The sequence below is a fragment of the Diabrotica virgifera genome, chromosome 10 (assembly GCF_917563875.1).
Source record: "Diabrotica virgifera virgifera chromosome 10, PGI_DIABVI_V3a".
Classification (NCBI taxonomy): Eukaryota; Metazoa; Arthropoda; class Insecta; order Coleoptera; family Chrysomelidae; genus Diabrotica; species Diabrotica virgifera.
Window position 1 is genome coordinate 79,815,255 of NC_065452.1, and position 72,089 is coordinate 79,887,343.

At 31.2% G+C, this 72,089-nt stretch overlaps 4 protein-coding genes across 4 annotated transcripts; all 4 read right to left on the minus strand.

The window, feature by feature from the left end:
- Positions 1-929: 929 nt before the first annotated feature.
- Positions 930-1,482, minus strand: LOC126878741 (uncharacterized). Its single transcript, XM_050641610.1, has one exon. It carries the CDS (start codon positions 1,464-1,466, stop codon positions 984-986), a length of 483 nt encoding a protein of 160 aa, XP_050497567.1. The 5' UTR covers positions 1,467-1,482; the 3' UTR covers positions 930-983.
- A 1,650-nt stretch (positions 1,483-3,132) lies between these two features.
- Positions 3,133-11,893, minus strand: LOC126893083 (uncharacterized). The gene is made up of 5 exons (XM_050663026.1): positions 11,868-11,893; positions 11,708-11,799; positions 6,006-6,082; positions 4,801-5,022; positions 3,133-4,710 (listed from the first exon to the last, which is right to left on the minus strand). The coding sequence occupies exons 1-5, from the start codon at positions 11,891-11,893 to the stop codon at positions 3,133-3,135; spliced, it is 1,995 nt and encodes a 664-aa protein (XP_050518983.1).
- Positions 11,894-19,576: 7,683 nt separating this feature from the next.
- LOC126878738 (E3 SUMO-protein ligase ZBED1-like) lies at positions 19,577-41,962 on the minus strand. The gene is made up of 3 exons (XM_050641607.1): positions 38,832-41,962; positions 29,074-29,287; positions 19,577-24,032 (listed from the first exon to the last, which is right to left on the minus strand). Exons 2-3 carry the CDS (start codon positions 29,279-29,281, stop codon positions 23,167-23,169), a joined length of 1,074 nt encoding a protein of 357 aa, XP_050497564.1. The 5' UTR covers positions 29,282-29,287; positions 38,832-41,962; the 3' UTR covers positions 19,577-23,166.
- On the minus strand, positions 22,312-23,163 carry LOC126893084 (E3 SUMO-protein ligase ZBED1-like). The gene has a single exon (XM_050663027.1). The coding sequence runs from the start codon at positions 23,161-23,163 to the stop codon at positions 22,312-22,314; it is 852 nt and encodes a 283-aa protein (XP_050518984.1).
- Positions 41,963-72,089: the final 30,127 nt, after the last annotated feature.

Below are 72,089 nucleotides of genomic sequence, written 5' to 3' on the forward strand. Positions count from 1 at the left end.
ACTGGGCTAGTTGTTCGGAGTCATGTAACCCGTGGTTAATCAGGGTTTCTGTTTGATCCACCCAACGGCTTGGAGATCTTCCCCCAGATCTTTTTCCTTTAACTCTACCTTCGATTATAAATTTTCCATCGTACCCTTCTAGTTATGTGTCCAGAATACTGCAAATATCTCTGTTGTATTTGTTAAGGCAATATGTCTTTTACTTTTTGAGTTGTTATATTATCGATACATTAGTTCGATGATCAACCCAAGATATTCCTAACATACGGCGGTATACCCACATTTCATGAGCATCTATTTTATTTCTATCCGTAATGTTATGGTTGAATTTTGAATTTTTCCAAAAATTGTTTCCAGTTTCATCATAGCTGTTCTTGCAGAAGTCATCCTTCTACGTAACACCCTCCTCGTGTGTTATTAAGTTATTAGAGACCCCAGGCATATGAAACTACATATTTACTACTTCGAAGCTTCCTTGCTAGGTTGACATAAATGGTCTGTTTTACCGATGCTAAGATTAAAAAACATAATGTAAATTTTAACAACTTTATTTAAACACTAAAGAAATGAAGTATAATATAGTTTACAAAATATAAAACTATAACATGTCAAGAAAGTAATCTGCTACCTAATATAAAAACTACTGTAGAAGTAAAAAAATAGAAAATTCATTAATCTAGAATAAGTAGGTAGGTAAATAACCTGCCGCAAACGCCTAGTACGTGTACAGCGTCTTTCAAATACACACTTTACCATATGTAGAAGAGTGAATAAAGCACATAAAGACAAGCCTTTATTTTAATATACGAAAGTAATAGTCAAATAATAAAAAAAATCTTCCTAAAATGTTATATACTACTGTTTTTTTAATTATTTTTAAAATATTTGAGTTTCATATAAAAAATCTTATCTCGATGTATCTTATTCGCTCCTTTAAGATTTTACTTTATGTACCTATGTTTTAGTCTTTCGTATTTTGTATATTATTTTCTATAGTTATTATAGACGAAAGTTTTTACTTTAACCCAATCTAAATTTTTTAATAGGATGGGTTGTTCATCAATTAATGTTTGACATTCTTCTTTTTTTGGTGAAATTCTTTTTTTAATATGCCCTTTAAAATATGACTTAACCAATTTTTTCTGTTCTTCTGTCCAACGTACTCTGTTATTCTTCGCCTTCTTTTTAATAATACCTGAACTATTGCAATCTTTCTCCTTGCACTGTTTCCGCTTAGTTGTTGTCTCATTATCGCTATTGTCCCTATCCAATGCTTCACTGTCTTCACTAACATAATTATCTGGTCGATCGTTTGGTGGCTCAGATAGACTGTCATCATCGGAATTATCACATGCTTCGACCAAATCCTTGGTAGGATCGATATCAATATCTTCTAATGACTTTCCTTTATATTGAAGGCCCTGGCCCTTATCAAATAACACAAGTATTTTTGACATCTTTGCCATTTGGTAAGCGTCCTGTGTAATCCTGCAAGCAAGTATCAAGAAAAAGAAAAAAATCAGTACACATTTCGCACCGACGTAATCAGACTATACCAAAATCACAATAAAGATGCACTAGAAATAAACAAATCAAGATACTTGAATGTTACGAGGAGCACTCCCGAATCATAATTTATAATGTATAAACTTTGTAAAGTATGATTTAGGATTTATACAATGTACCTATATACATTGTTAATCATTATTTTGGGAGTGCTCCTTGTAGCATTCAACGTGTCTTGGTTTGTTTATTTCTAATGCATCGTGATTGTGATTTTAGTATAGAGGAAAATATTATTAAAAATAACAATGTTTACCATATATCGGATGTTAGGATTTCTATTCAGAGTACCACGTAGTCTGACACTAACATAGTTACCTTTATTACTGCTATTTCTATGTTATCTGACAAAACACATACGACACGAACTGTCACTCGAATTATTAAATAAGTGCGTTCGCGGGTACCGTGGACAAATTGTCGCCGACAATTTCTAACCCCATTTAATATAAATAATACCGTTATATTAATAGATAAAAATATATTTATAGATAAATATACAAGGTATTTTACTTTTAATTAATATTAATATCTAATTATTAAATTATACTAGGTAAATATACCTTGCATATTTATCTATTAACGATATTATTTATATCATTTTAAAGTAAGCATGCGTTTTGCTGCTATTCTTTTTCTCATCAGTATCTTTCAGTACGTCACAGTTTTTCAATTTTTTTCTAATGCATTAAATTGTATGTGACAGAAAAAAAGGCCCGTCTGTGATTACTTTTTATAATATTTATTTATAATATTTATTCTAGTTGTCGATAGATGGCGCTATAATCGAAAAAAAAATATTTACGAATTATAAAATATAATATATCTACGAATATAATCTGTACAATTTTTAAGCCTATACAAATCAAAGAAAATACCATTTTATAAGTGCAATAAACACAATTGATTTGTTTTTATTCCAAATTGCAAATAAAATGTGACAACTGTCAGATTTAACTAAAATGTCATGTTAGAATAAATGTTATAAATGCATATTATCACGGACTTACCTTTTTTTATATCATTTGTGACGCACTGAAAAATGCTCATGAAAAGGACTCTAATTTGTCGCCGACTAGTAGCCGACAGGCACCCGCGAACGCACTTATTATTGTCGTTACGTTATTGTAAAATTCTGCTGCTATTGTAAAAAGTAGAAACTTTTTTGTAACTCGCCATTTTGCTTAATGTCTTTGAATGGAATTTCTAATTAACACCCGATATTATTTATAAATTGTTTATTTTAATTAGAAATTTTTAAGTATGAATTAGTAGTAGAAAAAAATCTAGCAAATTCATCTTTTTAAATTACTGAAGTCGACTTTACATTACATGATTTATCATGTGATTTGTCATATGATTTGGTCATGGAGTGAAATTTACATGTTTACATTGTGTGATTTGTCATATGATTTTGCATTGTTTATACGGCTCGTTTTGTCATAAGCATTGTCATTCAGCTAGTCATGGGAAAAATCATATGACAAATCACATGATAAATCATGTAGTGTAAAGTCGACTTTAGTTGCCGAGCACTCTTCACTCATATAAATCAATAATTAGTATAACTTACTCGTAATATTCCCTGTGCGTCTTTTCGGTGTGTCCCATAAATTGTGCAAAATGAGCGTATTCTTCTTTCGATAAATTAATTAGTTGCATTACTGTTGCTATTTGTTTACGTAAGCGATTAGACGTCAGTGCTACAGGATTTTCTGCGCCACTTGCATTCGCAAATTGTCTGATGACGACATCTGCTCTAACCCACTGAGATTTAGAGTTAGGATAAGAAAACAGATACGGATTTTCCTTAGATAGCATGTTGGTTTTGTTTCTAATTTGCAGTGTTAAGTCGATATATGCTTGTACATTTTTTGGAAATAGTATAATAATGGGTCGACTACCTTTTCCGCCAGCTACAACTCTCTTGTATGTATTTGATAAAAGCTTCTCGGATTCAGTCAGTTGCTCTAAATACTCTGTTTGGTCAACACATGCGAAATTTTTTAAATATGAATCTATAGTTACATATTGAACATCTCCTATCTTCCTTCTATTAAACAGAATAGTTAGTGATAATGCAGAATCAATTACTTTCTTAAAAGCTTGTTGATTTGTCCAATCTTGTTGTAAGAGTTCAAAATTAGTTTCTGCGCAGTTTACAATTTGATTTCTAAATTTTATTATATCTTTTGTCAGAGGTAATAAAACTGGTTTATTCCACTTTTTTTCCGCAAGATCTTTCACAGCTAATGATGATATTTCAAAACTCCACTGACTATTCACTAACAACTTAAATCTCTTCAATTCTTTTAGTTTTGCGTCTTTATCGTTACAAAAAATATCGGGGTGATCTTTCATTAACAAATGACTACACAAATCACATATTTGCTTTAGTGTAGTTCCCAAATGCATGGCTAAACTTGGAGCTTTATAGATTTTAGTTTCGTCGTTGTAACCGCTTATTATTCTTGCACTTGCTACAACGGTATCAAAGAGCATAGGGTTTAATATCTCAAAAAAGGGTAAATTTTTCTTCTCGGTATGTCGGCGCATTTCAATTAATAATCTAGAGCATTCCCTCATTTTATTAGAGCAAGCGACCGAAATTTGAGCGCGCTTATGTTTCTTCAAGTAGTTTTCCCCAAAATGTCGAATTAATGGGTCTCTTTTTGCAACTAATGAAATTTGATCTGCTTTCATTTTTGCAAATACTTCATTTTTAAGCCTTAAAGTAGCAGCTGTATTTATAGAAAGATCAGCACAAGCAACTAGAGTTTGAGATTGAGCACGATGCTGAATTTTATGGCCAGTTTCATTTATGGATTTGGTAGCACACATTTTGTAATGGCGACGTAAGTAATTTACAGCAACTATACGTTTACAATAAACGCAGGGCAATCGATTAGAATCTATTTTCTCCTTCTTTATGAATTCCTCAAATTGAGTTTCATATCGCAATAGAGATAAAATTTTTCTTCGTATGTTTTTGTCTTCCTTCGACCTTGTTGAATAATTTGAAAGATCTTTTACCTCTTTTTTATCGGCATGATGTCTAACTAGATGCCGTTCAAAATTTGTTACATTATTCTTACAAAATTTGCAAACAGTCCTTTTCTTGTTCCTTTTATTCGAATTTTCTTCTATCTAAAATGAAAGGGATGATAGATAAATTCCAGATAACTTTCTTAATCGCAACTTGAATAACATGTAAAATATTTTTTAATGTTTACTTACATATTCATCCAGTGCAACAGTATCTCTTCTATTAACGACTATTGGTTCCTGAATTGTCAAAATGTCTGAACTAACATCAGAAACTAAATTATCGGAATCGGAAACATAAGAACTGGGTATGTGAGATGGATTATATTCGTCTTCGTCAGTGCTGTTATCAGAATGACTGTTTTGGGGATCATCACATTTGTAGACGTTAAAATTATTTGACTTCACCCACTCCTACAAATTACGCGTAATTATCTCGTCAACAATAAGAAGTGTACCAAGCCTGTTTTTGATTATACAGTATGGTGCAAATGAAAGGAAAAGATTCGTTATTTCGTAAGCCCATAGGCGTAATCAGGGGGTTTTGGGGGTTATAACCCCCCATTTAGATGTACTTTGAGCTCTATATGCTTAACACCATTCCATACCCCCAAGAGACCGTCAAGTAGTTGTAACCCCCCCCTTAGGATTATCCTGGTTACACCACTGCGTAATCCGGCGACTTATCGACCAAGGAAAAATCCTGAAACAGGTGGATTTTTATTTTTAAATTATGATTTTTTGACATATTTATAGATATACCGTACTAATGACGTCACCCACCTAGGTGTGAAGACATATGATCGATGATTTTTTAAATGAGAATAGGGGTCATGTGCTAGCTCATTTGAAAGGTTATTCACTAATTTAAACATTATCATAAGTATTTATACAGGGTGTCCAAAAAAGTTTTTTTTAATTAAATTAATTTTCACAAAAAGAAAAATGTATGTAATTTATTAAAGTTAAAATAAATTTTACTGTTGCGAGAACACCCAAAAAACATTGCTTTTCGCAAAAATTCAATGTTCAAGCTGCTACCCACCTGCCTCTTGGCGGTTTGAACATTGAGTTTGAGCGAAAAGCAAAGTATATTGGTCAAATAATTATTTTTTCTATTTTCTTACGACAGTAAAATGTATTTTGAATGAAGTAAATTACATCAATTCTTCTTTTTGTTAATTAATTTAATTAAAAAATTGTTGGACACCCTGTATAAATTATTAGATATGCTTATGTTTATATTACTGAACAGAGAACTTAATTACCTTGCACGTAAGCTATCACACGACCCCTATTCTCATAATTCGCCGGCCTAAGTAATAACGAATTTATTCCTTACATTTGTACAATACGATATAACAATATTACAAAATAAGGAATTTTAACCATCTTACCAACACATTATTTTTTCTATCAGCAGAATATTCCGTCTCGGGCTCTTGATGTTGACTTATAATTTTGATATTCGTACCTACATCCAAAAATATTAAGGTATTTTAACTCAGTCATTTACTACTTTCTTATAATATTCAAAACTAATAATTATTACGGTGTTTGCGGGGGTAACTGCATCAATAATAAGATTGTTGAAGCGTTAAGGTACGTATCCATACGTGGAGGTTCCGTGCTCGGTGTAGCTGCTCAAATGGAGCATCCGCTACGGCATCCGCTCTCCTACATATAAACCGGTTGAATCGAAGAGGGTGAGCGGCGAGCACCAACGTATCCACTATGTGGAGCTGCTACACCGAGCACGGAGCAGCCTCGTATGGATACCAGTAGTCATTAATAATATAATTGATTAAAAGTAAATAAACTTTCCAAAATATATTATAGAAGTTAACCTAAATGTATTTAATTATTAAAATAATAATAATGTAATTAAATGTAATGTCTACAATGTCCCAAAACACACAGTCCAAAATTAAAAAATTAACCGACAAAAACGTAGATATTATATTAGACCACAACTGTGTGTATCACCTAATCATACAGTCGCTCACAATAAATAAATACATATCGTCATTCGTTTATTATAGGTATATTTATTGTGAAAAATATAGTATGCACAATAAGAACATTAAAAAATTAATAAACTCGATGCTGAAACACAGCTTTTAATGTAAATAATGTGAAAAGGAATTAAACAAAAAGTTATCCCAACTACACCAAATTTAAAAAATTAGAGTATTTGTTAATTCTAATACTAACAAACATCGTCATAATCGGAATATCGGGGAATTCCCCTAAGCCCTAAGCAAAAGAGGCTCAGTCGATACTATTTCATGTATGTGTTAAGTGTTTTGTAGTTAGTAAGTAAAAGTGCTTTATTATAACTGCAAATAGTGTAGACGTCATCATTAAACGTGAATGTTTAGAAGTAATAGAAGCCTAACAGCAGTGCAGTACATAATAAAAAAAATAGAAACACGAAACCAGCATGGCAAATAAATTTAAGCTAGAAATACGAAAAAGTTAACTATAAGCAAGGAACGATGGATTTCTATAAAAAATAAAAAATGATACAAGAATTAATGCACCAAAGCGTACTATTGAAGTACAAACGTGCTGAAACAAGATTGTTCATCCTGAAAACATCCGACGGATATTACGAAAGAATACTTTCATGGTAGGTATAATAAGCTCGGAAGTAACATTACATTAGTCAAAATAACGGAAAAATTAAAATACAAAAATTGAAACATGTGCTCTTTCATGACGAGAGCAAATTTAAATAAAAGCGTCGAGAAATTAGGTATCGTAGATAGTTTTGTCTTCTACATTGATAACAATTCAAAGCATTCCGCACAAATTGTTAAATAATGGCTATTATATAATTTAGCGTAGATAATTCAAACACCGACAAAATCACCTGACTTAAATGCAATTAATAATTTTTTTCCTAGTTTAGTTTTCCTTATTGAGTTCAGATCCGTTAACATGATATTCACAATAATAATAATAAAAGAAGATATTAATATAAAATATTAATATAAAAGATAGAAGATATATAGAAGATATTAATATCAAATCTAAGATATTAATATAAAAATGCTCTTCTAGAAGAATGGAGTAAAATTAATGCTAAATATTGAAACAAATTAGTGAAATCAATAATTGATCCAAACAGGCTTAAAATTGTCGTAGCGTTATATTATGTGTTAATATTATAATAAAGTGGCGATTGACGATTTTTATTGTGAGCATTAGTATTAACAAATACACAACTTTTTAAAAATTGCTGTGGTTGGAAGACTTTTGTTTAATTTATTTAATATTATTTAAATATGTTAAAAGTTGTATTACCACATTGAGTTTATTAATTTAAATTTTAATTTTTTTATATTAACTAGTACGTTCTTTAACGGTAAAATATTGAAAAACTTCTAAATTTTAAAGAACCGCCTGAATTGACATGAAATTTGGCATACACATAGCTAACAAGTCAAAGAAAAAAAGTGATATTGTGCCGATATGTGCTTTTGCCCCGGGGGTGGTTTTCACCCCCTCTTGGGGGTGAAAAAATATTCGTCCAAAGTAAGTCCGGAAATGATAAACTGACTAATTTTAAGTAACTTTTGTTCTATAGAGTTTTTTCACAAGTCAATACTTTTCGAGTTATATGCCAGTGAATATGTTCATTTTTTCAACAAAATAACCACGCTTTTAGACGGTTTTTCGCAAATAACTCAAATAGTAAGTATTTTGTGAAAAAAACACTCTTAACTTAACAAAAATATAGCCTGTAAAAAATTAAAAAAAATGGTGTATATATCACGTCTCTGTACCTAGTAGAAGCAGAGTTATAGCTAATTAAAAATAGATTCATATTCGTCAAATTCCAAATGGAATACTTTAACGTGAAATAACCAAAAATGAAGCACATTTCGGGGAAAACGTATTACAACTTATTTAAAGTGTTTGAATAAATCTTCATTTTTGTTTTATAAAAAAATTTCTAGCATCAAAAGTAAACGCTCAAAATAAAATTAGTCCCTTCTTTTTGGTAAAAACATCGGGAAAATCACCCCCTAATTAGTATCTCAAATGAACTTAATCGTTACGACTTCACAAGTTTCTTGACTCGTGTATGTGTTGTTTATATGATCTGTAAGTTTCATCGGTTCTAAGTCCTTATTTTTGAAAGGGCTGTAGTTAAGAGGGGTTGATCACGAATGTATGCAAATTTAGAAACACCAAATCATAATCAATTTTTGTCTAACAGAAAAACAAAAAAATACATGATATTCAGAAAAGCAATGCTGACTTTTTTTGTTTTTCGAGATTTTTGGTATCTCTAACAATTTTTAAGTTATTTTGAAAAAAAGCATATTTTTCAAAATTAAAATTTTTAAAAATTTTATTTTAAAACCAAATTTTTTCAAAAAATAAGCACTTTGAATCGATGAAACTTACAGATCATATAAACACAACATAAGTAAAATAATTTGTGGAGCGGTAACAATTAATTTCATTTATGTTGCTAATTAGGGGGTGGTATTCCCGATTTTTTGCCAAAACAAAAGGGACCAACTTTATTTTGAGCGTAACTTGCTTAAATTTAATGCTAGAAACTTTCTATAAAAACAGAAATAAAGCTTTTTGTAAACACTTTAAAAAAGTTAAAATGGATTAAAAAGTGCTTAATTTTTTGGATATTTCTCTTCGAAATATTCTATTTAAAATTTAGGTCCAGAGACCTAACGCGTACACCATTTTTTTTTACTTTTTTTTTTTCGACAAAATACTTACTTTTTGAGTTATTTGGGAAAAACCGTCTAAAAATGTAGTTATTTTGTTGAAAAATGAACATATTCACTCGCAAATATCTCTAAAAGTGTTGACTTGGCGAAAAATCTCTATACAACAAAAGTTACTTAAAATTAGTCAGTTTATCCATTTCCGGACTTATTTTGGACATATATGTTTTCATCCCCAAGAGGGGGTGACAGTCACCCCCAGGGCAAAAGCAAACATCGGCACAATATCACTTTTTTTCTTTGACATGTAAGCTATGCGTATGCCAAATTTCATGTCAATCCAAACGGTTCTTTAAAATTTAGAGCAAAAACCGTGAAATAATGTACTATATACAGTACGCTGGAATAAGTGTTACACCCTTATTAACTTATTTATTTTTAGCACATAAGCAAAACGCTCGAACAGGTCGATTTTTAAAGTAATCATAGTATATTACAGCATCAATGTTTCGAACTTTACGCGATTCCTCTTCAAGTGACAGGCATAACTTTGATTTTTTTTTAAATAGGAAAGTACATGATGTGACACCTCATTTAAAAGCTTTTGAAATGCTGATTACAAAAATGTATGATACGTTACTCCTGTTTGAGAGCGTAGGCGCAAAATTTCGATCAAATTCTATTTAAATGCATTTATTTTTTTCGAACTCTGAGGAAACTAATAAGGGTTTTTGAAAAGATCAAACGCAGAATTATTACGGAGGGCTGAAAGTCCCTTAACTAAACAAACAGTTTTTTTGAATAATATATTTGAAATTAAAAATCAGACCAAATTTTCTCTTCTTTTCACCCCTGTGACTTATTAAAATAAACATTACAGAAGTTCTTAGGGAAACTCAACCCTCGATATTTAAAAAAAAAAGACTTATTAGTTTTCTCAGGATTCGAAAAAAATGAATGCAATTGAAAATAATTCGACCGAAATTTTGCGCCTACGCTCTCAAATAGGATTAAAGTATTATTAATTTTTGTAATCAGTATTTAAAATGCTTTTAAATATCGTGTCACATGATGTACTTGCCCATTTAAAAAACTCGAAGTTATGCCTATCACCTGAAGAGGAGTCGCGTAAAGTTCGAAACACGGATGCTATACATGATACAATAAGGACAATCTGTATTAGACTAAGTTTTCACTCTAATGGCATACAACATATCCCACCAGAATGAAAACAATGGGAACCTTCTCTGGTTAAAGACTAAGTTTTCACTCTAATGGCATACAACATATCCCACCAGAATGAAAACAATGGGAACCTTCTCTGGTTACACCTCCGAGGCTTCTACAATTTGCAAGCCATACGGATGCTGAGACTAAGGAAGATGAGGGAATTCTACAATTTACAATTCACGTCACATCTGCTCAGCGCGGTAAAGTTCCAACGAGACTGGTTCCCTTCATACTCAACACAGAGTAAATGTAAATCAAAAATGAATAACCATTTTCAATTTCGTTGCAAAACGAAAATACAGCCGAACCATATTCCAGTCCAATCAGAGAGTGCTGCAAGCACCTCTACCGGTTTCGAAACTTATTAGTCTCTCATCAGGAGGCACATATGCTGCTCTCCCTGATCCAACCAAAACAAACCCCAGCGTGCAGTCCCGAATCGCAACGAACGAAATGGCATAGATGCCCTAGCGGCAACTGCTAGCAAAAGACTAAGTTTTCACTCTAATGGCATACAACATATCCCACCAGAATGAAAACAATGGGAACCTTCTCTGGTTACACCTCCGAGGCTTCTACAATTTGCAAGCCATACGGATGCTGAGACTAAGGAAGATGAGGGAATTCTACAATTTACAATTCACGTCACATCTGCTCAGCGCGGTAAAGTTCCAACGAGACTGGTTCCCTTCATACTCAACACAGAGTAAATGTAAATCAAAAATGAATAACCATTTTCAATTTCGTTGTATCATGGATGCTATAGTATATTATGCTTATTTTAAAAATCGACCTGTCCGAGAGTTTTGCTTATGTGCTAAAAATAAATAAGTTAATAAGGGGGGGGGGTAACACTTATTCCAGCGCACTGTATATAATAATGTAATATTTTTTGCAATAAACATATTTCAAACGAATGACCATATTTACCGTGAGCCACTGTATAAGTTGAACAATAATATATAAGTTAAAAAATAATAATATTTTTGGAAAAATATTTACAACAAAATGTGAAGTACTCAATGTATCCAAAATAAATCAAGGAATAAAATAAATAAATAGTACTCAATGTATCCAAAATAAATCAAGGAATAAAATAAATAAATCGTTAAAATGATTGGGATTTCTGTCCGCGTTTATTAATCTTTTGGGAAAAATTAACTCACCTTCTTTATTTTCCTGTAGCTCATTAGCAAGTTCCAATAAAATCCTCCCTCTTGTTCGGGGTACGTTGGCCATAACATCATTGTTTGATTTACTGAAGACAATAAGGTAATAATAATTTAAATTATAGTCTAAATTAAAATTAAATATTTTTAAACTTACCTTTTTAATCCCGGCAGTTCTGACATATTTATGATAGTCAGAATAGATAATGTATACCACTTAAATTTATACACACAAAGCAAAACTAATTTCTAAAATAGATAAATTGTGTATACACTAACCGCTAACTAATCATACTATACTGAGAAGTGAGAACTGAACTGAGACAGAGTTCGATTCGCTTGCTAATCACCGAAAAAAGGTCGTACAACTCGGGAAACCACCGGGCGAAAGCGATTACGCATTAATAGTCTTTATCAATACCAATACCATTAAAAATTACAGAGAAGGTTAAATACAACAAAAAGTTGCGAAGATTATAAAGAGAAACCGAAGAACTGTACAGTATACCTAATAAAAAGGCAGAGAGACTAGAAGAGAGGGTGCAAATAAATTCCAAACTAGAAATACGAAAAAGTTAAGTATAAGTATGAATCATATGTCGCAATCGCGATAATAACACGATAAATTTGGCAACATCTACAGAGGTGGACCCGCACTTGCGACATCATATAAAATATGCAAATGAGGCCATAGAGTACGTTCAGTGTATGGAGGCAAACACGAACTACACAAATAAAATAACTGTATAAAATTAGGTTAATAAATGTTTACCCTTCTTTCTTTGCCTTTATATTATACATCAAAATAAGGTTAATGATGCATTATATGTGCACATACTACCTTTAGTTTTGGTGGAGCGATGGACGTCTGTTGTATGTGCGGAGGCAAAAAGGATACAAATGCACATATATATATATATATATATATATATATATATATATATATATATGTGCATTTGCTACCCATACACCTCCGATTGCTACATCCTTAGTTCGAGTGTGCCTCCGATTTTACGAGTTCGCCTCCGAAATCGGAGGCGAACACGTACAGTCATGTTTCTTGTGCATTTATTTGTTAACACGTCTGTATAAGGCGTTTGCCAATTTTTTAAGTAGAGGTAAAATCGAGTCATTAACGTCTATCGATATACATTTTAGTTCGCCGTATCTGGCGTCAGAGGCGCAGCTTGTTACACGCGTATACTCTGTCGTTAGCCGAAGGTAGTGGGCGCCTCCGATATATACGCTATGTCCACCGGTTCACTTCGCCTCTTAGTAGTGGCAACATCGCAATCATTTAATCGCATAATGTAGTCGGAACCTGATACACAATGATTATGAATAGCTAGATATAAGACACTGCAACGCTAATATTTGTATTTTCTCACCTTAATAGAAAATTTTATGCAAGTTTGCATTTGACTAAATTCGTATAATTTCGGGGTTATCTTAAATTTATCAGATCCTAAGTAGGTATCTATCTTTATCTATTTATAAAATAGGGCTCGTGATTTAAATTAGAAAGCCTAAAAGGACAAAATTTAACTTTCTTTTCGCGTACATGGCCTTCAATAGTAATAGCACTTAATAGTGATGTAATTATTATGAGTCATACTTTTCTTTTTTATGTTTTATTAACACTGTCGTTATTCTTATTCCTTTATTTTGATGTTAATCAAACTCGTTACTGAAACACAGCTTTTAATGTAAATAATATGAAAAGGAATTAAACAAAAAGTAATCTCAACTACACCAAATTTAAAAAATTAGAGTATTTGTTAATTCTAATACTAACAAACATCGTCATAATCGGAATATCGGGGAATTCCCCTAAGCAAAAGAGGCTCAGTCGATACTATTTCATGTATTTGTTTTGTTGTTAGTAAGTAAAAGTGCTTTATTATAACTGCAAATAGTGTAGACGTCATCATTAAACGTGAATGTTTAGAAGTAATAGAAGCCGAACAACAGTGCAGTACATAATAAAAAAATAGAAACACGAAACCAGCGTGGCAAATAAATTTTAAGCTAGAAATACGAAAAAGTTAACTATAAGCAAGGAACGATGGATTTCTATAAAAAATGATACAAGAATTAATGCACTAAAGCATACTATTGAAGTATAAACGTGCTGAAACAAGACTGTTCATCCTGAAAACATCCGACGGATATTACGAAAGAATACTTTCATGGTAGGTATAATAAGCTCGGAAGTAACATTACATTAGTCAAAATAACGGAAAAATTAAAATGCAAAAATTGAAACATGTGCTCTTTCTTGACGAGAGCAAATTTTACCATAATATTATATTGAAAACAAATTTAAATAAAAGCGTCTAGAAGTTAGGTATTATAGATAGTTTTGTCTTCTACATTGATAACAATTCAAAGCATTCCGCACAAATTGTTAAACAATGGCTATTATATAATTTAGCGTAGGTAATTCAAACACCGACAAAATCATCTGACTTAAATGCAATTAATAATTTATTTCCTAATTTAGTTTTCCTTATTGAGTTCAGATCCGTTAACATGATATTCACAATAATAATAATAAAAGAAGATAATAATATAAAATATTAATATAAAAGATAGAAGATACATATATTAATATAAAAGATAAAAGATAGAAGATATTAATATAAAATATAAGACATTAATATAAAAATGCTCTTCTAGAAGAATGAAGTAAAATTAATCCTAAATATTGAAACAAATTAGTGAAATCAATAATTGATCCAAACAGGCTTAAAAGTGTCGTAGCTCAAAGGAACTACTGTTATATTGTGGTAATATAATATTATTATATTATATTATGTGTTAATATTATAATAAAGTGGAGATTGACGATTTTTATTGTGAGCATTAGTATTAACAAATACACAATTTTTTAAAAATTGCTGTGGTTGGAAGACTTTTGTTTAATTTATTTAATATTATTTACATATGTTAAAAGTTGTATTACCACATTGAGTTTATTAATTTAAATTTTAATTTTTTATATACAGTGCGCTGGAATAAGTGTTACACCCTTATTAACTTATTTATTTTTAGCACATAAGCAAAACGCTCGAACAGGTCGATTTTTAAAGTAATCATAGTATATTATAGCATCAATGTTTCGAACTTTACGCGATCCCTCTTCAAGTGACAGGCATAACTTTGACTTTTCTAAATAGGAAAGAACATCATGTGATACATCATTTAAAAGCTTTTGAAATGCTGATTACAAAATTGTATACGTTACTCCTGTTTGAGAGCGTAGGCGCAAAATTTCGATCAAATTCTATTTAAACTCATTTATTTTTTTCGAATTCTGAGGAAACTATGTATTAAGTATTTTTGAAAAGATCAAACGCAGAATTATTACGGAGGGCTGAAAGTCCCTTAGACTAAACAAACAGTTTTTTTGAATAATATATTTGAAATTAAAAATCAGACAAAATTTTCTCTTCTTTTCACCCCTGTGAATTATTAAAATAAACATTACAGAAGTTCTTAGGGAAACCCTCGATATTTAAAAAAAAGACTTATTAGTTTTCTCAGGATTCGAAAAAAATGAATGCAATTGAAAATAATTCGACCGAAATTTTGCGCCTACGCTCTCAAATAGGATTAAAGTATTATATATTTTTGTAATCAGTATTTCAAATGCTTTTAAATGACGTGTCACATGATGTACTTGCCCATTTAAAAAACTCGAAGTTATGCCGATCACCTGAAGAGGAGTCGCGTAAAGTTCGAAACACTGATGCTATAGTATACTATGCTTATTTTAAAAATCGACCTGTCCGAGCGTTTTGCTTATGTGCTAAAAATAAATAAGTTAATAAGGGGGGGGTAACACTTATTCCAGCGCACTGTATACAGGGTGAGTCACCACTAACGGGACGGAAGATTACAGCGAAATGGTAAAAGATTTAAAAAAAATTTTAAATTAATAGTTTGTAAGTTGATAAAAGCTACATTTTAAAATTATTTTGGAATATACAGGGTGCGCCAATAAATGGCGGCGTATCAAAGTTATATTTTTTCTTATGGAACACCCTGTATTTTATTGCATTTTTAATTGTCCGCAAAAAATAAGGTACAGTTCCATAAGGCTTCCCTATACCTATGTACAGAGTGTTCTGAGTTATGCTGACTTTTCTTAAAATGTAAAGTTTTAAAAGAAGGCTTATTCTCAAGTTATTTAAGAAATTATAAAAATACTACTTTTACATCTAAATAGTTTGATATTGGTTAAATATATTCCATGATTAATTATTACACATTTGTCTACAGGGTGTTCAAAATTTACAGTTCCATTATTGGACTATTCAATGTGTCATATGATGCTTATTTTAAATGGAACACCATGTATATTAATAAACAATTATACTAAACAAATTACCTCTTTCGAATGGTATATGGATGTCCTATACTTAAGTGTCATAATTTTTGCGTAATTTACAAATATTTAAATTCTTTATCTGTAAATCGATTTTAAAACAAAAGATGAAGTTAATTAATGTCATTGTATGACATTGTCATTTTATGACAATACGGTCTGGTAATAATCTTATAATTAATGCATCCCATGATTGATTATTACACATTTATTTACAGGGTGTTCAAAATTTACAGTTACAGAACACCATGGATATTAATCGCTTATGTAATAGGTACACATTCAAAATGTTTATACAACAAGCGATTTTAAATGATTTGTTTACATTATTTACATAGCTGGTGCTATAGAAGCAAAAACGTTCGAAATTCTTAATTTCATAAAAATATCATCTGAGGTAGTAGGGTAGGAAGTGTAGCATTTACAATATTTTTAATATAACCCCATTTAAAAAAATTCATCTTGGTCAATCCTGGTGACCTAGGTGGCCAAATATATGGACCGAATCTATCCATTTATTTCTAAATTTCATGTTAAGGTTGTTCTTAACATAACGTCAGAAATAAGCAGCAGCTCCGTCCAATTGGAGCCACATGTTTGTTCGCACGCTAAGTGGAAGGTTTTAAGAAGGATCCAAAAAACTTATTTTAAGAAATTTAAAAAAGTTGCTCCATTCAGATTTTCGTCAACAAAATATGGGTCGATAACGTACTCGCTCAGAATACTGCCCCAAACATTAACACTTCATCGGTGTTGGCGATCAACAGTAAAATGTTTGTTTCCTGTATCATAATAAAGTGAAAGCTATGTCTATTAACTAGACGATTATTATGAAAAGTAGGTAGATTCGTCTGTACACAATAAATTCTTAAAAAGATCAGGATCTTCTCCAAATTCTAAAGTCTATAAACGAAAAGTTAAACGTTCCTGTTCTATCTAATGCTGTTGTAGTTGAGTTTTATACGGATGATAGTGGCTTTTCTTATATATTGTACATACACTCGTTTGACTGATTTCCAATCGACCCGAAATTTTTCTCGTACTAGTATTTGGTAGTGATGTTGATTATAGTTACTTTCGAGTAATCGATACAAATCGTTACTTTTGAATAAAGTAATCATTTAAAGTATTCGTTACTTTGATTACTTTTGTATTGAGTATTTCTCGGTAGATAGGTATTTTGTGTAGGTATTCGGATATAACAAGTAATCATTTACAGTATTCGTTACTTTGATTACTATGATTACTTTCGTTACTTTTGTATCATTTACAGTACTCGTTACTTTGATTACTATGATTACTTTCGTTACTTTTGTATCATTTACAGTATTCGTTACTTTGATTACTATGATTACTTTCGTTACTTTTGTATCATTTACAGTACTCGTTACTTTGATTACTATGATTACTTTCGTTACTTTTGTATCATTTACAGTATTCGTTACTTTGATTACTATGATTACTTTCGTTACTTTTGTATTTGAGTACCGGTAATCATATCGAGAATCGTATTTCTCGGTAGATAGGTATTTTGTATAGGTATTCGGATATAACAAGTAATCATTTACAGTATTCGTTACTTTGCTTACTATGATTACTTTCGTTACTTCTGTATTATTTACAGTATTCGTTACTTTGATTACTATGATTACTTTCGTTACTTTTGTATCATTTGCAGTATTCGTTACTTTGATTACTATCATTACTTTCGTTACTCTTGTATTTGAGTACCGGTAATCATATATAGAATCGTATTTCTCGGTAGATAGGTATTTTGTACAGGTATTCGGACATAACAAGTAATCATTTACAGTATTCGTTACTTTGATTACTATGATTACTTTCGTTACTCTTGTATTAATTTGAGTACCGGTAATCATATATAGAATCGTATTTCTCGGTAGATAGGTATTTTGTATAGGTATTCGGATATAACAAGTAATCATTTACAGTATTCGTTACTTTGATTACTATGATTACTTTTGTATTTGAGTACCGGTAATCATATCGAGAATCGTATTTCTCAGAAGAGGTAGGTATTTTGTACAGGTATTCCGATATAACAAGTAATCATTTACAGTATTCGTTACTTTGATTACTATGATTAGTTTTGTATTTGAGTACCGGTAATCATATCGAGAATTGTATTTCTCAGTAGGTAGGTATTTTGTATAGGTATTTCGATATAACAATGACCTTCACCGATCTGTTTAATGGATAAAAATGATTTTATATGTAAAATAGGAGATGATTGAATGCTCGAATATTTGAAATTTATGGAAATAAAAGGCAGATATCACCTAGTTGCTCGATATTTGCCTTTTATTTCCATAAATTTGATATGTAATTTATGATTTTAAAAATTACAAATAACAATAGGGGCGCCTGATATAATATTGACCAGATGTTTTGATAAATTTTATCGGCCCGTGCAGATATCTATTAGGATTTTAGATTTTTGGATCATTCGAAACAAAAAAGGTGTTTTGTAATTTTTCTCTTGTTGGTCATTTTCGAGTTATACACAAATTAAAACCAAAAAAAAAAAAGGAAAATGACAATTTTTAAGGCTAAAAAACATAGTTAAAAAATAACATTTTTGAAATTACGAAGTACCTAAATTGAATTCAAACCTTCTTCTATCAGTTCTCGAAAGGATTTTATGCTTATTTCATTTTAAAACTTTGTTTTTTAGTTATTAATGCAGGCCCGTCTTCCCTTAAGACCGCTTCGTGTTCGTAACAATTAAAAAATATATATTTTAGAATAAAACTTACCAAAAATTCTTATTGAGACCCGATAGAAGAAAGTTTAAGTAATTTGAATTTAGATACTTAATGATTACAAAAATAATATATTTTACTTGTGTTTTTGGGTCTTGAAAATCGTCATTTTTGTTTTTTTTTTTCAGTTTTAAATTGTTTATAACTCGAAAACGATCAACTTAAGAGGAAACAGTAGCGATCAACAGGTAGCGAAAACGCGTTCCAAGATTGCGGCTGTAATTTTGAATATTTTTTCGAGATATTTGGCACACATATTCGTATTATAATAAAAAATGGCGGTACAGAGCCCAATTTGAAAAATATATTAATATGTGGAAATTACTCTGTAATTAAATACAACATTAAAAAAACGAGCCTGTACCGCCATTAAGAAGAACAAAAAAATACACTTTCTTCAAATAAACTTTTTTATCCGATGCCTAGATTTTGTGTCATTTTGGAACTACTAAAATTTTTTATTTCATTAGTAGTTCCAAAATGACACAAAATCTAGGCATCGGATAAAAAAGTTTATTTGAAGAAAGTTTATTTTTTTGTTCTTCTTAATGGAGGTACAGGCTTGTTTTTTTAATATTGTATTTAATTACAGAGTAATTTCCACATATTAGTAAATTTTTTAAATTGGGCTCTGTATGTGTGCCAAATTATGTGTGCCAAATATCTCGAAAAAATATTCAAAATTATAGCCGCAATCTTGGAACGCGTTTTAGCTACCTGTTGATCGCTACTGTATCACCTTAAGAGAAAAATTACAAAATACCTTTTTTGTTTCGAATGATCCAGAAAATTTAAAATAATATCTTAACGAGCCGAAAACAATTTATGGGCCATTCCACGAACATACGCCTGTTTTGGATTACTTCGACAACGAATATTTTACTGTGCAACATAAGAAGTACGAAAGTAAATGGCGCTAATAATTATTCCAATACACAACAATGTAATTTGAAATTTACTTTCGTTCTTCTTATTTTGCACAGTAAAATATTCGTTGTCGAAATAATCCAAAACAGGCGTATGCTCGTGGAATAGGGTATAGTAGAATTTATTAAAAAAAGTCATTTTTTGATTATTAATTAATTATTGTCTGTATAAAATTATATCGGGAACATTTTGCTTTTTATAATTTTTAACAGCATAAATTCTATATCAATTATTGTTGAATATTAAACCGGTTTTAAATTAAATTAGGTTTTTTAACAAATGTAAACATATTTTAAGTTTTTTATTTTTATTTAAGCTATTTATAATACAAAAATAAAAACAATAAAATACAATAATATAATACAATACAATAAAATACAATAATACAGTATAATACAATAATAATAATACAATACGATACAATATGCAGGGGTCGGCAACTTTGGCCCGCGGGCCGCATGCTATCCTCTTTTTGAGGGCCCGCCAAAGCATCAATATAATTTTAGAAAAAATCAAAAAACTTAGTGTCGTGCCGAAATGTGGCCGATGACAAAAATGCGGGCTAACAGAATAATGGGAAGGTGTATTTCACTACAACAACAGTAGATACTTAATGAGAAATACAAGTTATTTTTAATTTGGTAAAATAATTCAGGTCTTATCATAGAAAAAATAAATAAAATGCAACAGAAAAAAAAATTAATGAGAAAAAGTGTGAATTTAATGAAAAGTTAATTTCTTTATTAATAATTTTATTAAAGCACTATGCTTAATTTGCAAAGAATCTATAAGAGTACCTATTCAAAGAAATTAGCTTGTCTCACCACTACATGAAACACAAAAGTGAATGTGATAAATTTGAATCTCAGTTCAGACAAAATAAAATTGGCTCTTTACAAAAATCATTAGACGGACAACAAAGCGCTTTTAAAAAATGTAAAGAACGCAATTCAGCATTAAGTAATCAAATATTTCAAAATAGATTGCTTAACATAACAAACCATTTACGGATGGATAGTTCATTAAAAAATTTATTAAGGGGAAAGAAAGAAAATGCAAAATTTTGACGCCTGTCAAAATGTTCAATGCATTTTAAATGTAATCATTTTTTTCGAATCTTGAGAAAACTAATAAGTATTTTTGAAAAATTTAAACGCAGTACTCGTATAAAAGATTACTTTATTACCGAGAGCCGAAAGTCCCTTAGAATGAATATAGTTTCTTTTGGATGAGATATTTGAAATTAAAAATCACACCAAATTTTCTCTTTTTTTTTCACCCTTGTAACTTATTAAAATAAACATTATAGAAGTTTTCAGGGACTTCGCCTTCGGTAATAACGTAATCTTTCATTCTGCGTTTCAATTTTTCAAAAATAATTATTACTTAGTTTTCTCAGGATTCGAAAAAAATGAATCCCATTTAAATAGCATTGAAACCGAAAGTTCGTACCCGTTCCCTTAACGCAATTTGACCAAAACAATTTTAAAAATTTGAAAATTTTAATTTGTCTGTACGCAGAGCAGTTCGATGTATTAAAATTATATCAATGTTTAGTACAACAACAGAGGTAGAGGTTTAGTACAACAAAAAATGAGGTGTTCTCACCAAATAATGCTTCAAATACGATGTACAGAATAATTTTGAATTCGGTTCCGCTAATGACCTTTCTTTTTGTCCTTAACTTAAAAGTTGAAAAAGTTTAATTTCTCTTGATTCATATTTATCGTCTAATTATTTTAACTGTACTAATGTAATATGCGATAGAAATATGGAGGCGATTTTACCTCAACCTTGTACAATAAACGGACAGAAGAGGTCATTTAATTTAAGTACCTCGGGTTATTGGATCGATAGCAGTCTAAATCCTAATATAGAAATAAGATCTAGAATAGAACAGGCCAGAAAATCTTTCGAAAAAGTTAAAAGACTGCTATATGATTCTCGAAATAAATTCGAAATTCTACTACGTTTATCAAAAACCTACGTTTGGTTGACTCTTCTCTATTCTATGCAGTTGAAATGTGGATCCTTAAAACTGCAACCATTAATAAATTGGAGACCTTTGACATGTGGATCGACCGGAGAATTCTCAAAATTTGTTAGACATCGCATACCTCAAACGAAGAAGTGCTGCACGGAATATGCAAAGCACGATAACTTTTCAACAACACAGTGAAAGTTAGAAAAACATCATACCTAAGCTACATATGTACTGAGAAAGAATAAGCACTAATATATATGCTCAACTGACAGTGAAAGGAAAGATCGAGGGAAAGAGAGGCCTAGGAAGGAAAAGACTATCGTGGCTAAGAAACATCCGACAATGGACAGGGCTAAATTTTGAATAGCTAATAAGAACTGATACGAGACAGACAAGAGTTTGCAATAAAATTGTAGTAGCCAACCTTTACCTTCAAAGGAGAGGGCACTTTAAGAAGAAAAAGAATATGATATAATGAAACAATAAAATATATAAAAACAATGTCGTACATGTAAAATCAAAGATTTTCATTTTCATGTAGAAACATTATCATTTCCACATTTTCTCCGGTCAATCGATTTCTTCTGTCAGAAATTAATTGACCAGCCGTTGAAAATACCCTCTCTGATGGTACTGATGTTGACATTATGCATAAATATTTTTTGGCCAATTGCGCTAAATGCGGATATAAGAAAGCTCTGGTTTTCCACCATTCCAGAGGGTTTTCTTTTCTAGGAATTAGACTTTCGGCTAAATATGCCCTTACTTCGATGATTGCTGCTGCTTTTGAGTCGATGTCTTTTGGTGTCTCTACGGCCTTATCAAAGTCTTCCCAAACTAAATTTTGATCGTCATATGCGGCCGTTTCTTCTCCGGTATTCACTTCGTCATTGTCATGGTCATGAATAATATCTTCCGACCGTCGTTCCGAAATGATTAGTTTAGCTACCTCATGTTGAATATGCTCTTTGGTACTATTGGAGTTATAGTCTGAATCAAACACTTTGGTTTTGAACCTTGGATCCAAAAAAGCACATCTTGCCATTAAAGTGTTTGATTCAGCAGAACCGAATCTTGTCCCTATCTCTTTTTCGTAATGATAGATAAGATTCTTAATTTTGTCACTTGTTGTACTCTGTTCAATTTTATGGACAGCTGAAAGCAGGCCCTTTACAATGACAATTACCTTCGATAAGGTTACATTTTGTTCTGCACTCATCTCTGTAGTGAGCTGTTCAAACGGCTTTAAAACGCAACACATTTCTTTTAAAGCGACCCATTCGGATTCCGTCAACAGTTCTACAGGAATCTGCAGAATTCCTATAGTTGCAGTTAGAGGCTCGCGAACTTTTAGAAAACGCTCAATCATAAATTATGTAGAGTTCCATCTGGTCGCTACATCGTTTTTTAATTTTAATGATCTTTGACCCTCATTCATCTGACCTTGCATAGCCTTAAATTTAGTGTTAGCTTTTGTACTTCTATGAAAGTACTCTACTATCGCCTTAACTTTTTTTCGTAATGGGGACACATCAGAAATTTCTAACCCACTTTGAACAATTAAATTAATCGTGTGAGCAAAACATCCAATGTGACCCCACTCAGTCAACTTTATTGCTGCCTTGATATTTGAAGCATTATCTGAAGTTACCGAGAAGACTTTTTCTAAGATATCCCATTCATTCACAACACTGTATAAGTCATCTTTTAAATGTTGCGCGGTTTTACTATCATCAAACTGATGACATTTTAATAGAGTGGAATAAAGCGTCCAATCTTTTGTAATGAAATGGACTGTATAAGCTAAATAACTCGTTTGATTGTGTTGAGCAGTCCAACCATCGGTGGTAATGGAAACTGAACTAGCGGTGGACAACAAACCTTTCAACTTTTCAGTTTTTTGGCTGAATTTTTGGGGCAAAAATGAATAGGTAAATGTAAAACGACTGGGAATGACATAAGATGGTTCAACGCCCGCCATTAGGTCCCTGAATCCGCCATTTTCAACAAATGAAATTGGTTGCAAATCATGTACAATCATATGTAAAATTAAGTCATTGAGTTCTTGCTGTCGTCGTAGTGAACAAGGTCTATTTAGGTGACTTAATATTGATGTTTGAGAGGGTTGTTTTAATTTTTTAGACGACAAAGGCAATGCAGATTCAGATACACTTGTTAGCGTCGTAATCTGACTTGAAGTTGAAGCAATGGATTGAGCATCTTCATCATCATTTGGCTCTACAAGTAAAAAATGTCGATTAGCCGTCATCGAAAAATATCTATTAATACTCAAGGCAAATTAGAAAAATACAAGGAAAAATTATTTAGTAATTATTGGATTGCTGGAATCGAATCTTAAGATTGCATCAGTAATATAAGTTTATAGAGCTAACAGAAAGGGTGCTATTTTGTTTATTGACAAATTAGCGCTCCAAAATCTTCTATTTTTCAGTTATTGCTCTGTAACCAAGATTTTAATTTTAAACCAAAACTACCCGAATTAAAATTCATAGTAATTTAATTGGACACAGATTTTTCCGCTTTCCTTTGATAAAAATTTTTCTCGGAAATTCGGGTATTCTCAATAAAACTTTTTATTTTCAACTAAAATTTTAGGGAAGCAATTATTCATTATATTTTCAGAAGCCGGCGAAAATGGAACAAAAAATAGTTTAACAACAATTAAATTGTTAATTAATACTATATTGAATATAAATTAAGTCAATTAAGTTAATTATAAATTTACGGTCGCAATAATAACCAGATTCATTGTGGTACACCAGAGTAACTATGAATTTTGTATAAAAAGGCACTACTCGTATACCTGTCTAATGTACTTTATAGAATTGAAATTGGACTATCAATTTATTTAATTATCGATGAATAATTTATTCTACAATTTAGTTGAAAGTAAAAGATTTTGTTGGAAAAACCCAGATTTTCCGAGGAAAATTTTCGTCGAAGGAAATCGGAAAAAAATACCTCTGTGCAGAATTAAATTACAGTAGATTTTAATTCGGGGGGTTTTTGGTTTAAAGCTAAACCCTTCGGAGTTACAGAGCAATAATCGAAAAAAAAAACAAAATTTCGGAGCTCTAATTTGTCAATAAACAAAATAGTACACTTTTTAACAAAATAGCTAAAAAATATATTTTTTCTTCAATTATTAAAATTTGTGTTAAGAAAAAAAATATCCTGTATATTTTATGATGTAGTAAAACTAGTAAACTGAATAATATATTTTGTTTGATTATAATATGTATTACAAACACCCATTCCGTAAAATAGTTATTTATATACCAAGTCAGTAAAGTCTTTACTGACGTGGTGCATACAAAATTTTATCGCCAACATAATTTGGTTGGAAATCAACTTAGAAATTGAATTCCGATGATTCGCACCTTAAAGTTGACTACGTAAGAGTTTGGGCTCTGCAATAATTTAAAAATAATTAAAAATTTATAAAATAAATTGAATAAAAACCTGTCATTTATCTAACTTCTTTAAAATCTCATTACAACTTATAACACTACACAATTTTGTTAATTTGATTATCTTCATTATTCATAAAATTAATCATCTTTAATTTTAATAATCCCTGAATTAAAAACTGGAAAATGAAGTACTGAAAGCTTGGATATAATGCCAAAATATATTTTATCTACAATTTCAGTTTCTACAAAAATTGGATATTGGTTTTTGATACTTACTTGCAATTTACAATTTAAGATCTTTTGAAATTTTAGATGTCATAATAAACAATTTCATGGCAGTGATGACAGATAACTTGCAAGATGGCCGCTTTCGATTTTTAATCGATAGTTATCACTGTTATCAGTATTGAATAATTACTAAATCGGTAAAGTTTTAATTTATTTTATATGAATATAATTACAAAATACTACAGAATTTCACTGTTTGACATAAATTTAATAGTTAATAGCGCAAATTAAATAATTAAAGTAAATAAATTTTAAGTTCACTTAAATTCTCGCAATTCGATTACTGCCATCGATCATTTACATTCAATCTGGTTTAATTTGATTAATCGCGGCAGGTAAAGTAAAATTCTGCTTTCAGTACAATAAAGTGTTAATGTACTGCCGCAAATGAGGGCAAATGAGTACAATAATGAATTATTTTAGTGACTGTTGGCGATAAAAATTATTAACAATGGACACATTTCTTGACCTAGTCTAGATTTACATATACACATTAAACTATTAGACATTATAATAATGATTCATTTCGGCAGTTTTTTTACCTTTCCATAGGTTATTATTGTTGAATAAGGTTTATTATATCCGAGTCTTAAATAAACCTCGTAAATATACATTTCTGAATGGCCCTTATTTTTGTTTTAGTCTTTAGTGTTCTATAAATAAGTCGCTAAGACTTAGACAATTAGACACCGCACGCACACATCTTATGATAAATTGAATGTCACTCAAATGCAATAAAATTTACATGGATAGATTCGTCTCTGAATCAAAGTTTACGGAAATCACATTTTTGAAGTCCATAAAACTGTCCTCTTCATAAAAATTATTAGTATAATTATTATATTGTCACTATTGAAAAAAGATTAACACAGCATGAGACTAACCCTTACTTTGGGGTGGGTCGGTGGAAGTGCACTGTCGTTCTGTCGTACTGTACGCTATGACTGTAAGGTCATCTATAAAAAATACTTTAATACCCGGAGAAAGATTTACAGTTCCTTTTCACAAAATATTTTTATTCTTTCTATCTATGTAGGTATTTACATACCCATATGATATGGATATGATTTTAAATTTATTTATGTGTATCAATTTTCGTTATTAATTGAAATTCAGAGTTGGTGCAATCTACTGATGTAAAGGACATCGTACACATATTATGGAAAATATAATGTCACTCAAATTCAATAAAATTTATACGAATAGATGCGTTTTAAATTAACGGTCAAATCTTATCATTGCGCCAACTCTATATTTTCAATAATAAGAGCAGAAATTGATATAAATAAATTTGAAATCAAATGGGTACGTACATAAGTTAGAGTTAATATATACTTCGAATCGTTAATAAATTCATTTTTTAGTAAAATTGTGGCTTATTTCCCATAAAAAATACGTAATTATAAAAATGCCACAAGGAAATAGCTTCAGAACAACATTAAGTTAGAGAGAGAAAAAATATTTTAAAATACCCAAATTGTCGGTACTCCATAAATCAGCGGATTAGTTTCACTAATCCGCTTAGACCCAGCGGGGTTTAAGCTCTTGTGAATAGCACCCAGAGCAATAGTAATTGTAACTGACACTTTTACTGACTCAAAAAATGTGATTTCGATAAACTTTAATTGCAATTTGCGCCGTAATTAATCATAATTAAGAGTTGGCGCAATGATAAGATTTGACCGTTAATTTAAAACGAATCTATTCGTATAAATTTTATTGAATTTGAGTGACATTATATTTTCCATAAGATGTGTGCGATGTCCTTTTATTGTATTTGAGTGATATTAAATTTTCCATAACATGCGTGCGGTGTCCTTTCACAAGAAATTTATACTTTTCACTGATAATGCCTGTATAGATAAAGACGACAGATGATACAAAGGAAGCCTCGTTCTCAATGTGATAAATACTGAATTTAACAAATATTTTTGAAAAACATTTTGTTCATTGAAAAAATGATTGCGAAATACTATATGGACATAACTCATTGAAGCAATTTATACGTGGAAAGCCTATCGATTCGGCTATAAATTTTGGGCTCTTTGTTGAAGTAGCGGACATTGTTATAATTGCTGAATCTGCAATGTGCAACTCACTGGGTATTTTTTGACAACTTATTTAACAGCAGAGATTTGTCAATTCATTTACAAAAATGTGGATACCGAGCAATACGAATATTGCGGGAAAATATAATATTATCGAAGTGTCATATACAAGATACGAAAAGAAGCTCGTAGTTCATATGATTTTCAGTTTGATGTACCTAAATAGAGAAATATTTTTTGTAAAATTGAGGTAATAGGTGTGTTACTATAGCATCTAATTTTGACAATATGGAACCTACTAAGCTACTACATTATATTGAACCGTAAGTTCAAAAGAAAACGTTTAATTTCTCAAACACAAGTATAAAAAATTCTAATACATAATTACATGGCAGGCGTTGATCAACACGACTGGTTTGAGTGCTATGGTTTGTTGGAAAATGTTCCACTAAAATCAGAGCCAAGAAGTGGTATTGGTCAATATTCACACGATTCATTGATTTGGCATTAGTAAATGAACTAGTAATAGAACTTCTCTACAACGAGTCAATAAGTCAAATATTACTTTATTAGATTTTCGTCGAACTGTAGCAGTTCCCTACCTAAAATTGACTCTTAGTTCAAGAAGTGTATAGGAAGACCGAGTACATCATCAGCAAAAGTTTCTATGGATGTAAGATTAGATATATGGGAAAGAACCCTTCATGGAAAACGTGAAAAGCAGAGGCGATGTCAGGGGGAAAATTGTAAAGCCAACATACTGTGGAAAATGTACTGTAACATTATGTAAAAATTGTTTTCTACTACAGTATCATAAAAATAAACTTGATTTTATTAGACGTGAATAAAAATTTTAATTCTCGCAACCGATTTAAACCCATTCATACATACCTTCGATTATATGTAATAACTGTAACGCCCAGCGTCCTATTTATGTAAATTAATTTCAAAGATGCAAAGATGTAAATTAATTTCATGTATATTTCCTGATTAACAAGATTACAGATAATTATGTATACCTAATTAAAATTTTGAAATTTGAAAAAAAAAATATCTTGGGCGTTAATGGGGTAAGATTCAATTCCAGCAATAAAATACCTTAACTATAAAACTTTTCCCAAGAATTAAAAACAAACAAAAAATAAGAAATTTTTAAGAACAAACAATGATTAATTACAATTTACTATTTTATTCGAAAAAGAAGTAAAAATTTACCTAAGTGGGAAATTATACATACTTATTGACGTTTCGACTTCTACTTAGGAAATCGTTATCGAAATACAAAATATAAATAAATTAAACAAATCCTGTTTATGTTGCTTAATAGAAAAGTTCTTCTAATTTAATTTAATCTGACTCATTCATATTGACAATTCAGACATAATAATGATACCACAAAGAAATAGCTTCAGAACAATATTGATTAACTATTTTTTAAAGTATATTAATTTTATGCAACGTAAAGATTAAAAAAGTATCTACAATAATCTGCCTTAAATGTGAACTTACTTAATCGTTTCAATGATGATGCACCTGTATTGGAACTAGCATGTTTATTTAAAAAGGTGTGATGTTTGATTGATATGTGTTTCTTCAAATTTGACGTTGAACCGCCTTTATAGGAATATATTATTCCACATATATTACACTTGGCCTTCCCATCAGATGAAGGTGAGAAATGTAACCAAATTTCACTTCTTTTATATGTTTCTTCCATATTAACCTAAAAAATTTATGGCTTTTTAAATTTGTACACAATGATATTTACGTTTCATAATGCTACACTTGCATGTAAGGTTTTGTTTACATAACTAAGTAACAGAAAAGAGGATACCAACAACAACCCATATCCGTTAAAAATAAAGCAGGAAAGCAGAAATACATAACTATAACTACTGTATCAAGGTGCCAGAAATGAGAAAAGAGGATACCAACAAAAACCCATATGCATTAAAAATAAAGCGGGGAAGCAGAAATAGTAGAGAGGTGGAAAGGATATTTTGACGAATTACTAAAGGGCAAGTTGTCAAAGAAAATGCGTGAAAGCAAAAGCAGTAAATGAACACTTAGAAGACATACAAGATAAATCGCCCAGCAAAGAACGAATCGAGTAAATAATAAAAAATCTTAAAAATAACAAATGCCCTGAAAGCGATAACATAGCAGCAAAGACAATTCACTTATATGGGTGGAGAATTGCTATGCTAAATGGATATACAAAATCATAAAGGGAGATATGGATAAAATAACGAATAACAGAAAATTGGAAGGAAGCAATTAGTATTTATCCATTACACAAAAAAGGCAACCAAAAAGAATGCAGTAGCAGTAACTACAGAGAAGTAGCATTAATAAATACTGTATCTATATAAAATCCTATCAAAATTCATAAAATATAAACGTGGAAAAGAAGTTGAACATCTAGTATAATAGACGAATATAGGTACTGGTTTAGCCGAGGGAGAAACACAAAGGACCAAGCATTCGAAGCAGAAAACTATGAACAGTGTTCATTGAATACAACTAATAGCACTATTTATCGACTTCCAGCAAACGCAAACATACTAGCATACGATATAATAAAGAAGAAAACATGAAAAGAGGCGCTTGAGAAATCGGGAGTTAGCAGAAAGTTACGCACCATGATACCTCTTAATTTAGAGAATACATAAAACAAAGCCAAATAAACAATCAACCATCAAACAAATTTATAGTAAACGAAGGATTAAGGCAGGGCGATCCTTTGTCATCACTGCTCTTATTAGTCATCAATAAATGACTCCTGTATCAAAAAAGACCCTAAGTTTTGTCGTTTGCGGATGATGTGGTGTTGCCGGCAACAGGAAAAAAGAGCTACAGAAGATGGTAGGTACAGAGAATAGTAAAAGCAGCAGAGAAAATGGGACTGTAGATAAATGAAACTAACACAAAGAGTATGGAATGAACAGATGGTCAGAACAAAAAGGGATAGCAGTTTTAAAGTAGAATTAGAATAACTAAAATCATACGAATTCGAAATGGTATAAAGATTTACGTACCTAGAAGCAATAATATTACGTAAACTGAACATTAAAAAAGAAATACAAGCTAGAATAATGCCAGGCAATAGAATAGAAGTATACATGCGCTTAATGGAATGTTAAAAAGCAAGTTTTTATCAAGAAAGGCAAAAATATAGTTATATAGGTATACAAAACAAGTATACAACCAATAATAACATACTGCAGTAAGACATGGACAATGACAAAAAATGAACAATATTTACTGGAGATCTGGGAAAGGAAAATACTGAAGAAGATATATGGAGAGATAATAAAGGACAGTTTATGGATAAGATGAAAAGCTGAGTTAAATGATTTATACAACCAACCTAATATAATATGAGTGATAAAGGCACAGAGACTTATATGGCGACGTCGTCTAGAAAGGATTCCGAACATGAGGACTCTTAAAAGGGTACTAAACTACGCTATAGCCTCAAAAAAGAGAAAAGACCAAAAAGGAGACCAAAAAATATATGGAAGCAAGAGGTCAAAAAAGATATGGAAATATTGGGACTAGAAGATCAGAAAAGAAAAATGAATAAGAGAAAGGGGTGGAGAAAAATCATATATCAAGCCAGAGAAGATCCAGTGGTCAGTACATAAAAACAGGGTGCGGCATTAGTGCGAGGAAGTCCAATTACTCGTTTGGTGTAAGAGATACGAAAAAATGTATTAAGGTAAAAGTTGGGACATATATATTACCATGATTTAAAAATATTTTCAAATACACAATAAACAATAAAATAATTGTTTAAACAATTTCTGCCCAAAAATTTCTCCCGGCACCAATGACCAAATCACTCTTCGCCATTATAATTTTTTGAAAGGGAACATTTTTGAACAGGAATCCGCAAATAAAAAGAAACAGAATCAGAAAGTAGGTATAAAATAAAGTCTCCCTACAAACTGTACCTTGGACATTGAACTCAAAAATAGACAGGAACTTCTTAAAATGGCATGTGTTCGTGTTTGTCCTTTTTACTAATCGCACGTGTCATCATCACTCAAAATTTCTCATGTGTGTGTGGTCCACTAGTCCACTCAATCACTCAACTTAAGAGAAAAATTACAAACGACCTTTTTTGTTTTGAATGACACAAAAAATCTTCTTCTAACCAAAAATTAAAATTAACCGAAACAATTTTAAAATTGAACAGTACCTACTTCAAAAAATTTTCAAAAATTGTTAAATTCTACGTGTACCAGTGAAAACACAGAAATGATCCGATATAAGGACGACCTGCACTCATGCGCACTGATCTGTTTAATGGATAAAAATTATAAATGTAATTTAGTATGTTAAAAATTATTATAAAATACAAGGAGTGCCTGATATAATTTTGTCCTGACTGATTAAAAAATATCACTTTTTTTGTAAATTTTACTAAAATTTTTTCGGCTATGGCAGATATTATTTTAAATTTTTTGGATCATTCAAAACAAACAATTCTGTAATTTTTCTCTTAGTTGACCGTTTTTTAGTTATAACAATTAAAATAAAAAAAAAAAACGAAAAATAACGATTTTCACGGCTCAAAAACAAGTAAAAATATCATTTTTGTTCCTTATGTCTACCAGTTCTTTATAACTATTTTGGACTTATTTCATTTTCAAACATTGTTTTTTAGTTGTTAATGTAGGCCCATCACCCGTCTTCCCATAAGGAACTTTCCTCATTAACAATTAGTGCTTATTATCAAATCATTAATTTAACTATTTTGATTACGAAATAAGCCACAATTGAAAAAATAATTGTCATTGTCAAATCGAATGTCGTTGTCAAAATACAAAAAATTATTAAATTAAACAAAAATGGTGTTTCTTAGTAAAAATTCTTCTAATAATTTATTTAATCTCACTAATTTACATCGGCAATTCAGACATATTATATTATACATTTTAAAGTAGAAGACTAAAATGATATTGCCAATATTTATCAGTTGTTTTCCTGAGACGACTTTACTGAAAGATAGTTCATTCGATTACGTGAAATCAACCCAACTCAAGAATATTTGTCACAAAAAAATCATAGCATGTGATCTGTATTTAAAAAGACAACCACATGCAACGGTCACAGTAAAATTCTCGTGTTAAAGATTTCATAGTAAATCACGAGGGAAAACCAGGAAAAAACCTCGCGTATGGAATCTCTAACACGAGAATTTTACTGTCACCGTTGCATTTGGTTGTCTTTTTAAAGACAGATCACATGCTACGATTTTTTTGTGACGGATATTCTTGAGTTGGGTTGATTTCATGTAATCGAATGAACTATCTTTCAGTAAAGTCGTCCCAAAAACGCAACTCTTTAATTTTAGCAATACCATTTTAGTCTTCTACTTTGTCTGCATTGCCGATATAAATTAGTCAGATTAAATAAAATAGAAGAATTTTTTACTGAGCAACAACATTTTTGTTTAATTTAGCAATATTTTGTATTTTGACAACGACATCCGATTTGGGCGTCGAAACGTTAATAAAATAATTTTTTCAATTTAATTGTGGCTTATTTCCCAATTAAAATAGTTAATTATAAAAATACCACAAGGAAATAGCTTCAGAACAAAATCATGACTTGATGAATTCAAAAAATAGTTATTTTTCTACGGCCGTGCTTAAACAGCCACTTTCCCGCACGCATTTCGTTACCAAAAGTTGCACTTTCCCGCACGGCGTGCGGGAAAGTAGAATACCTTCTAATATTATACTATAATACATAGAATAAACTAATATTGAGATATTATTTACTAATTTATTTCAAATGTATCTTATTGTGTTCATGTTATAATGAAATTATTGCAATAATTCGATGAAATAAAATTATTTTGACATAATATATAAAAGTCACATCAGTAGAAAATTACAATGGTTTTAAATCGTCGTCATGGAAACTAATGTCGTCGGCATGGTAACCCATTAAATTAAAAGTTTAGTTTTGACAACCTTGTTAAAGAATTAATTAGTGTATTTTTACTCCTAAATAAAAATTGATATGCCTCTATTTTTTGTGGTTTTTTTCCAAACGTACGGCCCTAGAAAAAAGAGACTGCCGTTGACCCGAACGACGCGACAGCGGAATTCGGGCAAGCAGTCGAGTGCGGGGAAGACACTTTCCGCATGAGTTAGGAACAATATTTTTTCTAGGACCGTACGTTTGGAAAAAACGCCACAAAAATAGAGTTACATCAATTTTTATTTAGAAGTGAAAATACACAAATTAATTCTTTCACAAGGTTGTCAAAACCAAACTTTCAATATAATGGGTTACCACGACGACGATATTGGTTTTCCATGACGACGATTCAAAACCATTGTAATTTTCTACTGATCTGACGTTTAAATAATACGTCAAAATAATTTAATTTCATCGAATTATCTCGCAAATTTCATTAAAACATGAAGACAGTAAGATAAATTTGAAATAAATTAGTAAATAATATCTAAATATTAGTTTATTGTATGTATTATAATATACAGTGTGTCCACAGATGGGGTTCCTAAGAGGAAAAACTTTTTATTTTCAATTTTAGCGAAAAATGTCATTCTTGATAAGTTTTGCTTGTTCTAAAACCCCATAAAACGAAATAAAATTCAAGTTTTTCAAAACCTGCTTAATTTTGTAGCCAATTTTCAGTAAATCTATAAATTTTTGCACTAAGTTCGAAATCATAACAATAATCTAGTGTTGGTAAGCTACAATGTAGCTTAGTAACTGTCAACTCCGATAAATATTTTGCGAATTGGCATTTTTTTTTCGACAATGTTAAACAAAATATTGATCAATAATGACATTCACAAGATAAATTCTTTGTTGAACGCTTAAAGTTGTCGAAAAAAAATGACAATTCGCAAATTATTTATCGTAGTTGACAATTACTAACCTACATTGTAGCTTGGCAACACTAGATTATTGTTATGATTTCGAAGTTAGTGCAAAAATTTATAGCGATTACATAAAATTGGCTACCAAATTAAGCAGGTTTTGAAAAACTTGAATTTTATTTCGTTTTATGGCGTTTTAAAATAAGCAAAACTTTTTATGAAGAATGACATTTTTCGCTAAAATTGAAAATAAAAAAGTTTTTCCTCTTGGGCACCCCATCCGTGGACACACTGTATTATACGGCCATATTACAAGGTATTTTACTTTCCCGCACGCCGTGCGGGAAAATTTACTTTCACGCACGCCGTGCGGGAAAGTGCAACTTTCGGAAACGAAATGCGTGCGTGAAAGTGGCTCTTTTAGCACGGCCGTAGAAAAAATATTTTTTAATTGTGTTTTTGAGCTTTGAAAATTCTCATTATTCGGTCTTTTTTAGTTTTAAATTGTTTACAGTTGGAAAACGATCAACTTAATAGAAAAATAATTACAAAAGACGTTTTTTGTTTCACAAAGATCCAAAAAATCTAAAATAATATCTGCCCGGGTGAAAAATATGTAGTAGAATTTATAAATAAAAGTCATTTTTTAATTGTTAATTAATAATTATAGTCAGGACAAAATTAGATCGGCACATCTTGTTTTCTATATAATATTGTTAATATACTTACATACATGCTGAGGAAACTTGAGGGAAGACAAAAATAGCAAATACTGACATGAGGAATACGGATTGGTGGACGGACGAAATACGAGAGAAAATAAAGAACAAAAAAGACAAATGGAAGAGACACGTAAGCACAAAGAACCCGGAAGATTACGAGGCATATAAATAAAAAAGGAAAGAGATTAAACTAGCAGTGAAAGTAGGAAAGGAAAGGTCATGGGAGCTGTTTGGACAACAAATTATAGGGAAAACTCTTCTACGGCGCATTAAAGCAACCGACAAAAGAAAGAGCACACGATGCCGAATATAAAAGAGAAGAATGGAAACGTACTAAAAGAAGAAAAACAAATAATGGTAAAATGGAGAGAACATTTTAAAGAGCAAACACATGCAGACAAGGACAACATAGTGGAGATACAATGAATGAAGAACAACAAGTGGAATCCATAACAAGAGAGGAATTAGACAAAGCAATAGAGTAAAATTAGGCAAATAATCACCAGGTAAGGATCATATCACCCCGGAAATGATCAAATTCATGGGAATAGAGGAAATGGACAGCATGAAAGAACTAATGAATGATATCTTAAGTAGAGCAGAAATACCAAAGGACTGGAAGAAAGACATTAAATTACCAATTACCAATACACAAAAAGGGAGACAAGAGAGACAGTAATAATAACTAGGTATCACCATATCAAGCATCCCTGGGAAGTTATTCGCAGGAATAATAGATACAAGAATAGAAACCCAAATAAAACAACTATGGAAGATACACAGTGTGGATTCAGGAAGAACAGAAGCACGCAAGACCTAATATTCACAATAGGACAAGTAAGTGAGAAGGTAATCAATAGGAATAAAGAGATAGGTACATATATGCTTCATCGACCTGGAAAAGGCGTTTGGCAGAATCCGAAGAAAGGACGTATGGAAGACAGTAAATGAAAGAGGAGTCGACAGGCTTCTAATAGAAGTAATAAAGGATATGTACAAAAATAATACAAAGACAGTAAGAACTAATAACGAGGAATCCAGAGAATTTACTACAAGTCAAGGCGTCAAACAGGGATGCGTGTTGAGTCCACTGCTATTCTCAGTGGTACTGGATGATGCAATTAAGAAAGCCAAGAGAAGAATGAGAAAACTAACATTAGGATATTGGCAAATGAACTATTGGAGCTACTATTTGCAGACGACATGGTATTTATAGCAGAAAACAGAGGAGACTTACAGAAAAATCTTGAAATCCCAGAAGAAAAACTATCACAAACATAAATATGAAAATTAATATAGATAAAACAAAAACAATGATAATCTCAAATACCAGGAAGACACAAGCAATAGAATTAGACGGAAAACAACTAGAGCAAGTGTAATATTTTAAATACCTAGTAATAATAATTGAATCAAATGGTAAACAAGACATGGAAATAAACGATGGAATGGGACGAACAGGAAGGTTATTTAACACTACGAAAATATACCAGATACCAGAGAAAATAAAAACGGGAGTAGTTAGTTAGATCAGTAGTTAGATCAACAATCATGTATAGCAGCGAGGCATACACAATACACATTGACGGGGAGACAAAAATCCAGAGTCAATGATACGGAAATGAGGTAATGAGGAAAATAGCAAAGAGTTATGTGCGTAGATGAAATCAGGAAAGAACTCAAAAAGAAACGATTGGCACTGGAAAGTGCAAGAAACTTAACACAGGATCGGAAAGCATGGAGACTACAATGCCAAACTCAACTCCACCAGCCTTACACCTGAAGGTAGAAAGCCTTAGGACTAAGAGTAAGTAACATACTAAATTACATATCAAATAATAATTTTTATCAATTAAACAGAGATCGGCGCAGGTCGTCCTTATATCGGATTCTCTACTATAGATGATTAATCCTAAATCAAATAATGCGGAGGTAGCTGATTGATTGCGTAAGTAATTAAGAATTAAAAAAAAACGTATATGATTAAAAAATAACTTAATTAAATAAAATGCACATTACTTTACACAATACTTAGCATAACAGTCAAATTTCCATTTACCCATTTTCGCAGCAAGAGCAAGTAGTAATTCTCTAGTTAAAGAGACAGTTAAGAAAGAGAAAAAGAACAGTTGGGACACATTCGGAGAAAAAATGGATGAAAAAGCACAGAGAATGTAAAATTATTTTATAGCACCTGAAAAACCTAAGACGTATCAAAGAAACAAAACTAAAACAAATAATAAACAGGGAATGAACGAAGGAACAATAATAAACGACGAATAGAAAATAATGGAAAGATGGAGGGAAAATTTCGAGCTGATACTGAATGGAAAGCAAGGGAATATAATGGAAAAAGAAAGCCATATCAACAGAGAATAAACGAGAAACATGGAAAATTCAGAAACTGTAGAAAAAGAAGAACTGGAAGAAGCAATAAGATAAAGATTTGAAAAGCACCAGGAACCGATGAGGTAGCACCACAAATGTTGAAATATATAGTAGTAAAAGGAAAAGAAAAATTGTTAAGTATACAAATAATCTAATCTGGAAGAGAAAAATAATACCCAGAGAATGGACGAATGCAATAATTATACGTATGTATACACAAGAAAGGAATAGAAAACACAAGAGACTGTAAGAACTGTAGATGTATATCACTACTATATGTAGCAGCAAAATTATACGAAACTGTAATAGAAAGGACAATTAGAACAGAAATAGAACACAACTTAAAGTACGTACAAAGTGGATTCAGGAAATGACATAACACCATCCAATAAGCATTAGAAAAAGCCTTAAAGAAAAATAGAGAAATATATCTGAGCTGTATAGACAAGAAAAAAGCATTCGACTCAATCAAAAGAAAGATATATGGGTAAGCCTAAAGAAGAAACAAGTAAGTGAAAAACTGATCGAAGCAACAAAAAGTATATACATACATGAAAAAAAAAACAAATACAATAAAATGCTAAATATGCAATCAGAACCATTTGAAACTACACAATGAAACTAGACAAAAACTGGATTTTAAACAAAAGACATTAGAGCAGAATTCATGCAGCAGAGATGAAGTACTTCAAAAGAACCAAAGAAGAACAGATAGAATAAGAAATGACGAAATAAGAGAAAAACTTAAAATCAAACCGATACTCGACTCAATTAAGGAGAAAAAATTGGCATGTTTCGGAAATTTAACCCGGATGGACAATAACAGACAAGTGAAAGGAGTGTGGGAAGCAAATCCAATAAGGAAGAACAGAACAACAGAAGAGGGCGACCCATTATGCAATGGAATAGTGGCATCTCGCAGATACTACAAAGTAAGGGTAAAACTTGGCAAGAAGCAACACAAATGGCAATGAATAGGAAAGAATGGAAAAAGTTCATTAAGCACTTGAGTCTAGACGCAACTTTCGACACCTTAGACGAGGACTGATTAAGTTTGAATGAATGATATAAAAAATAATGCAAAAATTTTTGTAAAAAATGCAATGAACGGGTATGTTTTTAAATTATGAATGGCCCTACACTGAAAGTTATCAATATGTCTACTGATTAAGTAAGATAAATGATTAAAAAAAATAACGTAATTAAATAAACTGCATATTATTATTTAAATAAAATAATAATAGGCTACACTTTACACAATAATTAGCATAATATTCAAATTTCCACTTACCGATAGCTACTTTCGTAGCAAGTAGCAATAGCAAAGATACGTCTTTTGAAGAGTGAAGAGTTGAAACTGAAACGGCTTCTTCTTCTTAGCACTTAGCACAAGGGTACGTAACGTATTGCTTGTTTGAGCGTTAATTAGAATCTGAAACACTGAAATGAAATTGAAATCTTCGGAGCATCGTAGTTTCCTTCTACCCCTTCCTTCTATCCAGAAGTAGAAAGTTAAATCCTTTATCCTTTTGTCCATTGAATCTCGATGGTCAAAAAGCACACATATGGTTACATATTACGGAAACCTCGTTCGTTACAACTTATCTCGAAATTCGGAATAATACACAATTGACAAGACAAGACAAATTACTTTATCACACACATTTCAAAAAAGTACTTCATTTCCTTCGTAAAAAGATACGGGCACAATTAGACTTGTCGCTCAGTTGTAAGTCCATATGTTGTAAGAGAAATTTATGAGGGGCTTTTGAATTTTCAAAAACCATGCCTTTTGTTAAATGCGTAACCATTAAAAGTAGATATTTAACTCAACACAAGAACGTGTCAAGGAAGTTCCTGTTCCTGGAACTTAATTACTCGCAATTTCGCGGTACTAAACTATTTTAACACGTTAACTGCCTCATAGACGTTTACTTATTAATTTTTGGCGAAGTTAAAATAAGGTAAATATTTTTAAACTAAACGTACATAGAGGTATAGAAGAAGGGTTGGTGGTGAATAAGGGTTTTATCTATGGTGAGTGAATCCATACATAAAAATTACAAACATGTTTTTTTGTTTGTACAAAAGGGTGTACCTATGTATAAATTTAGATCTGTTATCCAGTGATAACAAAAACTCCAATAGTCTCTTAGATTATTGAAATGTGCCTTTAACGCTAAGTACTTCACTGCACTTCACTGCTGCTTAGAACCTAAGAACCTATACGGTAGCTCCAGTGGTTTGTGGCTCTTCAGTCTCCGAGTCTGCTCAGTGCTCACTATTATCTATCAGGATTAGTGCAAGATTGTTTGGGTGGTTTTTCAATTCCACCAAATAGCGGCTGCTGTATTCACTTACTATTTCCTTAACTGTGCCTACTTGGGATCGTCTCGGATTTCCCTGTTTGGTATAAACCAAGAAGGTGCATTTGTTATGGTCCCTAGTACCTTCGACTGAAAGCGTATAGTTGTACATGTACACTTGTACCTATATGAATATGTTCTGTTAGAATATGTACTTGTACCTATATCATAAACTGGTACTGGTAAAATGATACGCAATTTGGGTTTCACAAAGGCCTGGGAACTCGTGAAGTTCTTTTTTCACTTAACATACTTATACAAAGGTGCCTGGACGTCAATCAAGATATATACAGTCGGAAAAATGAAAGAATACCTATGAACGAACATACAAAATACGCTGTATTTTCCTGTTACCGTGTCACAAAGAAAATTGTCCAGTGCAAGTACGTGTAACAATAATTATTACATGTACTTGCGCTGGCCAATTTTTTGTGTAACACGGTGACAGGAAAATACAGCGTGTTTATATGTTCGTTCATGGGTATTCTTTCATTTTCCTACTGTATGCGTGTTTTATTGACTATAATAAATCATTCGATAAAGTACGACATTAACAATTATTAATGCATGTCCGGGAATCAAAGAACATAGACTACAAATGACCTCAGGATTATATCGAATTTATACTATAAGCATTGAGCAAAAGTACGTGTTAACAATCAGTTGTCAGAGGAAATTGAAATCAGACGTGGAGTGAGACAGGGATGCGTGTTGTCGCCAATTCTTTTTAATGTCTACTCGGAAGCGATCTTAAAAAAAGCTCTTGAGGGTGAAACAGGTGGAATAAAAGTAAATGGAGTTCCCATTAACAACATTAGATATGCGGATGACACTGTCATCTTAGCTGAAAATATTGGGGATTTTCAGAGGCTGGTGACCAGAATATAGGAGTTTGGACAAGAATACGGGCTACCAATGAATGTCAAGAAGACAAAGTTTATGAGAATATCGAAAACTCAAAGAAATAACGAAAATCTATTCAAAAACGGATCGAATATCGAACGAGTCGACCAATATGCATATCTTGGAACAATGATCCAACTCCACAGGAGATTACTTACAGGAAATCAAAATCAGAATAGAAAAGGCTAGAGTAAATTTTAACAAAATGCGAAAAGTGCTCTGCACAACAGCTTTAAAGTTGGAGCTAAGAGTTAGGTTGGCTAGATGCTACGTTTTCTCGACTTTGCTTTATGGAATGGAAGCTTGGACCTTGAATGCTGCATCAATGAAAAAACTAAAATCATTCGAGCTGTGGGTGTACAGAAGAATTCTGAAAATATCGTGGACAGAACACGTCACAAACAAAGAGGTCGGTTCTGATTGCATATTCGTATTCAGTGACCCCAAAAACCCCCCGAATAACAAAATCTGACCGTATACTGATTTTGACATGTTTATGAACTTTTGGATGCATTTTATACATTTTAAAATGCGCTTATGCATTTCCACCCATTTTTCTATTGTAATCTTTTTCTTGAGTTCATCCTGAACACAACGCAAAAAGTTGCAAGTCTAGGTGCTCTATTTAAAAATCTATTTATTCTGGTGCTTTTAGTGCTAAATGCCCTGGTCTAATTCTAATAAAACCAATGCAATGCATACAAAATTAAAGTTGTTGATCATTGATCATACTCATACTGTAGAAACATAATCATTTCCACATTTTTACGGTCAGTCTAGAAAGTATGTAAGTAAAGTAATGGTTGTAGATTGTAGATACAATAATCGTTACTCGCTCTTCTGATACGATTGGTAAGAAGTAACGAAGTAATCAGAGTAATCAAAGTAGATACAATAGTCATTAGTCGCTCTGATACGATTGGTACGAAGTACCGAAGTAATCAGAGTAATCAAAGTAATCAGAGTAATCAAAGTAATCAGAGTAATCAAAGTAATCAACGATTGGTACGAAGTAACGAAGTAATCAGAGTAATCAAAGTAGATACAATAGTCACTACTCGCTCTGATACGATTGGTACGAAGTAACGAAGTAATCAGAGTAACCAGAGTAATCAAAGTAATCAAAGTAATCAACGATTGGTACGAAGTAATCAGAGTAATCAAAGTAATCAGAGTAATCAAAGTAATCAGAGTAATCAGAGTAATCGAAGTAATCAGAGTAATCAAAGTAATCAGAGTAATCAAAGTAATCAGAGTAATCAAAGTAATCAGAGTAATCAAAGTAATCAGAGTAATCAAAGTAATCAGAGTAATCAAAGTAATCAGAGTAATCAAAGTAATCAGAGTAATCAAAGTAATCAGAGTAATCAAAGTAATGAGAGTAATCAAAGTAATCAGAGTAATCAAAGTAATCAGAGTAATCAAAGTAATCATAGTAATCAAAGTAATCAGAGTAATCAAAGTAATCAACGATTGGTACGATGTAACGAAGTAATCAGAGTAGTCAAAGTAACGATTTGTTTCTCTGAATAGTAATCGTTACTTTCGGTAATCGCAAGTAACGAGTACTTTGTAACGAATAGTTACTTTTTCAACATCACTAGTATTTGGGTTTTCCGTAACAGAAAGCAGTACATCAAGTTCGTTAACGTCATAAAAAATAAATGGTTTATTTTTATTTAACTTTTCGTATCTATGCAACATTACCATTAGCACAGAATCTATCGAGAAATCTCTTAAAAACGTCCTTTTTGTGTGTCTTCTATCAGGATACTTTTAAGCGTAAACTTTAGAAGCTAAGAGACAATTTTAAAAATATTCCCCAATGCAAAGTAGCATGTCTAGCATGTCTTTCATAGATAGCGTGATTATTCATTTTTAGGAACAATTAAATTTGAATGTAATTGGCCCTGCCAAAGCCATTTTTAAGTAAAAAAAAATTGAATTTCATACACGGATGTTTATAGTTTTGATAATTACCAAACCAGACTGTCATAAACTGAAAATGTCATACAATGACATTAATTAACTACATTTTTTGTTTTAAAATCGATTTACAGATTAAGAATTTAAATAATTGTAAATTACGCAAAAACTATGACACCTAGGTATAGGACATCCATATACCATTCGAAAGAGGTAAATTTGTTAAGTATAATTATTTATTAATATACATGGTGTTCCATTTAATACTCCAATAATGAAACTGTAAATTTTGAACACCCTGTAGACAAATGTATAATAATTAATCATGGAATACATTCAACCATTATCCAACTATTTAGATCTAAAAGTAATGTTTTGATAATTTCTTAAATAACTTGAGAATAAGCCTTTTTTTTAAACTTCACATTTTAAGAAAAGTCAACATAACTCAGAACACTCTGTACATAGGTATAGGGAAACCTTATGAAACTATACCTTATTTTTTGCGGATAATTAAAAAATGCAATAAAATACAGGGTGTTCCATAAGAAAAAATATAACTTTGATACGCCGCCATTTATTGGCGCACCCTGCATATTCCAAAATAATTTTAAAATGTAGATTTTATCAACTTACAAACTATTCAATTTAATTTTTTCTCAAATATTTTACCATTTCGCTGTAATCTTCCGTCCCGTTAGTGGTGACTCACCCTGTATAATAATGTAATATTTTTTGCAATAAACATATTTCAAACGAATGACCATATTTACCGTGAGCCACTGTATAAGTTGAACAATAATATATAAGTTAAAAAATAAAAAAATATGAAAAGAAAATTTTTTAAGAAACGATTTTCTTTAGTTACGAGTGACTAAAATTAAAAATCCTATAAAAAAAATCAACTAAAAAGCAAAAATAAACAAAAATTGAAAAAATCTAACACATTCGTCAAAGAAAAGCGTAAAGCGTGTTCATCGAATAAACAGTTTTCGCCCCACGCTTATCTTTAACGAATGTGTTAGATTTTTTCAATTTTTGTTTATTTTTTGCTTTTTAGTTGATTTTTTTATAAGATTTTTAATTTTAGTCACTCGATTAGCTTGCTAATCACCGAAAAAAGGTCGTACAACTCGGGAAACCACCGGGCGAAAGCGATTACGCATTAATAATTTTTATCAATACCAATACCATTAAAAAATAACAGAGAAGGTAAAATACAACAGAAAGTTGCGAAGATTATAAAGAGAAACCGAAGAACTGTACAGTACCTAATAAAAAGGCAGAAAGACTAAAAGAGGGGGTGCAAATAAATTCCAAACTAGAAATACGAAAAAGTTAAGTATAAGTATGAATCATATGTCGCAATCGCGATAATTAAACGATAAATTTGGCAACATCTACAGAGTTGGACCCGCACTTGCAACATCATATAAAATATGCAAATGAGGCCATAGAGTACGTTCAGTGTATGGAGGCAAACACGAACTACACAAATAAAATAACTGTATAAAATTAGGTTAATAAATGTTTACCCCTCTTTCTTTGCCTTTATATTATACATCAAAATAAGGTTAATGATGCATTATATGTGCACATACTACCTTTAGTTTTGGTGGAGCGATGGACGTCTGTTGTATGTGCGGAGGCAAAAAGGATACAAATGCACATATATATATATATATACATCATTCTATCATTGTTGCGTCTGATAACATCCCAATTACATACATTATTGATACCTTCGAATTATTGCGTCCGTATATCGGACGCAATAATGTCAAGCCATAATTTTCGTTGTTCCTGTAGTTTTTCAAGTATCATTGCTACTCTGTAAGTTGACAAAATATTTAAACTTCTCCTTTTTAATTTCAATTTGGCAACATATAATCAGATGACAGATATATTTTATGATTTAAATTTTGTATCAGGACGCAATAATGTTAGCAACCAGTTTATTGTTAGTTCATCGATTTTCCGTGTTGGCGCTAAGATAATATACTACTCCAAGTATACATTTGACAAATCACGCATATTATTGCTTCCGAAATGTGGCAACTCTGTTATCTATTTTTACTTTAATAGATATACATATTTGAGATCCGTATTGTACGTGGATTTTTAAGAAAATAGTTTTCTTAAAAACAGTTTACTATCAATATGAATCGTGGGAAGCGAATATTAAATGAGTGCCTAAAACAAGGTTATAGAATAGAAATATGCCTTGATGTCATGAACAATTTAACAATTTTATAGACAAAGCTTACAAGAATCATAAATAAAAACAATAATAAATACAATTTACTAAAATTATACAAATCGTCAATATAAATTAAACATAATAAAGTGAAATAAAAATCAGTACCCTAACAATATGTATATTGCAAAATTAAAAAAAATTGCAAATTGCGTAATCTACCTTAACAAATTTAATAAGTTATGCTGTTGCATATGACACTCAAATATAGATTAAGATTCTACTTATACATAAGAATACTGTAATTTCTTAGTTATTGGTTAAGAAACTCTGCTATTGAATAATATTGGTCTTTCAGATAAATAGGCTTTTGTCATTTTAAGTTGCAGAGGGAGATGGTTGTATAGTTTTTTTGCAGAATATAATATAGATTTCTTTACTAACTCACTGGACGGGATCGGTAAATAGATGTCAAAGGTAGAATTTCTGGTGGAATAGTCATGTCTAGGTCTTGCTGGAAAGACATGTAGATGTTTACGAATTAAGCAAACAGTTTCTAAAACATATAAAGAAGGTAGTGTTAGAATCCTGTGACCTTTGAAGTAGCTTCTGCAATGTGTTGTTCTTCTGAGGCCAAACAGATATCTTATTGCTCTTTTTTGTAATTTCAAAACAACATCGGATTGGGCAGCTGTACCAGAACCCCAAAAAGGCAGACCATATCGAAGATGGGACTCGAACAATGAAAAGTATGTTATTTTGGAAGAGGCTAAATTCATTTCCTTCGAAACAGATCTTATTGCAAAGCAAGCTGAGGTTAGTTTCTTGCTTAACACATCGATATGAAGGGACCATTTAAGGTTGCTATCTAAAAAAATACCAAGAAACTTTACAGAATCAACGATACTGATCTGGCTGTTATAAAGAGGTAAGGGTTGAAGAGTTCCTTTATAGGATAATGCTACTAATCTACGTTAAAAGATGGTAAATTAGAATCGGACCAGGATTTTATTGTGAGTAGATCAGAAGTTATAGTAGCATGAAGAGTTGCGATATTTGAGTTGCTCCAAATGATACTGGTATCGTCAGCAAAAAGAAAAACTTTTCCATCGTTTTTTAAACTAGTGATGTCATTAGTAAAGATAAGGAAAAGTAGAGAACCCAATAATGAACCTTGTGAACCACGTACAACATTTTTGAGACTAGAGTCTGTATCATTTTCTCTAACCCGTTGTTTCCTATTATCCAAGTAAGATTGAAACCAGTTCAAAGAAATACCTTGAATTCCATAGAAATCTAGTTTTTTGATCAAAATGTCGTGATTTACACAATCAAAAGCTTTGACATAATCACAAAAAAACAGTGGCAGTGTGCAGATTATTGTTTAATGCTTGATAAACCTCATGTAGTACAGAAAACATGGCATCGATGGTACATTTATTATTTAAAAAGCCGAACTGATTTTGTGATAAAATCTTGTTATCAACGAGAAAGGAAATAAGTCGGGCTTTTATGAATCTCTCAATAATTTTGGAGAGTACCGGTAGTAATGAAATGCGTCTATAATTGCAGGCATTAGATTTTTCACCATCCTTATGAAGAGGAATAATGATGGCCGTCTTTAGGCACTCTGGAAATTTACCTTTCTCAAAAGAATTATTAATTAGAGAGATGAGGACTCCAAACACATTGTCTGGGAGATTTGAGAAAATTTTTATGGATAGTCCATCGGTACTACAGGAAGAGTTGCTTTTGATACTATTGATTGTTTGGATCAGTTCAGATTTATCAACCGGTCTTATAAAGAATGAATTCGAAACCTTTCTTAGGGAGATAGGAAATGGGATCTTGTTGTGACACAATAGTTGATGTTATATTTTTACTCACATTAACAAAGTATTCATTTAGATTTTCTGGGTCTGGAAGGGAAAATGTTTGAGTTGTGTGAGTTTTATTTCGAAGATCGTTTATTATGGACAAAGTTTCTTTTGCAACACTTTTAGAGCTTCTGAGACGATTTTGATAGTAAATTTTTTTAGCTGATTTTATAAGTTTTAAATAGATTGCCCTGTACTTGGTGATATATTCAGTAACAGAGACGTTGGTAGTAAATTTCTTGATGTAGACTAGTGAACGCATATTTTTGGCTGATATGCGGACACCTTTGGTAGTCCAGGGTTTGCGATGTTTTGGCTTAATTCTGATTAAAGGAAATGCTTTATTGAAGATACAGACAAGCTTATTCAACAAATCACTGAAATTATAATTGACGTCCATAGAAGGAAAATGCCACTCAGAGGTTAAGCATAAATTTTGGAATTTACGAAAGTTAGGACCGGAAAAAATCCTGCTTAACGTCGAGTTTTCGAGGAGGACTTGCTAAAGGTGTTATAAACTTCGTATAAACCGCTTCATGATCAGATAGTCCCGCATTAACAGTTGTAGCGCAGACATCACGGGGTGAGAAATCTGAGAAAATATAATCAATTATGGTAGATGAAGTTTTTGTAATCCTTGTAGGAGAATTAATGTGCATTGATAGACCATATGATTCAAATATGTTGACCAGGGATATTTGTGTAGCACAAGTAGCAGGATAATTATTATTAAAGTCACCGCATTGAATTTTTCTGCTTTTATGAGGCAGGTCATCTAACAAATTTAGCAGGTTCTGAAATAATAGTTCCACGGAAGAGTCAGGTAATCTATAAATGCAAATAATATAAAGATTAAGGTTCTTACTGTAAACTAAGGAAAACTCAAAAAATGCTTCACTTAATAGAAAGTCATATTTTGTTACCAGAGAAAAATCATTATTTGTAGAAAGAATTTGGGTGCCTCCATGAGCTGAACTTAGACGGTCATACCTAGCAATAGTGGAATATTTTTCTACAAAAAAAGGCTCGTTGACTTCAAGCCAGTGCTCAGTAACCGCAACTATCGGTGGAAACCCTAATTCCTCTAGAAACAGAAATAATTCATCAGTTTTATAGAACGAATATTAATCAGAACAATGCTAAATTTGTTATCACTAAAATTATTTTAGGATTCTAGTCCCTCAGAACACGTCGTGATGTTTAAAAATTTCGTCTTGGAGAGGCAGCGGAATAGTAGTTTCGGTGGCATTCCCTTGATTTTTGCAGGTGAATAATTTTTTCCGAAGTTAGAAAAGACCTAAAAGCAGCAAGATCAGCGTCTACCTCATCTGCACCAATTCCATAAGCATCATTAAAATCTAGAAGAATTTTTCATAGATCTTCACTCTTTGTAGGAAGTCCTTCGGAAGCGAGAAACAGTTTAACACTCGTGTTGGTATACCCATCATAAAATACTAATGCAGGTTGGTCGTGTAGAAAAGCAATATGAAGTTTAATGGCCTTTAAGATATCCGGTTCCCTTAATCTGGCTAACAGATATCGACTATTAGAGTTATTGGTTAATCTAACTCTTCGTGGGGTCAATGGATCCAGATTAGTAGATGGTTCTAAAGTATCTTTCTTAATGAAATTAATATGGGTATGGAACGGATTCTTAGTTTTGCAAATTTCGATGGCCTGTTTGTCTGTATGTATGTTTGTGCTCTGAACTTCATCTTTGTTGTTGCATAAACTGCTATTTGAATTTTCCAGGCTAATACCTCTTCTGATATTCTTCGGATTTTTATGTGACCCAGATGAAAGCGTTGGTTCGAAATATGAAGATTCGATAGACCATTTAATGTTTACACCAGGTGGCCAAATGCCCTTATTAAGTAATAGGTTAATAGATGTTCTAGATTCTATTTTGAATGAAGAACCAGTTGTTGTGTCAGCGTCTTTAAGGAGGATATAACGTCTTATATATTCCTTGATACCTAGCTTCTCTTTAATATAGTGAACCACTTGTATAGGGGTGTAACTACAAAGTGACACTTATCTTCTGTAATTTTTGATTTTTGCTCTGGACTTTCTTCGAAATGTTGAGGCTCTTCAGTTTGGGTACTTGAGGTGGCATAACATGTATTTTTCTTCAATACCTCTTTTTTCGTTGTTATGGTAGATAGACTTTTGATTAGATTGCTCATTTGATTCGATATTTCATTGATGTTTGAGGAGAGCCTTTCTGGGTCATACATCCTGTGTTCATCGAAGTTCCTATCGCCTCCCAGATGATGTTTACCCAACAGCTAAAATCTCCAAGCTGTTGATGGTTATGGAAAAAGGCGGAGCAGACCAATACAAAGAAAAATCTATAGATGACATAGGAGATGACAATACGGAAGAAAATCTTCTGGAACTTAATTATCATGACAGTGATGAGGGTGACAATGATATGTTGGATGATTTAGTAAATAGCAAGGGTACCGAAATGTCGACCAGTAATAGCAATGCAGATAATACACTAATTAAAACAATTGCACCCAAATTAAAAAAGAAAATTATTAGGAAAGTCGTCCCGTGGACTAAAGAACAGAAGGAAGTAACATTAAAGTACTTTAAAAATCATATAAAAGTAAAGAAAGCCCCTAAAAGACTAGAGTGTGATGAGTTTAGGTAAAAGTTTAAAAAAATAATATACAACAAAGATTGGTTAAAAATCAAAATTTTTATACAAAATGCATATAAAGACAAATAAGAAAATAATTAAAATCTGCTTTAGTATTTTTTTAGTATTTCCTTAAATGGTGGAGTTGAGTTTAATATTGTATATCATTTGGTTTCTAAGACATCCCAGGGGGTGATTTTATATGTGGTCATGTTTCATTTTTTTTATGGCTATTTATTTAAAATCCTTAGTTTAGCTTCAGGTTAGGTATGGCGGAATGAAAGAACCTCATTTAAATTACTTTATCTTCTGTTCATAATTATACCTACAATCTGATTACTGCTTATCAAATAAATTATTAAATTTTTCCTGTTTTTAAATATGTTCAGAAAAAAAAAGTTTAGGTCTATTTATGCATTTTATTTTTGTATTGTTAATGTTCACAACAAGAAGTACCTATGTATATACCTAAATATATATAAATTTTGTTGCGCTATGAGAGCATTTCTATCAAATTTTTTTCCCATAGATGAATAGCCGTTCTCCCTTTCCGAAGCATGGAATTTTACTGCCTTATATATTTTTGTCCGTCAATTTTTTTTCTGTATAATTCGAAAAATTCAGAATAATTTATTACACAAATGATTCTGTTAACACAATATTCGGTTCATCTCTAGATGCAATTATTAATTGTTTTCGGTTGCACTTGCTTCCATGCACTTACGGTCCAAATTAAGGAGTTGGTAATATTTATAGACTTTTTAATCTCCTTTGTAGAATCATATTCGTCCATTGACGACAGTAGCCTTCAAATCAAAAATTGTCGGCAGTATGTTTTAAAACATTTTATAATCCATTGATCCAGGGGTTGCATTCTGATGTAGTATTTGGTGGTAGAAATATTATTTTAACATTGGATAAAACAAGTTGTGGATGAGACGTACCATTGTCTAGAAACAAAAGAACTTTTCGATTTTCCCTCTGCATTCTTCTATCAAATTTATTTAGCCAGTCTGTCATGATTTCCCTTGTCATCCACGACTTCTTATGGCTATACCATTCGATAGGTAATTTTTCTATGTGTGAAACCTTGAAACAACGGGATTTTTTACTTTTTCCAATTACTGAGTGGCCTTTCTTTGTCCCCTATTATGTTGGTGCAAAATAGTATTGTGACTCTTTCTTTGGAAGCCTTATTTGCAGTGCATCTTTCTCCTTTTAGGTATAAGTTTTGTTGGGTAATGTTCTAAAAAATAATCCCGTCTCATCTGCGTTAAAAATGTCTCGCGGAGAGAGAGCGAGCAGTTTCTCTTTCCAGTCAGAAACCACTAATAAATCTACAGCAGCTGCTTACGCACATATGGATTTCAAGGAAATATTATGACGCTTACAAAGTTTCTCGAGCCATCCGCCAGAAGCTTTCATAATATCGAGACTTAGTTCCTTTGCAACTTCTAATGCTTTTTCTTGAATAATTTTACCACAAACAGGAATATTTTTAGACCTCACTTTACAAAACCAATCGAAAACGAAAACAATTTGGTCTCATGCAGCACCCTACGTTTTCAAAAATTTTATTTTCGCTTCCAGGTTTCCGCTCTCAGAAAATTAATTAATTTAATCACATGTTTCAAAATTTCACTAACTTGAGTTTTTCCAATTCCAAATTTTTCTGCTAACTTTCTAACACTTAACTTATGCATCTCTGCATAATGAACCATATCGACTTTTTCTTTCAAACCTAAAAACTTCCTTTTGGTGGACGCCATATTATTTACGTTGCAAAACCTTCAAAACTAAAATTATTTCAGTTTTACTAATTTTACATAGGTCGATATTCAGATAAAATCTATTACGAAAATTAATCAAAATTAAGTTGAGTTTTTGAATATTTTGCTTCATCTGATATTTCCGTTAAAATTGTATTCTAGACAAAATACAATAACTTCATCATAAAATTTAATGTTCCTGGCATCGGCATTCGCGTCATCGGTCACACACAGGACATTAGTAAAATGTATTATTTTGCTTGCTTTGCTTACAGTTTGTTAATGTAAAGTGGAAATATCAAACTTTTATTACTTGGTGCCGCTAACGTAAACAGTTATATCAAATATCACCCATCTCATGGACATCTGTATTGATTTGAAATAATAAATCTATACTAAATTTACAATCAAGATGCAGTAGAAATAAACAAACCAAGACACGTTAAATGCTACTAGGAGCACTCCCGAATCATAATTTACAATGTATAAATTTTGGAAATCATGATTTGGGATTTACAATGTATATACATTGTAAATTATGTTTCGTAAGTGCTCCTAGTAGAATTTAACGTGTCTTGGTTTGTTTAATTCTACTGCATCTTGATTGTAAATTTAGTATAGGTAGCTTTATTATATAACATTAGAATGTAAAATATTTGGATAAAAATTTTTATTTTTCCATTTCCTGTCCGCATTTGCACAGGCCGTTGAAGGGAGTTAAAGAGTACAGGTTCACATATCGCCGAATGATTTTTGTTTTAAAAATCGTCCGTATAGAGGAGGTGTCCGGCGAAGAAAGGTGTCCGTTAAGAGAGAGTTTACTATATAAAACTATAAATAAATGAAATATTACTTAATACGTTCTCAATAAATAAGGATCATTTTTATATGTAGATATCACAATTGTATCAAAATGGTATAGATATCATAATTGAATATAACAAGCAGTTCGAAAATTCCAACTCATATTACAATTTCGCTACGAAGCTCAAATACCGGTAATTTAATATATTTTTTGTTTTATTTTATGTATAATGTATTTCTAAATATTAGTGCGTCCTTCAGTTTGGCAACATTGAATGGACGCAACTGTGTATGGTTGGAGGTATATACGGAGTTAACAAAGCCGCCTGTTATAAAGATGCAATAATGGTTTAAAATAAAAGAAAATTCGAATATTTAAAAAATTAAAATATAATAAAACAAAGTATAGTTCCATATTAGAAATTAAATTTTAAACAAATATTCGTCGGAAAATTATCAATTTTCCTTGTATTTCCAGGAGACGCAATAAGATCGCTTTGTTATACGGACGCAGTAATGGTAACATGATGTATATATATATATATATATATATATATATATATATATATATATATATAGCGTCCCTGATGATGTTAACGACTGTTAACGAAATATTGGAATCGTAGAAAAGAGTACTCTTTTCTAGGATTCCAATATTTCGTTAACAGTCGTTAACATCATCAGGGACGCTGAAATAATATTAAAGGTATAATAGTGAAACTGGGTATTAAAAAACAACTCACCAGTTTGAGATTTTAGTCAACGATGTTATAAATGTGTAAAAAAGCGGCATTAACAAAAAGAATTGCAGTGAATGTTATTAAAAATTAAAAAATATAACAAATATAAAAAAAATATGGAACTATAATAAAAATAACTATGCTAAAAAAATCACTAATTATTAAAATCTTTTAAATTCGTCTCACAGAAAGGTATTAGAGACAATTATGTCAATATACTGTCAATTATGACAGAAAGAGGTAGTATATTATGAACTAGAATCTAAACTAAAATCTTTATTATATATATATATATATATATATATATATATATATATATATATATATATATATATATATATATATATATATATATATAAGAAGACAATGAGTCTTTGCTGACAGTAAATGTACAGTTTTTGGTTATTGGGTTATGCAGCAATTGATAAGTGTACTCTTTTAAGTCTTTATTCCGAGCTTTCGTTCATGATTATGAACATCGTCAGGTTGCTACAATTATATTATATATGTGAGACAATATGAGAATATGTATATAAAATTATATGTACTTACAACTTATTGAGGATGTTTCAAATAGGTGGTCATTAAAATGAGATTTGTACTTATTAAAATGGTCATGTAATGTCTTGATATAACAAAATTATTCAAATAAAGGTTTATAATTTAGTTCAACTTCAAAATCGACGAAATATAAAATGACACTTGGACATTATAAATTACTTTTGTATAAATTAATTTTTGTTAACAACTTTATAAATTACTTTTGTATAAATAATTTAAAACTTTTAATTAACCTTGATCAATAAATCTTACTCATTTTTAAATTTTACCTTAATTTATAATTTCAACAGTAATTTATAAAATTTAAAAAATACTTTCATACTTATCATTGACCCTTATTGGTCGTTTACTAAATTGATCATATTTAAAAAAAATTTTGTTAGATATTTCAAATAACTCGCATGTCATGAATGTCCAAGTGTCATTTTATATTTCGTCGATTTTGAAGTTGAACTAAATTATAAACCTTAATTTGAATAATTTTGTTATATCAAGACATTACATGACCATTTTAATAAGTACAAATCTCATTTTAATGACCACCTATTTGAAATATCCTCAATAAGTTATAAGTACATATAATTTTATATACATATTTTCATATTGTCTCACATATATAATATAATTGTAGCACCCTGACGATGTTCATAATCATGAACGAAAGCTCGGAATAAAGACTTAAAAGAGTACACTTATCAATTGCTGCATAACCCAATAACCAAAAACTATATATATATATATATATATATATATATGAAAAAACAAAAGATGTAGATCTTTGAAACACACTCAGTGATCAAAAGATCCACAGGTACTGGTTTGGACGACCACTCGTACGAAAACAAACAAATGAAATAGAGAATGCGGAAAAAAAAAAGTAGTAGATGTGTGAATTGTTCGTAAGGGGATTTTTCCGCATTCTCTATTTCATTTGTTTATATATATATATATATATATATATATATATATATATATATATATATATATATATATATATATATATATATATATATATATATATATATATATATAGTGGTTTGAATAACAAATAGACTTTTATTTCACATGACCGAATTGCTGAAACTTCAAACCACTATAACACAGTACGGTCGAAAATATTTGTACAAATATATATATATATATATATATATATATATATATATATATATATATATATATGATATTGTAATTTTGAAATTAGATAAAACAATAAAGAAATTAATTATGATCCAATTAGCAAATTAAACAAAAAGATTATTTAATAAATTTTATTTTAGACGCCAGATTAATAAATATATGTTTTTCTTATCTCAGGGTTCTTAATTGAGTTAAAAAAAATACCTTTCCTTTTAATAGTGTTTAAGAAAAAAGAGGAGTTGAAGGAAATAAATAAAAGAAATCAATTGGTGCAATAAAATCAAAATATAATGACCAAATACCTGTAGATTTTCATACATGAAATAAATACCTTATAAATAAATGTTTCCCTAAAGCAGTTTGGTGCATATACAATTAAAAAAATAAATAAATAAATTAGTTCATCAATGTCTATTTTTCACAATTTTTGTCTGTACCTTTTGAAACGAATGTGCTTGAATTAGTTCCCTAGCAAACAAACTCCTTCAGTGGTATTGCTTATAAAAACAAAAACTATAGACAGTTCGCTATCAAACAAACTCCTTCTCTGGTTCTGCTTATAAAAATCAAACTCTAGACAAACTCCTAATCCATCTTTATTGCTCCTGTTGGGCCAAAATTCTCCTCAGCTATGCTTCGCTCCAAGAATAGTAAATTATTTCTACTTACAAATACTGCAACTTTTTCATACTACAACTCACAACTTTCAACACTTTTATTTGCACTACTCACAACAATACAAATTTCTTTTGCCCCGTTTTATTAAAAACAACTTGTCGGCACCCTCTTTCGATTCGATATTTTCTTATTTGAAGTCAAACAGCATCTGCTATCTTCCTTTCCTTCAAAATCATCCTCCTCATCAAGTCTCCTCATCCCTTCCAGAATGTTTGATTCACCAATTAAATCATCCTTTCTTTCACATTCAAACAAAATCCAAAACTTTCCAAATTCTCAAAATTCAACTACTTTCTACTTTCCCAAACTTAAGTATAAATCCTGCGAAACAAAAGCTTTACACTTTCTACTAATACCCCTGTTTCGGAATTGACCTGTTTCGTGATAAGAGAAATTAATCCTTGAAAAAGGTAGGTAGATAAGTCATCTTTCAATGCAACATATTATTTACTTAAACTGTTCTTAAAATCCACTGGTTTACATAATTTGGAAATCCCAGTTCAAAAATAAATCTAAAGTCTCTTACACTACACCAACATAATATAATTTATAAAGTCTCTTTTACACTACACCAATACAATAAATTTAAATCATAAATCTAGACATACCATAACTATAACATAATTTTACAAATTTCTCTTCTTCTTCCTTTTCTCTATACATTTTTCTTTATATACCATTTCAGATCATAATAACTTCCCCACCTTTGATTTTTGTATACAAATTTTTTTTTATCTATAAACAAGAAATAATTTTAAATAAAATCAAACTATATATATTATTCATTAATTTAATTTTCTCCACCAATGTATCTACGCAACGAAATAAAAAAAATTTAACATATGCTTGCTTTATTCATGACTTCTGATTTATTAAAATTTGCTTCTTTTCATGTTCGATTCCTGTTTTCATGTTCCATTTAGTTTGATGAATTCGTGTGGGTGTTTAACTCTTTTCTTCGTGATCTGTTGTTTCCACATCTGTAATAGTCCTCCCTGTAAACTTGGTGTTGTCTATTCCTATTATTTTCATGATAATAGTCATCCCTGTAAACTTGGTGTTGTCCATTCCCATTATTTTCATGATAAATATTCCTATTCCTTTCATTTCCTGCAGCTCGGTCTATTTGTCTATGATTAAAAGTGTTACCATTTCTATTTTGTCTATGGTTTTCAGGAATTTCCTGGAGCCTATTATTTCCAAAATTATTATTAAATTTATCTTGTGGTCTATTGAAATGGTCGTTATTTTGAAATCTACTCGTAGGTGGTGTTGTTCGATTTGTGTCGTGAATTCTCCGCTCATTTCTTTCTTTTCTACGTGCTTCCCGCACCTGTAACAATTTGCCTAGGCTGTCTATATCACGATAGTTTTGTAGTGTCACATAATCTTCCATGGTTTCATCAAAATGACGCGCTATCAACTCCAAAAATTGTTCTTGTGAATAATTATATTCTAGATGTTGTGCATTGTTATAAATTTGTAGAGCATGCCTCTCTTCTGACATTCCTTTCCTTTCATCGAACTTTCCATTTTGTAATTCATTATTAATTTCAATCTGTTTTGTTTTTCCCCAAAAGTATTTCAAAAATTTCTTCTCAAAATCAATCCATGAGACTAATGTGTTTTCCTTGATTTCGAACCACAGCGATGCTCCATCCGTTAAATAACTTCTGATAGCTTCTTTGCAATCTTCAAAGTTACTGATGTGTTGAAATTGATTTTTAATTATTCTAATGAAAGTCCCTGGATGTTGTTTTCTTACGTCCCCACCAAATTTGATTTTAATGTCACTAGAAGTTTGTATGATACCTTCTCGATTTTCCCGGACAGCATTTCTTTTTCCCATTTCGTCTACAATCTTCTGGATTTCTTTAATTTCCTTATTTGTTTCAAACTTGTCTTTTTGCAAAGTTCTGTCTAGTCTCTTTTCCATCTTTTTCATCCATGGTTCCTATTTTTTTTATGTCTTCTCTTCCACATGTTCTATTTGTTCTTGTAAATTTTCTATTGTTTTCCTCTGACTTTCTAGTTTTATTTCTTCCGCTATTCTATCGACTTCTTTTTGTATTTGTTGTAGATAACCTTTCACTTCGTTTTCATATTTCTCTAATTTATTTTCTATTTGGCTTGTCATTTTTTTATTTTCTTCATGTTGTACTTTCATCATTGTTCTTTTCTCTTCTTGTTGTACTTTCATCATTGTTTTCGTTTCTTCCTGCTGTTTTTTTTCATCATTGATTCCTGTGTGTTCATCATTGTTTTCGTTTCTTCCTGCTGTTTTTTCATCATTGATTCCTGTGTTCATCATTGTTTCCTGTTGCGCTTTTATCATTGTTTTATTCTCTTCTTGTTGTACTTTCATCATTGTCTTTGTGTCCTCTCTTGCTGTGTTCTATTTTCTTCTTGTTGTGTTTTTATCATCATTTGTTGTGTTTTTTTTTATTCATCATTTTCATCATCATCATTAATTTTTCTAACATTCCTGTTTCTTGTTTTTCCTCAATTACAGTGTCACTTTGTTCATTATCAGATTCCACTTCTAAATTTACTTCTTCCTCATGGTTATCCTCTTTCCTTTCCTGCGTTTTACTTTGTTTTCTTGTGACCGACATTTTTCGTTTAGACAAATTTTCTAGTATCCAAAAAAACTTTGTTTTACAAAAGAAACCAAAGCAAACCTTTCACTTCGATCAAAGTTTCCACGAATTTTATCAAATATTTGTAAATATACTAAATGCCTTTAAATAAATCTGTAGAATATTTGTGAATTCACCCGTATCAATTGTTTTAAATTTTAGAGAAAAAGAAGAATATCAAATCATATGACATATATGCTTCTACTCCTGTTTCACCCTACACTATTTACTTCTTCCCAGCCCTTTACGTTGGGGGACAGTTAATATGATATTGTAATTTTGAAATTAGATAAAACAATAAACAAATTAATTATGATCCAATTAGCAAATTAAACAAAAAGAATATTTAATAAATTTTATTTTAGACGTCAGATTAATAAATATATGTTTTTCTTATCTCAGGGTTCTTAATTGAGTTAAAAAAAATACATTTCCTTTTAATAGTGTTTAAGAAAAAAGAGGAACTGCTACTTGAAGTCAAACAGCAACTGCTATCTTCCTTTCCTTCAAAATCATTTCCGTCTCCTCATCCCTTACATCATTTTTGATTCACCAATTAAATCATTCTTTCTTTCACATTCAAACAAAATCCAAAATTTTCCAAATTCTCAAAATTCAACTACTTTGTACTTTAGCAAAGTTGTGTATCACGTAACGAAAAAGATACCTCTGATAACAACTCCACAGAGTTGCATTTTGTATGATTACATCAATTTTGTTTAGCCAGGATATATGTCAGCGTCCTAAGCTTCTTCTGTCCAGTATATTTTCCTATATAATGATCTACATAAACATATATCTCATTTCTCATAACATGATTTCAAATAATGTAAATTTCTTATTTTAATTGTATTTAATATCTCATTTTTTTTTTATTTCATTCCGGTTACAAAACGTGGTTGTCTCAATCTTTTCAACCAAGGTTATTTTTAAAAATCTTCTATATGCCCACATCTCAAATACTCTGTTCTTATTACGTATATCCTTATTTTAGCGTTCAAGCCTCTGTTCCATATAAAGAAATACAAAAAAAATACACACCTCAGTATTCATATTTCGAGCTACATACTCAGATCATAACTGCAAAATATCTTGCTCCTATTATTGAACGTTAAACATTAGTCAGATTTATTTCTTTCGTATATTATTTATCTTTATAACTTGATCTCCTGTATATTATCGTTTTGGTTTTACGACCAACATCCAAAACCGTTGTGAAGTGCTTTTACCATATGCCCATGCCTGGCATTCTCTCATAACATCCTAGAGAAACACGAAGTGCATTTTTTTTAATTTTTTAAAATATTACGTGTATTGTATATAAAATATGTTTGTTAATAGTGTAATGTTTAATAATTAAAAGTGCTTATTGAAAATGGCAAATAACCGAAACGTTTAAGCAAAATCAAGTGTTTTATTTATAACAGACCGCAAACCCAGGAATTAAAAACCAACTATTTAAAAATTCACGGTCAGGAAATAAGCAATATATACAGGGTGTCCCGAAAAGATTGGTCATAAATTATACCACACATTCTTGGGTCAAAAATAGTTCGGTTGAAACTAACTTACTTTAGTACAAAATGTGCTCATAAAAAAAGTTACAACCCTTTGAAGTTAAAAATGAAAATCGATTATTTTCAATATATTTAAAACTATTAGAGATTTTTTATTGAAAATGGACATGTATCATTCTTATGGGAGCAACATCTTAAAACAAAATTATAGTAAAATTTGTCCACCCCTACCGTTAGTTAAACACAACGTTTTTAAAACTTTTTTTGTCTCTTAGTATTTTTTCGATAAGCCGGTTTTTATCGAGATGCGGCTTTTTTTTAATATATTTACATACAAATTTTATGGGGGTTTTGTTCCTTTAAACCCCCCAAATGTTTGTGTACGTTCCAATTAAGCTATTATTGTGGTACCATTAGTTAAACACAGTGTTTTTAAAACTTTTTTGCCTCTTAGTCTTTTTTTGATAAGTCACCTTTTATCGAGATGTGGCTTCTTTTTCAAAATATACCTACCTAAAAATGTAAGTTATAAATAAATTTTCAGATTATTAGCAGGTGTCAATAATCATACGTAACCATATACAAATATGTGGTGGATTCGACAATATTCAAAATATCTTGATAAACACTGGCTTATCAAAAAAGTACTAAGAGGCAAAAAAGTTTTAAAAACAATGTGTTGAACTAATGGGGCCACAATAATAATTTAATTGGAACGTACACAAAAGTTTGGGGGGGTTTAAGGGAACAAAATCCCCATAAAATTTTTATGGGGTGCACAAATTTCACTTTAATTTTTTTTAAGATGCTGCTGCCATAAAAGTTTCACATATCCATTTTCAATAAAAAATCTCTAAGAGTTTTCGATATATGAAAAAAAATCGATTTTCATTTTGTAACTTTAAAGGGCTATATCTTTTTTGTGTGCACTATTGTATATAGGTAAGTGAGGTTTAATCAACCTAATTTTGACCCCAGAATCTGTGGTATAATTTATGACCAATCTTTTCGGGACACCCTGTATACAGGGCGAGTGGGGAGGAATGTGCCAAACTTCATATATTATCAAGATTCATGAATAAGATGTAGGTAAACTACAAAGTTTTTAATATGCATTGCAAGTTTTATACGGCCATAAAAATGATCCCAATACAATAGGCTCGATACTGGTGTTTATTGAACCGTCATCATTCAGCCTGTACTTTTATAGAGGTAGGTAATTCTTAAAAATTGAAATTAAATTCTAAATATAGACAATAGTGGTAAGGATAACAAGACACTTATATAGACACTAATTTCTTTTTAAGAAAATCTCGTCGTTTGATAAAAGATATCAACCCCACCGATATCCAGGGGTTTTTTTGATATATTTTTAAGCGTTTTAACTCTCTAGAGGTTTGTATGTAATTATTTAACTTATTTATAAATGCATCATATTATGCAATTTCAGAATCTATTTTGTTGATATAAATTTTATTCATTTGTTCATTTTTTAAAAGCTGTGTTAGTTTTCCGATATTAATGAGGTTTTTAATTATGTCTGAAATTTTAAATGTAGAAAATTTTTGAGTTTCATTATTTATAAAAACGGCTGGCGTAAAGTGATCAATCATGTGAGTTGAAAAACGATAGGATAAATATTAATTTACTGTTTTAATAGTCTATTGTTTTTTTTTTTAGTTTCTAACATCAAAAGTAAGTAAATTTCGATCAAAATAATGTTGGTATCTTTATTTTGGTTGGTAAAAAAGTCGTGAAAATCACTTTCTAATTAGCATCCGAAATGATATTACCGCTTCACGTATTACGTTACTTATTGTTTATAAGATATGTAAGATTCGTTGGTTCAAAGTGTCCATTTTTGAAGGCTATAAGACATATCTTATAACCATCCAAAATATTCACAATAGCAAAACCTATATTTTTTTATACTAGTTAAGATTTTTGGTATCACCAATAATTAATAAAGTTATTTTAAAAAATCAAAATTTTTTCACATTGTAATTTTTTTTTAATTTAAAACCAAATTGTTTTTAAAAATGAGCTCTTTGAAGCGGTAAAACTTACAGATCATATAAGCAATACATAAGTCAAGTAACTTGTGAAGCGGTAACGATTAATTTCATTTAGGATGCTAATTAGGGGGTGATTTTTACGATTTGTTTACCAAAAAAAGTGTCCAACTTTATTTTGAGCGTTACGTAGTTAATATTGATGCTAGAAACTAAAAAATGATAAAAATATATTAAAAAAGTTGTGATGACTTTTTCTCGAAAATTGATTCATTTTTAATTATTTCACGATGAAATATTCGATTTGGAATTTGACGAACAAGAACCTACATTTCATGACCTACTGGGTTTAAAGACTCCGTATATTTAACACCATATTTTTCACTTTTTTTATAAGCTATATTTTTACTAAGAATATTTTTTTCGATAACATACTTACTTTTTGAGGGTATTTGCGAAAAACCGTCTCAAAATGTGTTTTGTTTTGAAAAATGAACATAGGTAAGGTATATTCACTCACAAATAATTCAAAAAGTATTGACTTAGTGAAAAACTCTATAGAACTTAAAGGCTGCTTAAAATTAGTCAGTTTATTCAATGCCGGACTTATCTTGAGCGTATGTTTTTCACCCGAGAAGGGGTAAAACATACCTAGGGCAGAAGCGCACATCGGCACAATAGTTATCACTTTTTTTTTGTTTGACATGTTAGCTATGTGTATGCCAAATTTCATCTCAATCCGAGCAGTTCTTTAAAATGTACAGCAAAAACCGTGAGTAAATGGACTATGCATTAGCTTGAGTTTTTATGATACCTATATTTTGTGATATATGATGATTTATATTTAATGTTTTGGGCGGGGGCCCGCATTCCAACTGGATCCAGGGCCCGCTGATCTATCAGTACGCTACTGCAGGTTGTACATAATAAAAATTGTTTATTATTTTTCTGACTGATAATTTAATTTTGTAAAGAGTTTTCCCCTTATTGTTATACTTATTATACTTCTGTGTTACTACAATACACAATGAATTTATATTTTATTTACTGTATCAGGAAAGTATTAAACTCTACAGTGGCCAAAAAATAATCAAATACATATTAGTTTTCCTTTCCATATGTTGTGAGGCCGCTCCCGAATGAAAAATGTTCTGATTCGGTTACTTTGCGGATTCCTGTTCAGAAATGTCCCGTTAAACAAATCAGAAGGGGTCCTGGGTACGGGGCAAAACAATTTTTTTAAACAAATTCAAAATTACCTGTTTGCCCAAAAAATATATTTTTAGGTTTTTTTGGGTGCTTTTATACAAAAAGGTTTCTTATAATTTTCCTAAAAAGTTGATAGTTTTCGAGTTATAAGCGATTTAAAATCTGAAAAATGCGAAAATACGCATTTTCGAGGCTTGATAACTCATGTAAATTATTAGTTTTCAGGTTGCCAAGTACCTAAATTAAAATGTATATATTCAATTTCAAGATTCCTGTGAATAATTTGGGCTTATTTCAATTTAGACCGTTGTTTTTTAACTGTTAATTATGCGCCTCCACTCGACTTTTAAGCCGCCCCGCGTCGCACTTTATGCGAAAAATTCCCAACAAATACTTGACATTTATTAAAATTTTATAAATTATTATTAACAGCTTGTTTTTAATAATTTATTTATTTATTTAATTCATTATTGCCAATGTGCTAATTAAATACGCCAATAATAACAACGGTCTAAAATGAAATAAGCCCCGAGTACTCATCAGACTCTTGAAATTGAATGTTTAAACTTCAATTTAGGCACTTGACAACCTCAAAAATAATATTTTACACATGAGCTTTCAAGCTCCGAATGCTTATTTTCGCATTTTTCAGACTTAAAAACGCTTAAAACTCGAAATCTATCAGTTTTGAGAGAAATAACAGATGTTTGTTTGTTTAAGATGACCCAAAAAATGCTAATAACATGTTTTCGTGGGTAAAAAGGTGATGTTTTGGATTTGCTATAAAAAATTGTTAAACAATTTCTGCCAAAAAATTTTGCACGGCACCCTTCTGATATGCTTATAGGGAATATTTTTTAACTCCGGGCCCCGGAAGTGTCATAGGTTTTCGAAACGGACCCTAAGCCAAGCCGCACACCAAAGAAACATGAAACGAAAAACATGAAACGAAAAACATGTTTCATGAAAAGAAAACACTGCTAAACAAATCTCAAAGTCCGCCTACCAATGAAACGAGTTTGATTCATGCTCATGACACATTTTTGTTTTCGGAGAGTTTCATAAATGGCCGGACATATATTTGTTTAGCAGTGGTTTATTTCCATGAAACGTAATTTACGCTTCATGTTTCTTTGATGTGCGGCCTGCCTAAGCCAAGCCGCACACCAAAGAAACATGAAACGAAAAACATGAAACATGAAACGAAAAACATGTTTCATGAAACTAAAACACTGCTAAACAAATCTCAAAGTCCGCCTACCAATGAAACTAGTGTAATTCATGCTCATGACACATTTTTATTTTCGGAGAGTTTCATAAATGGCCGGACGTATATTTGTTTAGCAGTGGTTTATTTCCATGAAACGTAATTTACGTTTCATGTTTCTTTGATGTGCGGTCGGTCTTTGAAACATGAAAGAAACATGAAACGTGAAACATCAAACAAATAAACTAAAAAAAAAAAAAGTAACCGTTTCATGTGATATGCTAATCGATGAAACAAAAATAAAATTTGTATAGTCGGCAATGGATAGTGACGTGGTCGTTTCTGTCGACGGCGCTCTTTAATTGCTTTTTAATATCAAAGAAAAGTGAAACACAAAACGTGAAACATGAAACAAATAAATTGTGAAGAACGAAACCGTTTCATGTTATATAGTGTAGGAAACAGAGGTTGAACTTCGCAAATAAGTCCGGTTTTATTTTTTTTTCTAGTGTATCAAGGGGTGCTTTTAATGAGACTAACTTTTTCTTAAAATATTTCGCCCGGGAACACCCATTTTCATCCCTTTAAAGGGGGTAGTTTGTGTTTTTTGCGAAACGTAGCCCTTCCTGTACGTTATTGCAAAAAATTCCCTAATAGAAATATGAAGAGGCCTATATTTCCTACAATTTATTCCGCGACAGTATATATCTATCACACACCGTTTAGCGGAGCTGGCGGCCCAAAGTTGACAAGTTTTTAAAAAAGATGTTTAAAAAAAAATATTTTCCCTAACCGTAATGGGAACCAAGAAGCAACCCAGCGGCAATGAATCACAAATAAATGTCTGATTTTTTGGTATAGGTTTCATTTAAGGGCAATTGTCCATTTTTTAATTACAGGGTGTTAAATTTTAAAAAGCCCCTTTTTATACAGGGTGAGTCATGAGGAACTGTACATACTCCTACCTCGTATAGAGGCTCTTATGGGAAATAACAAATGACCATTAAAAAGTGTCTGCTCCCATTGTTTAATAATATACAGGGCGAGTTTCACATTTTGACAGAAATTTGTATTCGTCATAATTTTTGAACGGTCAGATCGATGTGTCTCTTATTTTGGTCAATCGTTACACTATTACCACCCAATCAACTGATTTAGTCAAACTAGAAAAAAATCAGGACCGGATTTAAAAAATTAGTTCGTTTTGGTCTTTCATCCCAAAAAAAATTTCACCCTGTATACGCTTTTTGAAAACTCTAATATGAATTTTATAAATTAGACAAATAGGCAATTAAAATGGCACATTTATTTTTTCCCCACACGATTACTTAATTTTTTATTAAAAAATCAAATTTGTCAAAATGGGAATTTTAACCTGAAAATGAAAAAAAAATGAAATCACGGTAACTCGCTACAACTCTGTTCCATTTTAATATTTTTTCTCTGAAATTTTTACAGCACATATCTCTTACCATTGTGAAGACTATAAAAATTGTTGTAGACTTTCAGTCTTCTTCTCGTAAAAGTTATGAATTTAAAAAAATAAAAGGTGCAGATTCGTGAATTGCAAAGTTAAATCGCAAAAATTAAGTGAAAAAATTTAAAATTTGTCTATTTGATCACGTCTAGGCTAAACTATAGAGTCCAAAGAGAAGTGTATGGGGAGTTCTAGATCTAGACGTGTTATAAAAAAAATGGTGAAACTTTTAATCTTAAGAAAAACGTTGTTTAATTTTTTTTATTTTTATGGTAAAATTGCGATTTTGACAAATTTGATTTTTTAATAAAAAATTAAGTAATCGTGTGGGGAAAAATAAATATGCCATTTTAATTGCCTATTTGTCTAATTTGTAAAATTCATATTAGAGTTTTCAAAAAGCGTATACAGGGTGAAATTTTTTCTAAGACCCAAACGAACTAATTTTTTAAAGCCGGACCTGATTTTTTTCTCGTTTGAATAAATCAGTTGATTGGGTGGTAACATAAATTAAATATTTGTTTAAAAAAAAATTAATTTTTGTAATAAAAGTTAATTTTATTAAATCTATGGTTCACTTTACCAAAATTTTAATTCGTAGTCAAATTTGATTTTTTTATAAAAAATTAAGTAATCGTGTGGGGAAAAAAATAAATATGCCATTTTAATGGCCTATTTGTCTAATTTGTAAAATTCATATTAGAGTTTTCAAAAAGCGTATACAGGGTGAAATTTTTTCTAAGACCAAAACGAACTAATTTTTTAAAGCCGGACCTGATTTTTTTTCTAGTTTGACTAAATCAGTTGATTAGGTGGTAATAGTGTAACGATTGACCAAAATAAAAGACACATCGATCTGACCGTTCAAAAATTATGACGAATACAAATTTCCGTCAAAATGCGAAACTCGCCCTGTATATTATTAAACAATGGGAGCAGATACTTTTTAATGGTCATTTGTTATTCCCCATAGGGGCCTCTATACGAGGTAGGAGTATTTACAGTTCCTCATGACTCACCCTGTATATACCATTTGAACCGCTTATGCTAGCATAAAAAAACTTTCAGCGGTTACCCATGTACAAGTATTATTTACAAATTTGTATAATTCACCCCATATTTTCCCCGAAACCACCCAAAAAAAAGGAAAATGAATAAAGAAAATATGCAAAAATTGATTCTGGGCCATCACTGTGGCTTTAAAGTGCAAAGAAAGTAAAATATGTATAGGTCATAATATGTAACAGACAGTGTGTTCTTTTATTTGTCATAAGTATTTATGACGAAAAAAAAAACTTTAGCCCGCCAAAGCATTTCTAAGGTTTGTGGCGCCACTGTGCCGTAACGGTTGCTTATACGAAATAAATGCATAGGGCCTTATTTGTAGAGCAAATAGTGGTCTTTAATTCTGTATAAGCGTTGTTTCAAAAAAATATATAGGTAATGAGAAAATTGTAAAAACCTGCTCGCCAAACTTATTTTCAGGGATAGGGGTAGTTTTCCGCAGGGATGTTGCAATAAAAATAATATATATGTATTTATAAAAAACCCTACTGATGGAGTAGGATTTTTCCCTATCCCTTTAAAGGAATGAAAAATGGTGTTCCGGGGCAAATCTTTAAAAAAAAGTTAGTCTCATAATAAGCACCCCTTGATATACCAGAAAAAAAAATAAAACCGGACTTGTGTCAAGTTTGCAAAGTTTAACCTCTGTTAAAAGAAACAAAAATAAAATTTGTATAGTAAATAATTGAATGTGATGATGAAGAGGTCTGTTCTGGCAACTCTCAATATTTGGTTGCAAATGAATTAAATAATCATTTTGCTAAATTTCAATCATTTTATACACTCCTGGCCAAAAAAACCTGGACACCTTAAAAATAGGTCATTTTTGATGTCACGTATCTCCTAAACCTGTGGTCCGATTTTAGTGATTTTTTTAATATGTTATAGCCTTATTCTTTAACAATATCGCTGTGATAATATTGTTGCTAGACAGGTAAATTGTCATTGTATACCGGGTGTATCAATCAAACTGTGTTTTTTTCTCAAAGTTCGCCACACCCTGTAGAATATTCTAGCATTTATAAAATACTAAAATTAAAACCCAGCTATAGCCTCATGTTTTATTAACATTCTGTTTTTTTATTCATTCTCTTATCTTGGATAATAAAAAAGTTAGGTACTTTAACAACTAGCCATGTTTTTCATCAATACAGGGAGATTTTAAATAAGTATAACAAACTTTAAGGGGTAATTTGAATGAAAAAATAATGACAGTTTGCCTTATAAACGTGTTCGCAAATGCTTCGTTTCTGAGATACAGGGTGTTGAAATTTTTCTTACAAACTGACGGTTTATGTATTGCTCTAAAACCGGTTGAGATATGAAAATGAAATTTGGTGGGTTTTAAGAGGTAGCTATTGCGCATTTTTTGACATACAATTAAAAATTTAATATTCATTATTGGCACGCATCCGGGTAATATGACCCGAACGGGTAATGGTATGAATTAAAAAAAAATTAGTACGCCACTGAGATATTTCAAATTAAAAATAATTTTTGAATTTCTCGTTCAATTTACAACAAAAAAATTGTCTTGCCTTTTTTCCACATGAGGCACCGTGTTTATGCAAAACAATAAAACATCTTAACTCTTACAAAGTATTCGAGGTAGTTTCCATAATATGCATGAAAGTTATTTCAAATACACTCCTGGTTAAAAAAAATCCGGACACTTGCATTTTGTTTATTTTCTAAAAATTTCTCAATGTATAGCGGTTTTAATTGGGAGGAAATAAACAGTGATGATAAAACACGTTCATTCACAACAGTTAAAACGATTTTGTAATGTTTTTAAATGACCGCGTTACCATAGAAACAGAATTTTGACATTTGTCAAAAAATGACACTTCTGTCTTGTGTACCAGCGATAGAGTTTTTGAATTTTTTATTGCGTTTACGATAAGATTGACGTTTATTCGGGTAAAATCAGATAACTTTTTATTAGTTTTTCCATATTATCGTGTTAGTATGATTCTCGAAAATAATGCAAAAGTTGTGGCGTTACATGAAGATGGTCGCAGTGTACGTTATATTGCAAATCAGTTGAATATTACCAAAAGTACCGTCCATAATGCTATTACTAAGTATCGTCAGACTGGAGAATACACTAGAAGACCAGGATCAGGCAGAAAAAGGTGTAGAAGTCAGCGTGATGAACGTTTTTTACAGATTTCCGCATTACGGAACCGGTCTTTAACGTCAAATGTTCTCGCTAGTGGTTTGCTACAAGCTCGAGGAACCCAAATTTCTGGACGAACTGTAAGAAGAGTTCTGCATGAAAGTGGTTTACGCTCTCATAAGCCAGTAGCATGCCCTAAATTAACCGCAGCTCATCGGGCTAACAGAGTGATGTAATGTTTTCTGACGAGTCCCGTTTTTGCTTACGATCTCCAGACCGACGCGAACGTGTATGGAGAAGACCCGGAGAACGATTTGCACTTTGCTGTATTGCACCCAGAACGCCGTTTGGTGGCGGAGGTGTTATGGTATGGGCAGGTATTTCTTTCCACGGACGCACCGAATTAATTTTTATCGAACATGGAACTCTGACAGCAGATAGATATATACGACAGTGTCTAGAGGAGAATGTTGTCCCCTACGCCCCTTTCGTTGGGGATAATTTCTTATTTATGCAGGATAATGCGCGTCCACATACTGCGCGAATCGTCATGGACTACCTAAATACTGTCGAAATTCCAGTTTTGGATTGGCCCGCTTGTAGTCCTGACATGAATCCAATAGAACATTTATGGGACGTTTTAGGGATTAGAAAGAGGCAACCATTGCCAGTATCAATTCAAGAGCTGAAAATAGCGCTGAATGAAGAATGGGAGCATATACCGCAAGCACAAATTCAGCAACTTATTGCAAGTATGCCTAGGCGGATTGAAAGCCTCCGCAGATGTAGAGGAGGCAATACCCGGTACTAAACCAAAAGAATAGTCAACTGTGGGCAATTAAAATGTTATTTTTTCTTTTCTTTAATTTTTCCAACAATGTTAATTTTTTTGCCTTGTTTATTACTTTCTTGTGGGTTATTTATTTTCCCTATTATTACTTTTTAGTGTTTTAAATAAATTATTTTTATTATTTATATTTATTTCCCCCCATTTAAACCCCTTAACAGATAGAGAATTTTAAAAACGTACAAAATGCAAGTGTCCGCAATTTTTTGACCAGGAGGGTACTGTGTAAACGTTAAGATGTTTTAATTTTTTGCATAAAAACAGCGCCTCACATGAAAAAAAGGTAAGATAGGTTTTTTGTTGCAAATTTAACGAGAAATAGAAAAATGATTTTTAATTTAAAATATCTCAGTGGTTTACTAATTTTTTCTATAAAAAGTTCAGACCATTACACGTACGGGTCATATTACCCGTATGCGCGCCTTTGGCGAATACAAAATTCTTAGTTGTATGTCAGAAAATGCGAAATAGCTACCTCTTAAAACCCACAAAATTTAATTTTCATATCTCAAGCGGTTTTAGAGCAATACATAAACCGTCAGTTTGTAAGAAAAATTTCAACACCCTGTATCTCAGAAACAAAGCATTTGCGAACATACGTTTATAAAGCAAACTGTCATTATCTTTTCATGCAAATTACCCCTTAAAGTTTGTTATACTTATTTAAAATCTCCCTGTATTGATGAAAAACATGGCTAGTTGTTAAAGTACCTAACTTTTTTATTATCCAACATAAGAGAATGAATCAAACAACAAAATGTTAAGAAAACATGAGGCTATAGTTGGGTTTTAATTTTAGTATTTTATAATTGCTAGAATATTCTACAGGGTGTGGCGAACTTTGAGAAAAAAACACAGTTTGATTGATACACCCGGTATACAATGACAATTTACCGGTCTAGCAACAATATTATCACAGCGATATTGTTAAAGAATAAGGCTATAATATATTAAAAAAATCACTAAAATCGGACAACAGGTTTAGAAGATACGTGACATCAAAAATGACCTATTTTCAAGGTGTCCAGGTTTTTTTGGCCAGGAGTGTAGAATGAGTATTCAAACATTTACTTGTTTGGTTGTGGGTCCTGGTTAAAAAAACGATATTTTCTTGTTATTGTCTATTCCAGTACCACTCCAGGTTATAATTAGACAACTCTTCGTTCTGCTCCACCACAGAAACCAATACAATATTAAATTCTTTCTCGGCATTCATTTTAGGCACGTAATTAATTATTCAAAACAATGAAACTGATATCGAAAAATAGAACACGTAATATTTCATGAAACACGTTTCAAGAAGATAAAAATGTTTCATGGGCATGAATCACACTCGTTTCATAGATATGCGGACGTCTATTTGTTTAGCAGTGTTTTATTTCCATGAAACGTGTTTCACGTTTCTTTGGTGTGCGCCTTCGGAAGATAAAAATGTTTCACACGCATGAATCACACTCGTTTCATTGGTATGCGGACTTCTATTTGTTTAGCATTGTTTTATTTTCATGAAACCTGTTTCACGTTTTATGTTTCATGTTTTACGTTTCATATTTCTTTGATATGCGGCCTGCCTAAGGGAACCTAATTGGTGATCCCTGCCCTAGACCATTTTGATCTGTGTATATGTGAAATTTAATTTTCATTACAGTCAATTGTATTTGAATCCCATATAAATACAATATTTAAATGGAAAAAGTTGATAATAATTTTATTTATTTTTTTAAGATTTTCTCAATCTGTGGATTTGCTACAATAACTGGTTATACAGGATATATTAATGTTGTTTGCGGAACACTCACTAAGCACACATTCGTTTACCCATTTGAAGTGATTATCCAAAATATTTCATCAAAATGCAGTATAGATATTGTGGGAGACTTTTCATCAGATGCCAAATTTTTTGTTACTACCGGGGTGTTGTCTATGTTATATTCACTAGCTATTATGGTTGTATATACGAAACTGGATAAAATGTATAAGAGCAATCCCAAGATCCCGTTAATTGTAAGTAGTTTTCTTTTTAATTTTTTATTAATAAATGATTAACATAGTGCTCATAAAACTCCGTGTCAGACAGTCAAATAATTTGATCAAACTAGTTTGAGCAAATGGAAAAGTGACAGCCAGTGACGTCATACCCTGAGTTTCATCAAACCAGCTAAAAAATCATCACAGCATGGCCTACTCACTCCTGGCGAAGTGTTTACCGCCCTTTCGGGTTCTCTGATTCATTTGTTGCGGTGAATCAGTCTGCTGTTGTCTTTCTATTATTATAGCAGCGTATTGTGTGACTTAACAACCCCGTCTACAATTTTCCTCCATTCTTTCCGGTCCTTACACCTCTCCTTCCAATAATTGGGATTCCAGTACAATTATTCTAGATTCTTAGCTTCTTTATGTCCTAAGACTTGATCTCTCCATCTTGTTTTGGGTCTTCCCTTTGGTCTCTTTGTTGTTGGTCTCCAGCCAGTTATTCGCTTTAGCGTATAATCTGGGATAGCTCTTTCTGTGGGTCCCAGCCACCTGAGCCTTTGCTCCTTCGCGACGAACTTGATTATGTCTTCACCCTGAGTGACTTCTTTAATTTCTTCATTGGTTAACCTTCTAAATTCGCCTACACCTATCCTCACTGGTTCCATTATTCATCGAATTATCTTCCTCTCTAAGATTTCTAACTTCATTTCATCTTTTTGTGTTAAGCACATCGTCTCTGCACCATAGGTGATAACTGGCCTGATTGCGGTCTTGTAAATTTTTAAATTGGTTGTCTTACTAATGTGTTTTTCTTTTAAGAATTTTTGGTAGTTCCAGTAGGTTTTATTACCCAGTAGTTCATTTATTTTATCCGTTCT

Bases quoted from the DNA above. Each gene is read 5' to 3' on its own strand.
- LOC126878738 (XM_050641607.1), bottom strand. From the start codon at position 29,281: ATGGAAGAAACATATAAAAGAAGTGAAATTTGGTTACATTTCTCACCT. The intron at 24,033-29,073 runs GTAAGTTCACAT...TTTTACTTGTAG, and splicing joins ATCATCATTGAAACGATTAA to AGCCAAATGATGATGAAGAT.
- LOC126893084 (XM_050663027.1), bottom strand. From the start codon at position 23,163: ATGATTGAGCGTTTTCTAAAAGTTCGCGAGCCTCTAACTGCAACTATA.
- LOC126893083 (XM_050663026.1), bottom strand. From the start codon at position 11,893: ATGTCAGAACTGCCGGGATTAAAAAG. The intron at 11,800-11,867 runs GTAAGTTTAAAA...TATTGTCTTCAG, and splicing joins GAACTGCCGGGATTAAAAAG to TAAATCAAACAATGATGTTA. The intron at 5,023-6,005 runs GTAAGATGGTTA...CGTAATTTGTAG, and splicing joins ATAGAAAAAATAATGTGTTG to GAGTGGGTGAAGTCAAATAA.
- LOC126878741 (XM_050641610.1), bottom strand. From the start codon at position 1,466: ATGGCAAAGATGTCAAAAATACTTGTGTTATTTGATAAGGGCCAGGGC.